Genomic DNA, 72089 nt, shown 5'->3' with positions numbered 1-72089 from the left:
TCGGAGTAACCGGATACACAAGTTACACTCCGCCTTGGTAATGAGGCGCTTTGGCTCAACACACCCGTAATCGACATTGAAGAATATCACTAAGGTCATTTCTACCATGAGCTCAAGGAAGAGGAAGGGTTGAAAATGGCTCGCAAATCTTGGGAGAACATCACTCTGGTGGAGAGATCGCCTAAAGGCCCAAGCGCCTCGAGCGATTATCTTAAATGGAGAGCTGACAGGGACCGAGAATACTCAACTATAGAATTTGAAGACAGCGAGCCGCGCCGAGATGTCCTATTAGAAGAAGCTAATGATCACCTGGTTGACTCGCTACAAAAGGCAAATACCGAGAACTCGCAACTGCAAGAACAAATAAAACAGTTGGAGGACAAACAGCAGATTCTCAAGAGGAAAGTAAGAAGGCTCAGGGAAGAGGCAAGGGCCAAAAAGATGGGTTTTGAAGAGCAAGAGATACGGTGGGAAAAGGAAAAAAACTCTCTCCACGCTGTAATGAAAGAAGTAGAAGCACAGAATGGTGAGCTTCAGGAAAAGATGAAATACCAGGAGGTACTCGTTGAAGAGTATAAACAGGAAAACAAAAAGAAGAAGCTCGAATTAAAAAACAGGCACTACTCATCAACGATATCTTGAAAGAATGTGCTAAGGAAAGGAAGGAGAAAGAAAGACAAGCTGCTCTCTATCAAGAGCTAAAAGAGAATGTTGACCAGCTGGAGAGAACAATAGCACAGGGAAAGCAAGAACTCTTACCTGAATCCGAGTATGCTCTGAAAGCATTCGACCTTGCCAAACAAAAGGAAAGGTTATATGAGTATCTCAGAAAATGTCATCTCATTATAAAAAACCTCCCAGAGCCTAGGCCGATGTAAAGAACACGGTGTACAAATTATTCAGTTAATGAAATGATTTTTGGACCATTGTTTAGCAAATTTGTGAATGAATAATATGACTCCCGTAGGAACTCCCTCGCTAGGGTTATATGAAAAATTGAATGCGCTATATGGACAGGTATCATAAACGCGCATTCAATCCAGTCTTTCACAGTCAGACTATTGAACAATGCCATGATAAAAGTAATGCAGTTATCCTTCAACATATTTCATTTCTGGCTCTCAAATGCCACCGTATCCTTCGTCCACATCAGGACCCTATTTAATTTTGATCAAAATTCACTAAAAATTTCTTTTTTGACTCCCTACAGAAAAACAACATTGCTTCGAACAAGGCAAGTCTGACCAAGCACGCAATTCAACCCCAGCGAGTGTACTTAACAAGATCTTGAACAAGAAAACTAATGGAAGACCAGGAACAAGTACAGAACCTACAGGGGCAAGTGTCTGAACTAAAAGACCAGGTTTCAGAACTTATGAAGCTAATGAGGGAGATGTCCCAAAATAAGTCAGCTTCAGACCTTAACCTACCATTACCTCCCCCACCTCCAACGAATGATCCACACCAAGCTTCAACTTCTTTCACCTTTCAATCACCTATCCTGACCCGACAACACCGCCAATCCGGTCGCCATGAATAATGACCTGCCTTTCTCCTATTACCCGGCTATCTCAAATGCCGAGCCTCACCCTTCAATCCTAATCCATCCAGTTTACTCCACCCCTCAACTCCCGGCCGGGGGAGCATATCATGTAGTGGGAGGGGAAAATAAGATGAAAGAAAACGAGAAACTATCTGCTCTAGAAGAGAGACTGAGAGCGATAGAGGGGCTGAACATGTATGGTTCAGTCGACGTGGCATCACTAAGATCAAGATCGATGTGGTGGTGCGCCCAAATTCAAGGTCCCCGATTTTGACAAGTATCGGGAATTCGACTCGAATTCATTTGGCCACCTATATTGCCAAGATGTCCTCTATGACATGATGATGACAGATCGTTAATCCACTTCTTTCACGAGCCTCTCCGAGCAAAACGAGGTGGTGCGTTGGCTAGACAGAGTGCATCAAGCGCTCCTGGAAGGATTTAGCCGAGGCCTTTTTGAAGCAGTATAAATTTAACTGCGATGTGGCTCCCACAAGGAGGGATCTTCAAAATCTAGTGCAGAAAGACCGGGAAAGCTTCAAGGAGTATGCCCAGAGATGGAGAGAAAAGGCGGCGTATACATCTCCTGGACGATAATGAGCTATGCTCTCTATTTATCGAGACTTTGAAGGCCCCCTACTTCAACTTGATGATTGGAAACACTTCCAACAGCTTCTCTGACATCATCCAGGCGGGTGAGAGAATTGAGGCCAACTTAAGAATGGGACGACTGCAGGAGTCAGCCGAGAACCCTGCAAAGAAGACTGCCAATTTTAGCAAGAAAAAGGAGAGTGATGTGCATTCCATCACTCGGCAGAACAATTATTTCCCATTCCCTCAAAACAATTATCGGCCATATCCTCCCCCTCACGGCCAAACAGTCGCAAATATTCCACCTCCTTTCCCAAATTATCCACACCCGCGCCCACAATATCCCCCGCCTACAAATTACCAACCGAAACCACCTCCTCCTCCTGCTCAACCAAGACCACCACAAAAAAACCCAAGACCCCCAAGAAACACTGATCCACCTCTTTCCCTCCCACTCAGTGAAATATACCGATACCTTGTCGGTATCAACCAAATTGTACTAGTCCCCCTTGACCCAATTCAGCCTCCATATCCCAGGTGGTATGATGCCACTGCCCGTTGTGAGTATCATGGGGGAGCACAAGGGCACTCAACTGACAACTGCGGGGCACTCAGAGGAAGGGTGCACGCTTTAATCCGGAATGGATGGCTAAAAATTGAGGGAAATGGTTCCCTCCCCAATGTTACCTCAAACCCACTACCTAACCATAATGCGGGCAGTGGTGTAAACATGACAGAGCCTGATGGAGAAGGATCAACGCTGGAAGTAGACAAGCTAGTTCCTTACTTTAAGGAAATTTTTGCTGTGGCAATGAGGGAAGGCTACCTTTGCCCTCAGGTAACGGGATTAGAAGAAGGTACGAGGTGTCCTTATCATGGAGGGGCAGCTGATCATGAGCTGCAGGGTTGTGAGGAATTCAGGCAAGAGGTTCGGAACTTATTGTCTCTCAAGGTTCTGAGATGCCAAACAAGGTCGAAGATGGAAGAGGGAGTGAACACAACTAGATACAGCCCGAATGCTTCTACCTCTAAACCCAAAATCACCTTCTCACTCCCAGTAGCCTCGCCGCCAGTAACGGTTATTCGAGCCCCATCTCAGCTCCCTATAACCAACACCCACGCCATACCTTGGAATTATAATTTCCAAGTCTTCACCCAAGGAGCGCTACAAGACACCGGCCTCCCACTTGCTTCACCCCGCACCTCCTAAGCCATGTTTCACTCCTCATGAACACTTTCGCATGACTCATGCCGACCTCACCACAGCATTACTCCCCAAGTTGATCCCCAGGCACACTACCACAACACCTTCCTCCCTTGAGCGAGAGGTCGAGTTCATAACTCGAAGTGGGAGGTGTTACGGGAAAGACGAAGAAAAAGAAAAGAGGAAAGGGAAAGTAAAAATGGGAGAGTCATCAAGAAATACAGAAGAGGAGGTTGAGAAGACAGAGGAAGTAGGGCCTGCTGAGCATAAAGAAGAGGAGGAACTGCTGCTCCAAATAATGAAACAAAGTGAGTATGATGTGGTGGAACAGTTGAGGAAGACGCCTGCACGGATTTCATTGTTATCACTAATCCTGAGCTCAGAAGTCCACCGACAAGCCTTGCAGAGAATCCTGGATCAGGCCTTTGTAAACCCCGACATCACACCGGGGCAGTTTGAGAACATAGTAGAACAAATCCAAGCATCCAGCTTTGTAGCCTTTTTCTGAAGAGGAGATAGACCAGAGGCTTAGGGCACAATAAAGCTCGCATGTAATCGTGAAATGTAAGGGTTGCATAGTGGCCAAGGTCCTCATCGATAACGGATCAGCCTCAATGTCGCTTAGCGCCACCTTAGCCAGGCCGCTTGACCAACTGATATACGCCGAGTGCTATGGTGGTGAGCCTTCGACGGTACAAGGAGAGAAGTCTTGGAGACATTGACTTGCCAATCCAAGTCGGTGCATGTACTTTCAACGCCACGCTTGTGTGATGAACATTGAGCCGCCTACACTATGTTGTTGGGGAGGCCGTGGATCCATTCTCGAATCGTCGCTCCTTCAACTTTGCACCAGAAAATAAAATACATTAAGGATGGCAAAATCGTCACTGTAAGGGGTGAAGAAGCCATATTGGTCACCAAGCCGCAATCACTTCCTTATGTGGAAGCGGCTGAGGAGTCGTTGGAAAGCTCTTTCCAGGCCCTCGAATTACAAGATACCGGGAAGGAAGGGGCTATGGCTATGGTGGCCAAAGTAATGTCAAGAAATGGGTATCAAGAGGGAAAAGGCCTAGGCACTACCTTGCAGGGGATCGTGGAGCCGATACTGGCTATCCAGAAGATAGGCCGTTGCGGATTGGGTTATGAGGAAGATGCTCTCATGGATGGGCGATTCTGGATGAGAAACAGACTTCGAGATCAGAGATTCGACCAGAAAATTGGGAGAATGAAAGTAGTCCCGAGAATCACAGAAGTCTTCACTAAACCGGTCATTGACAATCCGGCAGAGGTGGAAGAATCACCTGATGAACCATCCATCGATGTCATCTACCTGGATCCCTTGTATGAAGCTCTAGTCTCACCAATAGCTGAGGGGCAGGAACTGGACAACTGGACGGCAGAGGACATCCCTGTACTCAATTTCGAGTAAAGTACCTTTGGTTATCTACACTTGATCATTTTGTCCATGGTGGCAAGTGTAATATTGTAAATGGACCTTTTTCTTATGGCATAAATATTAATAAATTAATAGCGCATTTTAAATCCAATTCTCTTTTCCTTTCCTTTTGAATTCCCTCCTTATAATATGTTCTATTTTCGTTCATTCAGGACCATTCATCAATTAACACCTAATAATCCAATAGACTCAGAAATTCCTCTGGTTAATTTTGAAATCCCCATAACTGCCATTACTTCAAGTGATTCTGAGGAAGACCCTATAGAAGAAAGCAATGAAAAGGATGAACCCTCCCTAATGCCTTGTGGAGACAAAACACACACCATAAATTTAGGCACAGAAGAGGTAAAAATGGAACTTAAGGTAGTGGAGAGTGAAGAATTGGGAGATATGATCAGTCTGCTTAAAGAATTCCTTGACGTATTTTCCTGGAGCTATGATGATATGGTGGGTTTGGATCCTCAGATAGTGACACACAAAATTCCCCTAATTCCGGGACAAATCCAGAAAGCGTGGTTAAGGAGAATGAATCCCGACACACTGCTCAAAGTTAGGGATGAAGTCAAGAAACAGTACGACGCTGGGTTCCTGGAAGTGGTCAAATACCCCCAATGGGTGGCTAACGTCGTCCCGGTAATGAAGAAGGACGGGAGAGTTAGGGTGTGCGTCAACTACAGGGATCTTAATAAAGCAAGCTTGAAAGATGATTTCCCTCTCCCCCACATTGATGTGTTAGTAGACAATGCTGCAGGATTGGACAGGTGCTCATGCATTGATGGGGCATCTGGGTATAATCAGATCCCGATGGATGAGGAAGATAAGGATAAGACTGCTTTCATCACTCAATGGGGAGTGTTTTGCTATCGGGTCATGCCTTTCGGGTTGAAGAATGCTGGTGCTACCTACCAGCGCGCAATGGTCACATTATTCCACGATATAATGCATAAAGAGGTGGAAGTGTATGTGGATGATATGATCATTAAATCCAGAGGAAAAGAAAGCCACATACAGGTAATGAGGAGGGTATTCGAGAGACTCAGAAGATACCAGTTGAAACTGAATCCTGCCAAATGCATATTCAGAGCTAGATCGGGAAAGTTGTTGGGATTCATAGTAAGCGAGAGGGGAATAGAGGTTGATCCAGACAAGGTTCGAGCTATTCAAGAAATGCCATCCCCAAAAACAGAAAGGGAGGTGCGCAGTTTCCTGAGAAAATTGAACTACATTTCGAGATTTATTTCTAATCTCACTGCCAAAGCTGAGCCTATTTTCAGACTACTCCGGAAGAATAATTCCACTCAGTGGGATTCAGATTGCCAAGAGGCTTTTGAGAAAATCAAGCAATACTTGTCAAGCCCACCAGTATTGGTTCCACCCGTGACAGGAAGGCCTCTTATCCTGTATATGGCGGTCCAACAGAACTCGATGGGATGTGTTTTGGGACAACATGATGATACCGGCCGAAAGGAAAGGGCTATTTATTACCTGAGCAAGAAGTTCAATGATTGTGAGTCAAGATACTCTTTCTTAGAAAAGACTTGCTGCGCATTAGCACAGACAAATAATCGCCTCAAGCACTACATGCTGAATCACAAGACATGGCTCATCTCCAGGATGGATCCTATCAAATATGTATTTGAAAGCCCATTCGTGCCAGGTAGGATAGCCAAATGGCAGGTCATACTCTCCCAATATGACATAGTCTATATGACCCGGAAGGCAGTGAAAGGTAGCGTGATCGCTGACCTCCTAGCAGAAAATCCTATCCAGGATTATGAAGCTCTGGATTTTGAGTTCCCTGATGAGCATATTAATGAAGTGGACTGCGAAGAAGAGGGGCCAGCTGATGTATGGGAGATGTATTTCGACGGAGCTGTCAATTTGTCCGGGAATGGAATTAGAGCTGTATTGATATCCCCATATGGAAAGCACTTCCCGATAGCCGTTAAGTTGAGATTTGACTGCACCAACAACGTCACAGAATATGAAGCTTGTGTGAGGGGTCTACAGGCTGCAATCAAAATGAAAATCAAGAAGTTGGAGGTATACGGAGACTCAGCCCTGATTATATACCAAGTAACGGGAGAATGGCAAACCAAGGATCCCAAGTTAATCCCATATCAGAAGTACTTACTGGAGCTGATTAAGAAATTCGAAGAGATCTCTTTCACTCACCTTAGTAGAGACAAGAATCAATTTGCTGATGCTTTAGCTACTCTAGCCGTTATGGCCCAAATGGAAGAAGGGCAGATAACTCAAGCATTGAGGATTAAAGCAAGGGATGAGCCGGCTTATTGCTTCATGATTGAAGAAGAGCCCGACGGTAAACCTTGGTATCATGACATCCTGGTCTACTGCAGAACCAGAGAATTCCCCTCAGGGGCAAACCGAAACGAAAAGAGGATGCTTCGAAGATTAGCATTGGGATACTTCCCCAGTGGTGAAACCCTATATAAGAGAGGGTCCAACAGTGAACTGTTGAGATGTGTGGATGCAAAAGAGGCAAAGAAAATCCTTGTTGAGACTCATGAAGGAAATTGTGCAACCCATGCCAATGGGCACATGATGGCTAAGCAAATCATGCGACGGGGATATTTTTGGACTACAATGGAAAAGGATTGCATCGAGTATTTTCGAAAATGCCACAAGTGTCAAATCTATGCAGATCCGATAAATGTGCCGCCTCACAAATTGTTCAACCTCGCCTCGCCATGGCCTTTCGCAATGTGGGGCATCGATGTAATTGGTCCCATCAATCCTAAGGCACCCAATGGGCACAGATTCATCCTTGTGGCCATCGACTATTTCTCCAAATGGGTCGAGGCGACATCCTATGCGCACATCACGCAGAACACGTTTCTCAAATTCCTCAGAAACAATATCATCTGCCGGCATGGCCTCCCCAATGAAATCGTCACTGACAACGCTAAGAATCTCAACGGCCCGAAGATTCAGAAATTGTGTGATCAATACAAAATCCGACAACTCAATTCCTCCCCATACCGTCCCCAGATGAATGGAGCAGTGGAAGCTGCAAATAAAAACCTCAAGAGGATAATCCAGAAAATGACGGTCACGTATAGGGATTGGCATGATATGCTTCCTTACGCTCTCCACGCATACCGGACTTCTGTAAGAACCTCAACTGGGGCAACTCCATACTCACTGGTTTTCGGGATGGAAGCGGTATCACCTATTGAAGTTGAAATCCCTTCCCTAAGGATTCTGAAGGAATCAGGAATTGATGAGTCAGAATGGATCCAGTCAAGGTTAGATCAGTTAAACTTGCTAGATGAGAAAAGGTTAGCAGCAGCATGTCATGGGCAGTTATACCAGATGAGGATGGCTAGAGCATTTGATAAAAGCGTTCGCCCACGCAAATTCCAACCCGGGGACCTAGTTCTGAAGAAAATGTTGCCGAATCAAAATGATCCCCGGGGCAAATGGTCACCAACCTACGAGGGACCTTATGTGGTTAAAAAGGCATTTTCTGGAGGAGCCTTGATTTTGACCCACATGGACGGTGAAGAGTTTCCGAGACCTGTGAATACTGACACCGTCAAGAGATACTATGCCTAAAAAAAAAAGTAGGAGTAAAAACCCGAAAGGGCGCTCCTAGCAAAATGTGTGAAAAAAGGCGAAAACCCCGAAGGGACGCTTTCTGTAAAACGAGTGAAGGATGAAAACCCAAAGGGACATCCTGAAAAGTGAGTTATCCAAAAAAAAAAAAAAAAAAACCTAGGGGTGAAAACCCGAAAGGGCATCCCGAGAAAAAAAGGGAGAAATAAGGAATGGGGGGGCATAAAACCAGGATGAAGAGGAAACTGTCACGGCGTGAGGCTTCAGAAAACTTGAAATAATGGCATTTAAGGGATTTCAAAATCAGCCACAGGGAATATGTGAGATCTATCCTTGTACCCTTCTTCTTTGAAGCTTCTTCTTTGTTTATATTAAACCGTAATAAAATCACACTTCATTCCCCATGTTTCTATCTTCCCCTTATATTTATCTTTCTGCAATCTCGTTATTTAATGCGCTATTTAAATCAGTTAAAATTTTTGCCATAAGATTAAGATTTGACAATTGATAACCTCACGTACTTTACTATGAGATTTGTAGGGAATCAAAAAAAAAAAAAAAAAAAAAAAACTAGAGGTGAAAACCCGGAAGGGCACTTCTAGTCATATAGACGAAGGGGAAGTAAAAACCCGCGAGGGTGCTTTTCGGGAGAAAGTCTGAAAAACAGAAATGGGGCATTTGAAGAAACGAGGCCATAGGTCAAGTCTTGCAACTCGTCCTCCATTCGTCATTGGTCTTCGGGATTCTGTTAAGTACACTTCATTGGGGAAGAACTTCTTGTGTCCGGATTAGGCTTGCTTTGTAAGTGCAATTTACTTTTCCTGTTTTCAACCTCTGGTTCCTTGATCTAAGTTGATTTTAATTTCATGCAATTTAAAATTTCCTGTTATCAACCTCTGGTTCCTTGATCTAAGTTGATTTTAATTTCCTGCAATTTAAATTTCCTGTTATCAACCTCTGGTTCCTTGATCTAAGTTGATTTTAATTTCATGCAATTTAAATTTCCTGCTATCAACCTCTGGTTCCTTGATCTAAGTTGATTTTAATTTCCTGCAATTTAAATTTCCTGCTATCAACCTCTGGTTCCTTGATCTAAGTTGATTTTAATTTCCTGCATTTACATTTCCTGTTATCAACCTCTGGTTCCTTGATCTAAGTTGATTTTAATTTCATGCAATTTAAATTTCCTGTTATCAACCTCTGGTTCCTTGATCTAAGTTGATTTTAATTTCATGCAATTTAAAATTTCCTGTTATCAACCTCTGGTTCCTTGATCTAAGTTGATTTTAATTTCATGCAATTTAAATTTCCTGTTATCAACCTCTGGTTCCTTGATCTAAGTTGATTTTAATTTCCTGCAATTTAAATTTCCTGCTATCAACCTCTGGTTCCTTGATCTAAGTTGATTTTAATTTCCTGCATTTACATTTCCTGTTATCAACCTCTGGTTCCTTGATCTAAGTTGATTTTAATTTCATGCAATTTAAATTTCCTGTTATCAACCTCTGGTTCCTTGATCTAAGTTGATTTTAATTTCCTGCAATTTAAATTTCCTGCTATCAACCTCTGGTTCCTTGATCTAAGTTGATTTTAATTTCCTGCATTTACATTTCCTATTATCAACCTCTGGTTCCTTGATCCAAGTTGATTTTAATTTAACTTCTGATACCGATCCCTAGGTCACTGACTTAGGTATGCTTTAGTTTCGGACATCTAATCGTCCAAAATACGGGTCTGAATCTTTACATAATTCCTACACGGGAAATTTTTCCCTTAATAGAAATTATGTAAAGAGGGGCAGCTGTCGACACCATATTTTGGCCGATCCCCAGAATCTATAAACTTCAAAACCGATCCCTAGCACTAAGTCTCTCCTTGCTATTTAACCACAGTTCCAATCTCTCTTCACAGAGAATTGAGTCAATGCTAAGCCTTACCGGTCTCTCAATCATTCACCGATCTCTCAAGCCAATTGTCAAATATCCTGACCGGTTAACTATATTCTCGATCTCTCTTGTCAGACGAAATTGAATTAACACTAGAGCCTTGCTGCCAGTATTCATGGTCGACCTCCCTTTTAAAAGTTTAGGAATAATCAAGCTAAGGTTCCGATCCGGTTTAATGAAGATCCCGATCTTAGATGTTCAAGCCAAATTTTCAATTAAGTTCCGTTTAGCGTTGGTTCCTTACCAATCTCATGCATGTTGTGTTTTCCGATCTCTCACACTTAGGATAATAATCGCTTTCAGTTGTTTCAATATACTCAGACAATCAAGTGTTTAGAAATTTTCTGATCACAACCATTCATTGAATAAAAGAGTCATTTCATTTCATTTCATTTCAGAATTTGTACAAGTTATTCGGCTGGGGGATCACCCCCAGCCTGATCTACATTTCGCTCACCCTCTCCCTCCTCCTCACTATCCTCACCCTCGCCCTCGCCCCCGGGAGCCAGGTCGGCCATCCAAGAGAAGTCCTCCTCTGGGTAACGCTTCTGGAGTTCGGCTAAGAGGTCCTGGTGAGCATTTACATAAGCACCTGCTATTCCTGTCACCATTTCTTCGTCTTTCGCCTTAAGCTCCTCGATAAGTTGAGCGACCTGAGAAGCTTCGTTGGCCCGAAGCGCCTGGACTTCCCCGAGAGCACGATCCCTTTCAGCCAGAATGTGAGACTGTTCCACCAGCTTGTCTTCATAGAACTTCGCCCGCCCCTCAACTTGAGATATGTAATCCTGAGTGGATAGGAGTTGGGATCGGAGAGAAGCCACTTCCTGATTCTTCTTCTCGATCTCCTTACCCAGGCGATGAGCCTTTTCCCGAACTATGTCTTTGGTTCACGTGCACTCCACATTCGTGCTCATGGATCGAGTCGATATCGTCAAGATTGTCCGAGACGATGCATCCGATCCTCCCGAAGGCAGATGGAAGACCCCAAGACTTTGTCAAAATCGGGGTTCTCCCGAACAGTCCGGTTGTTCTCCAGAGAAGCGATCAGCACTTGGGCGCCACAAGAAGGGGTCCTCGTAGGAGGTCGAGAACGACCCCCTTCTGTGCTTGGAGCAGCTAGAGGAGGTGGAGGCAGCTCTTCCTATTGAGGAGGAGATCGGACAGCTTCAGTGATCGGTGGGCCTGAAGGTCGGGGCGTGCCTCCTTGCGTCTCCCCAGGTTCGTGGCCGGGTGTTTGGATTAGTGCCGAACGCTTCATCTCCTTTATTTTCTGGGAAATCTCTCTCTCCTTCTTCCGCTTCCTAGAACCTTCACCGCTCGCCATACCTACACAAAAAAAAGGTCAGTGAGATCGATAAGGTCCAAAGATCTGAGAAATAGAAAATACCGATGCCAAGATCAGAGAGCTGAAGCCCGCGCTTTTCGCCCGTGATCAACTCCATCGTCCAATGATGCAGCTCGACAGTCACCGCATCTAAACAGGAGTACTTTTGGGTGGCAGCTTGATTCTTCAGCTCTAGCACTATTAGGCTTTCCTCCTTGTTCAGGGTAATATGCTTCGGAATCAAGGGCCCCTGGTGCCACCAGCTACGGGGGAAGTCCTCAAAGCAGGTCGGATTTTTGCTCCTCAGAATGAAGAAGCGATTCTTCCAATTCTTAAGGGAGGAGGGCAGATCGGTGAAGAGCCCGCAATGAGGCTTCGCCTGAAAAAACCAATGCTCGTTGTCCTTTCGGCGAGTTAGCCTGTGCAGTTCGGCGAACACCTTAGCCGTAGGTCTGATTCCCTTAGCTCGGCACAGGCCTCGGAAGGCTACCAAGATCCGCCACGAGTTAGGGTGAATTTGGGCGATGCACACTCGGTGGAATTTTAGAACCTCTTTGAAGAAGTCGTCCAGAGGGAATCGAAGACCGGCCTTTAACTATTCCTCGTATACCATCACTATGTCATTCTCTTCAAAGGAGTGATCGGCTCGGTGATCGCCGTGACACCAGATAAGTTCATATGAATCGGGCTCTATGTTGTACTCCTGGCTAAACGACTGCAGATCGGTTTCTTGCAAGATCGACGGCAGCTCGTCCATAGGAAGATTCTCCCTCCCCAAAGGAGGTGCATGCCTTGATGGTGCGATCCGCCCCCGAGCTGGAACGGAGACCCTAAGAGGTTCTGGTTGCGCGCTTGGCCCGACCACCTCTTCTTCGTCAGACGACCACAAGAACTGAATGGAAGGAGAGCTCGCCGCTCTCTGACCCTCGGCACCACTCATTTTCAAAGGAAATAAAGAACTTAAACTAAAAAGAAGATCAAAGCCCTCACCGGAGTCTGATCGGCGTCGGAAGAACTTGAGTAAATGAAAGAACTTTGAGGTTGTGAGCGAGAGATTGAAAATGACATACAGGAGCAAATGGCTAACCCCCCCCCCCCCCTACCCCTATTTATACTCGTCCGAGCATTTAATGCTCACGAGGTTCCAGGCAGCGCATCGGTTAGCGGGACTCGCCAGCTGTTCTGACACGTCTCACGAATATTCCCAAGATTCCATAAAGAGATCGGTTAATTATAGAGTGGCAGATCCAGGTGTTTCGAATTACAGATCGGATAAGTGTCATTCAGGTAAAGAATTAGATCGGATAATCATATTAGAGCTCGGAAAATAATTAATAAGATAATAATTGACAAAATAAAATCTTTATTTCCAAAAGATCGGATTACATCATTTGGGCGATCTTAAGAGATCGGAATACATTTCCAAAAAGTCAGATTACATCATTTGGGCGATCTCAAGAGATCGGAATACATTTCCAAAAAAGTCAGATTACATCATTTGGGTGATCTCAAGATCGGATTACATCTGATTACATCAAAAGGCCGACCTCAAAAGATCAGTGGAACATCCTATCTAAAGAGGCCTATGTCAATAGTCAACATTGTGACTGATCCACAGGGTGTCACCGATCGGAGCTTAACCCGCTGTCGGAACACCCAATGTGGAGGGAAACCGCTGTCGGAACACCCAATGTGGTGAGAAGCCGAATAAGCTCGGAAGAACGATTGCCAGGGGTCGGCCGAACATTAGCAATCTGCTCAGCCGAAATCGGTTCACCGATTATTCCAGTTGAGCGACTTGAGATCGGCACGATCGAAGCCCGCAACCCAGATCGGTTAATCGATTCAGTTCTCTCACCATCATCAGTTAAGGTTTTCACGATTATTCGACCACCGGGATCATAAATTTTCAGTTGGTGGGTAAAGAAGTCCATCGGGAAAGGATCAAAAGCCACAACAGATCTAATTATCACGGAACAGTTAAAACAAGAAAGAAAAAAACAAGAAAGGAGAATCGAATGAGGGGGGTTCCTTCTGTCAGGGGAATATATAGTGGAAAATAGGGCATTTATTGCTAAGCAGAAAACGAAGCGGACGCTTCGGGAATCGAGAGGAATTAATGCTTCGACCGGACCAGGGCTGATTAAGGGATCGGAATAATAGGGATCGGAAGATGGGAGATCAGCATGAGAGATCGGAATAGGAGCGTGGGAGGGATTGGAAGGCAAAAAGAATAAGACAAATTCCAAATAACCGTCGTCAGAATCAGAGCCGAGGTAGTTAAAGCATGGCAGACGAGATCTCCACCACACGCCTAAGAATCGCCCGCAATGCTGACAGGTGCCAGGGCATGTCATGACAGTCCTGTACATCCCAATCTCCACCGTTGATCTCACTTGTAAGGACGAACCCGGAGCCCTTGGATCAAGAGAAGAGACGACAAGACCAGCGCCTTTCACTCTTAGCCCTCGGATCGCTCCGGACAAAAGGATTTGAGACCGTCAGATTGAAAGAAGAAAATGACAAATATTCTGAAGAATAATCTCAGCCGTTCATTCTGGTTCTCTTTAATTCTTAAGCATCCGATCATGTCCTTCAAAATCTTGACCCTCCATCTCCCTCAAAATAAATCCTGACCCTTCACGGGGAGCATCCGATTCCTATAAATACCTGCATGAAAAACTGTTCAGGGACGGGCAAAAAAAAAGAGGTAGTTATTCTAGAGGAAGAACTCTGAAACTTCATTCAGTTTATTATTCTGCTACTTAGAAGTGTTGATTAGAAAGACTTTTGAAACTAGTTTTCTGAAGTTTTTTTTTTGTTGAAAAGGATTCTGAATACTGGAACTCTACATTTTCAGTTTGTTCATTATCTGGTCACACTCTCACTTTCAGCCCTTTATCATCTCTGTTTTCATTACCATTGTCCAAGCTCAACTTCATTCCACTCGGTTTTTATCTTAATCTGATTTGCATTTTAGCTAAGCACCCTTCAGTTCACGACGAACTTCAGCCCTCAGGCTAATTAGTCCGCTGTCTTATCACTATTTATCACCCCGTAGTTATTTCAATAGATTTGGCTCCTTACAGGTAAGAGCTCATATTGCCGTTTTATTAAGTGTTTACGTTTACTTTTCGCATTTTCTTTGTTCTTCATATGTATGCGATTTTCTCCAAGTTCATTTTGTGCCAAAGAACCCCAAAGAATGTTACTCTCGAGTTATTTCTTTAGTGATCAGTCTATCATTTTATTAATCTTCGTCATTTCTGAATGCAAGTTTTCTAGCTCCTAGTAGCGTGTAAGTGGTTGGGTAAAACGTAGGTAACTGCAACTTAAGGGTCTCTTTTAAGAGAGAGAGCCTGAATAACACGTCAGGAAAATAGCCAAACTATTAGGCTGACGTAAACGGCAATTCGGCAAGATGCCATAAAGTGGAATAAAACCAAAGTAAACGAAACAGAATAGATCGGACATTAATAGGTACTGGTAAAGTGACCTTAGGGGAGTTCAGCAAAATTCAGTCCAGCTTCTCTTATTTAGTCACAAAATATCAATTAGTTAAAAGAAGCCTTATCCCCAGCACCTTAGAACGCCAGAATCCTTAGCTTTAGGACCTTATGACATGTAGCTGAAATTAAAATTCGGGAGATCGGAAAGATCCCATTCAGGTTCCTGTTAATTTAAAAGAGATCGGAAGAGAGTTCTTATCCGGTCTCAAATCAAAATTTTAAATAAATACTTAACAGAGATCGGAGGAGAGTTCTTATCCGATCTCAAATCAAAATTTTAATAAATACTTAATAGAGATCGGAAGAGAGTTCTTATCCGGTCTCAAATCCAAATTTTAATAAATATTAAATAGAGATCGGAGGAGAGTTCTTATCCGGTCTCAACTCAAAATTTTAATAAACATTAAATAGAGATCGGAGGAGAGTTCTTATCCGGTCTCAACTCAAAATTTTAATAAATAGAGATCGGAGGAGAGTTCTAATCCGGTCTCAACTCAGAATTTTAATAAATATTAAAGAATTCGGAGAAGAGTTCTTATCCGATTCTTAAATTAAAATTTTAATAAAATATTCCTTTCAAATAAAATTAACATACAACAGTAACTCACTAAGGTTGTCTCATTTACTTATGTATCTGGGTGATCCAAATTTAGTGAAAAATCAAATGTTCCTTTAGTCAAAAGGATTAACATGTCCATTCAAGCCTTCCTAACTAATACAAAAATTAAATCTACTTACTCTTATTAAGGGACGAGGTGGGGTGCCTAACACCTTCCCCACCCGTTTACGGACCCCGAACCTAGAATCTCTGTTTTGAAGTGGTTTTATTTCAATTTATCTTCACAAATGGTTTTCTTTAGTTTCCCTTAAAACTAAGGTGGCGACTCCTCACTCTTTCCCACTTCGGTGAGGGTTCGTTCAGGCGACCACAAAACCCCTTGCGACAATGCATTACACTTGCCCTTAAATGTTCAAACACTCATCTCATGTCAAGGGCAGCTCACATACCACTTCGGTTCAAGGAAATTCATGAAACCCTAACCATCCCTAAGATATTGAAATTGTAGAGATGAATACACATAAATTATATTTTGTTTTTCTTACAATTTCCACTTGACTCATGGCCTTAAACATGAATTAAGCAAGAAAGGGAGGAGATTGGACACTAACCTTTAATGGAGTCAATTCCAAGCTTACAACAACTCTTCCTTTTTACTTCTTTTTGCTCCCAAAATCTTCTCTAAGATAAAATATTAAGGTTTTGTATTGGACACTTTGGGTTTAGTTGAAAGGAAACTAAGGAAATGAAGATTGATAACCATGAAAATGGAGGAGAGAGATGAAGAATGAATTTCGGCCAAATCAAGAAGGAGAAGGCTGATGGGTTTATTCCAGAATTTTGACTTTTTTTCTTTCTTTTTAATGTATTATAAATAATTTCCTTGCATTTTGATTGGCCAAAAATTTTAAATGACCTCATGCTTACCTCATAAATCAATTTATATTTATTATTTTTTTTTCTTTACTACTCACTTTTAATTTCATTTTTAGTAATGTTTATTCATATTTAATATCATATAATTTATATACTTAATTGGACAAGTTGGTCAAAAATTATCTCTGAAGATGAAATGACCAAAATGCCCTCCGTTTGGCGTAACGAGCTAAAATTGTGTGTACCGATTGATTAAATTTTCTTTGTGTTTTCTTAGCATTTTATTGTCATTGAAACCCCAATAATCCTTCCCTGAGGTCCCAAAAATTATTTCATGAAGTTTTCTCTGAGTTTAGGGCTTCTAGCTGCCAAGACTGTAACTTTCCACTGGGTTACCCATCACTAGGGCCCCAGCTTATTTAACTTGTTGTATTTTATTTCTAAAATTTTTCCTCCATTTTTCTTATTAATATTTGAGTTAATTATGGCTCCTCACTTTAGTCTAAATATTTTTCCAGACGTTATAACTATCCGGACCGACACTGGTCACCAGAACAGTAGAATGTACGAAATTGCTACAGTGAGGGTGTTACAACTCTTCCCCTCTAATTTAAATTTTGTCCTCGAAATTTACCTTATACAAACAGTTGATGGAACTGTTGCCTCATCATCTCTTCACTTTCCCAAGTTGCCTTTTCGGTGTTGTAGTGCCTCCAAAGCACTCTCACCAATGGAATCTGTTTGCTCCTCAACTCCTTCACTTCCCGAGCCAGTATCCGTATGGGTTCTTCTTCATATGTCAAATCCAGTTGTACTTCAATTTCTTCTATGGAGATGACATGTGAAGGATCTGAGCGGTATCTTCTTAGCATAGATATGTGGAACACATCGTGGATTTTGTCCAATTCTAGCGGTAAAGCTAGCCGATAGGCCATTGGTCCCACACATTCAATGACTTCATATGGGCCAATGAACGTAGGGCTTAACTTACCCTTTCTTCTAAACCTCAGTACTTTCTTCCACGGTGAGACTTTGAGAAACACTTTGTCACCAACTGCATACTTTATCTCTTTTCTCTTCAAGTCGGCATAAGATTTCTGTCTATCTGAGGCAACCTTCATATTAGCTTTGATTATTTTTACTTTATCCTCAGTCTATTTCACCAGGTCTGGTCCTACAAGCTTATCTTTGCCCAATTCAGTCCAACACATTGGAGTTCTACATTTCCTCCCATACAGTGCTTCATACGGGGCCATTTGGATGCTAGCTTAGTAGCTATTGTTGTATGCTAGCTTGGTAGTTATTGTTGTATGCAAATTCTGCCAGTGGGAGGTATCTATCCCAACTTCCCTCAAACTCAATGACACAACTTCTCAGCATATCCTCAAGGACCTGACATATATTTTATGTTATTATTATCATTTCAGTTCAATATTTGTATTAGTTCAATTGGTTTCAATTGTTTACCTGGATTACTCTTTCTGATTGCCCATCCGTCTGAGGATGGAAAGCTATGCTGAAGTGTAGTTGTGTACCCAACGATTCATGCAACTTCTTCCAAAATCTCGATGTAAACCTTGGGTCTCGATCAGATATGATGGAAAGTGGAATTCCATGCAGTCTAACTATGTCACTAATATACAATTATGCTAACTTCTCCAGTGAGTAGTTAGTCCTAACTGGCAGAAAGTGTGCTGACTTCGTCAATCTATCTACTATCACCCATACTGCATCATGCTTCTTCTGAGTGAGAGGTAGACCACTTACAAAATCCATGGTGACCCGATCCCATTTCCATTCAGGTATGCATATGGGCTGTAGCAAACCCGATGAAACTTGATGTTCTGCCTTAACTTGCTGACATGTCAGGCATTTAGTCACATAGTCAGCTATGTCTTTCTTCATACCAAGCCACCAATAATGAAACTTCAGATCATGATACATTTTTGTACTTCCTGGGTGCATAGCATAAACACTGGTGTGTGCCTCCTTTAGAATACTGGCTTTCAATTCCCCATCATCTGGTACACACACTCTTCCTTTGTAGTACAGACACCCATCAGCTTTCACTTCATAGTTAGTTGCCTTCCCTTCTGAGATTTTGCTCATAGTAGCCATTAACTTCTCATCTACCTTCTGCCCATCTAAAATCTGCTGTAGCAGGTTTGGCCTCACTTGCAACTCAGCCAAAATAGCTCCATCTCGAGCCATGGATAGACGAGCATCCAATGATCTCAAAGTTGTGATGGATTTTCTGCTCAAAGCATCAGCAACTATATTTGCCTTCCCAGGATAGTAATCAATCACATAATCATAGTCCTTTAGGAACTCAATCCATCGCCTCTGTCTAAGGTTGAGCTCCTTCTGGGTTGGCAAATATTTCAGACTTTTGTGGTCTATGTAAATGTAGCACTTTTCACCAAACAAGTAGTGCCTCCATATCTTCAGTGCGAAGATAATTACTGCAAGTTCTATATCATGGGTAGGGTAGTTCTGTTCATGTGGCCTTAACTGCCTAGAAGCATAGGCGACTACTTTCCCCTCTTAAATCAATACACACCCTAACCCATTATACGAGGCATCACTGTAGCCCACGAAGTCCTTTCCCGTCACTGGCTATGTTAACATGGGTGCCTCTGTCAACATAGCCTTCAGCCTCTCAAAACTAGCTTGGCACTTGTCGTTCCAGCCAAATTTCACATTCTTGTGTAACAACTTGGTCATTGGAGCAACTATAAGAGAGAACCCCTTCACAAATCTTCTGTAATACCCAGCTAGCCCCAAGAAACTTCTGACCTCAGTTGTATTTCTGGGAGGCTTCCATTCCATCACTGTTTCTATCTTTTTGGGATCCACTCTAATCCCCTCAGCTGATACTATGTGTCCAAGGAAAGAGATCTCACTCATCCAGAAGTCACACTTGGACAGCTTAGCATACAACTTCTTTTCTCACGGAGTTTGCAGAACAATCCTCAAATGTTCATCATGTTCTTCCCTGGTCTTGGAATACACCAGAATATCATCAATAAAGACCACTACAAACCGATCTAAATATGGATGGAAGATACGGTTCATAAGGTCCATGAATGCTGCTGGTGCATTTGTTAACCCAAACGGCATCAATAGGAATTCATAATGCCCATCTGCATTCTTTACCCTCAGCTGATGATACCCTGATCTGAGATCAATTTTTTAAAAATACACTGGCTCCCTTCAACTGATCAAACAGATCATTAATTCTGGGCAACGGATACTTGTTCTTCATAGTTGCTTTATTCAACTGCCGGTAATAAATGCACAATCTTAAGGTTCCATCCTTTTTCTTCACAAACAGCACCAGAGCTCCCCATGGTAACACACTGGGGCGTATGAACCCCTTATCTAGTAACTCCTGCAACTAAATTTTCAGCTCCTTCAATTCAGTGGGTGCCATCCTATAAGGAACAATAGAAATTGGTGCTGTACCTTGCATTACCTCAATAGCAAATTCGACTTCTCTTTCTGGCGGTAAACCAGACAATTCTTCAGGAAACTCACCTGGGAAGTCTCTTACTGCAGGTATATCACACAGGTTTGGCTTAGCCTGCCTAGTATCAACAACGTGTGCTAGGTAGGCTTCACAGCCTTTTCTCATTAATCTTCTTGCAACTGTGGCTGAGATGACATTGGACAGGAAATCTGTCCTTTCACCCACAACTAAAATCTCATTACCCTCAGTAGTTTTCAGAGAAATCCTCTTCAGTTTACAATCAACTATTGCTGATGACATGATAACCAGTCCATTCCCAAAATCACGTCAAACTCGTGGAACGTTAATTCAATTAGGTCTGCCGAGAATTCATACCCCTGAATCCTCAATGGGCAACCTTTATACACCTTATTCACTACCACACTATGGCCTAGTGGATTTGTGACCAGAATGTCTTGGTTACTCTCCTCTACTGAAACTCCCCTCTCTATGGGTAGCTTGATGTAGATATATGAATGGTAGATCCTGGATCCACCAATGCATGCACAAGTAAGGTGTAAAGGAAGAATGTACCCCTGATAATATCTGTGGCATCTTACTCCTCCTGAGCTCTTATGGCATAAGCTCTGGCAGATACTCTGGCCTTTGGCCTCTTGGCTAACTCAGATGCAGGCCTCAGTGATGGACCAGCTGCCTCAGATTTACCGGACTTCCTACCCCTTTAAGGTGCAGGGGCAGGCCTATCTGCTTGTATTGGGGCAACTATAGTAATCCTCTTCAGACAATTTTTAATATGATGTTCTGTAGACCCGCACCATAAGCAAACACTAGTCACTCGCCAACAGTCCCCCTTATGCCACTTCTGGCAGTATGGACAGGCAGAAGATGCTGGGGCTGGTCCCCTGAACACCGTCCCTGGAGAGCTGCTCACTGATGGTGTGGAGTAGCCTCTCCTAGGTGTGAACTGTAGTCTGGGCCCCTGGGACTGACCCTGACCTTGTGGTTGACCCGAACTCTGAGCAGGAAGACCCTTAAACTTCTTACTGAGAGCAGAGAATGAACTAGACTAACCTAGACCTCTCTTCTGCTGTCTTTCCCTTCTATTTTGCTCATTTATTTTGACTCTTTCCACTTTCAATGCAGCATCAACTAATTTAGCAAAATCTGTAATCTCCAATGTTGTTCTCATGATCTGAATATTGTCATTTAGCCCTTCTTCAAACCTTCTGCACCTCTCAGCCTCTGTAGGGACTATCTCCCTCCCATACCGACTCAGCCTGTCAAATTCATGCTCATATTCTACCACTGATAGCTGTCTCTGTCTCAGACTGATAAATTCTCTTCTTCTCTCTTTTAGATACACTTTACTAACATACTTCTTCTTGAACTCTGTGAGAAAGAAATCCTAGGTAATCTGATCTGGTTGCACCTTACTGGATACTATGTCCCACCACTGGTATGCATCATCTTGAAGTAGGGACATAACACCCTCTAGGTTCTGCTCGGGGGTACAATGAAGCTATTTTAACACTCTTCCAGTACTATCCAACCAATTTTCAGCTGTCATGGGGTCATCCTCCTTCTTTCCAAAGAAATCCACAGCCCCATGTTTTTGTAGTTTTTCCAGATGGGACTTCTTTGGTGCTGGCGGAGGTTGTGGCAGTGGTTGTGGTGGTAGAATTGCCCCCATCATTTGCCGGTAAAATTCAGTCATTTGCTAAAATAACACAAACTGAGGTTGGGCAGGTGCCTCAGCTGCTGGTGGAGCAGATTCTCCCCTGCCTCTAGATTCAGCCCTTGGTGGAGCACGATTCTCCACCTCTTCATTAACTGCTCTTTGAGAAGCAGGATCCATATCCTAATCAAAATAAGAAAACAAATAGATATGCATCAGTGTCACCTCAATACTTATAAATGCAATGCAATGGTATGCATCTATCGTAGCCCAGAAATGCCTAAACCGATGCTCTGATACCACTAAATGTGACACCCCTTACCCGTCTACAGTGTAGCCGAGCAAGATATGCCACACAGTGTACCAGAATACCATATCTTATTTCATAACAAGTTATCCTTCTTAATTTTTTTATTATTCACTAAGTGCAAAATTTTTACCAATTATATTATTTATTTACACTTTGATTTATTTGAATTTTCCATAAATTTCTATAGAAAATCCGGCAGAGTGCTGGCTGTAAATCGAAAAAATAGTTCTTCTAAACCTGTTAAAAACACTTTCAATATGGTTTTCAAATCCAGAACTCCAATATACATACATATCCACTCAATCTCCAATTCTCATATTAGTTTTCAAAATTTTGTTCACATCACAATTTGAATTAATTTCCTGAATAATTCCTCAACATTTAATTTTTTAACAAAATATACTGATAATTACAATGACATGAATTTTCATATATTTACATTATCATATGATTTCATAAGTTTGTAATTATAATCAAAACTAGTATAAAATGCAAAGTACAAAATACAACCCAAAATCCTAATATCCTACCAAGTGCACTGCAGATAGAGGTGACTATGAACTCTATGCAGATCTGGTTAATTACCCGGTCTGAGGTCTGCTGAACTCCCCAGCTATGTCTTCAGTACCTGCGCGTGGCAAAAGTGACGTGCTAAGCAATTCTGCTTAGTGGTGCCAATATAAAATAAAATAACTAAAATAAAATGGATGTGCAGAATGTATATTGACATTTTATATAGACTAAGTTACTAGCAATTACTGTAGTATTATTTGATTAAAATTTGGTAAGATTTATTTAGACTACCCTAGTAACCTATACTAGTCGACTGGACTGGATAAACGGGTAAATTGGCACTATGTACCAAGTACCTCGGGCTATCACACCATCGATCACATTGTGTCTCCCAGTGTGCAACAAAATAGCTAATAAGTTGTAATAAACATTGGGCACAAGGCCAAGTATTACACTAATATTAGAATGGCCAAAAGTCATAAAATTACAAAATGGCATAATACCATGTGCAGTACTGCTAACTGAACCCTATTGGCATGCCTACCTATCCAAACCAATCATTCTAGGCATACTAGGGCATTTTACACAGTTAATGATTCAATTATTTATTTTTATAATGTATAGGTCACTATTCACTTAACTAATTTCACTCAAAGGTTGACTTTTTAATTTATAATAGATTTGTTAAACCTAAGTTTACCAAGATACCACATTTTGGTTTACAAAATTGTTGGCATTAGTTGCCAAACAATACTTAAAACTAATGGAGAATAATTCAGAAATTTTAGTTTTGAGTGTTAGAGTTCATTGTTCCATTAGGCCATTCTACAGTGATAATTTGGCCAAATGTTCTTCATCAAAATTGTTTCTTATTGTGTCTAGTTACATTTCTTTTTTTGATTCACTCCATTTGGACTTTTGTAACTCAATTTATGGCCTAAATACCATAACTGGCCGGATTGTAATTTTTCCAGAATTTCTGGGCAGAATCAATTCTACAGTTTTTGTACACTGAATGCAGGTCAGTTTTTGGATATATTATGGTCAAAATTTAGGTTCACTTTCTTCATGAAAGTTGTAGAGATATGTCTCAGCTTTCTACTGGTAAAAATTCAGGTAAATTGAACTTTTCTACACTAAGTTATGACCATTTGAACAAATACTGTTCATTTGGTCATTTTCCAGGGACAGCATGTTGGTCACCCAGATTTGGGTAGTTTTTAGGTCAACTTGGTTTGGTGTTCTGGGCAGGTTTTCTTCACCAAAGTTGTGACATTATGTGTCTAGTTTCATGTCCAATTGGTCTTGCACCAATTTCACTTACACCTTTCAAGTTACAGCTGCCCAAACCTGCTGGACTCACACCCAGCCCAATAGGTCACCAAGGGCATCATGCCTAAGCTCAATTCCATTGTCCTAAATCACTTCAATTCCCCCTCACACATAGTCAAATGGTCACTAATTAACCATTACAATGTTCATATACCATTACATGAGCAAACCCTAATTTTGTTCAAGTGTCCAAGTTTTCAAGTTCCATTCATGCATTACACTTGCACTTAAATGTTCAAACACTCATCTCATGTCAAGGGCAGCTCACATACCACTTTGTTTCAAGAAAATTCATGAAACCCTAACCATCCCTAACCTGCCGAAATTGTAGGGATAAATACATATAAATTACATAAGACGAAATGACCAAAATACCCTTCGTTTGGCGTAACGAGCTAAAATTGTGTGTACCGATTGATTAAATTTTCTTTGTGTTTTCTTAGCATTTTATTGTCATTAAAACCCCAATAATCCTTCCCTGAGGTCCCAAAAATTATTTCATGAAGTTTTCCTCGGGTTTAGGGCTTCTAGCTGCAAAGACTGCAAATTCCAACTGGGTTACTCATCACTAGGGCCCCGACTCATTTAACTTGGTTCTATTTTATTTTTAAAATTTTTCTTATTAATATTTGAGTTAATTATGGTTCCTCACTTTAGTCTAAATATTTTCCAGACGTTCTAATTGTCCGGACCGACACCGATCACCAGAACAGTAGAATGTACAAAATTACTATAGTGAGGGTGTTCTAGTACATGAAGTGTTTGATGTGTTTAATTGGATTTAAACTTAAATTCTAACTTGGATTAAGTGATATACATGATGTATATGGTGAAGATGCATAAAAGTGATGTGAATTGGGATTGTTAAGTTAGGATTTAAAGGGAAATTTGGGGGTTTTGTGATATGATACATAATTGAAGTGTTTGAGGTCAAATATTGACCAATTGATGTGAATTGGTTGAGAAATGAAGTTGGTTGTTGAGTTGGATTGAAGAATTGGAAGTGTGACTTTTGTGTAGGAATTCTAGACCTCTGAGTCTAGTAGGTTTATGTAGCTATAAGTAGCGCTACATTGCTCCAATTGGTGTAAGGCCAATTGGAGATTAAACCTAAGATATAATGCTAGAAACGTCATGAAGGAAGCTTGCCCAGAAACTAACCATAAGCTGCCCTAAGTTAGGCTTGAATCCGGAATTAATGTTCTGGACCTAGGCATAAATGACCACATGAATAGTATTTAGTCATTTGAGCATAACTCACTCTAGAAAACTCCAAATGACCTGATTCATGAAGGTTAGAAAACCTAGTTTTGACCCTAACTCAACCAAATTGCTAGGCAAAATTAGTTCATCAAACCTGCCCTGGACCAAACCTGACCTGGAAATCCTGAACTTCAGGATACCCAACCAGTTGTAGCAAAAATGCCATAACTCATTCTACAAAACTGTAAATACAGTGATTCAAAAGCCAAAATTTTCATAATACCTAAAACTACAATTTTGATGTTTTGACCAAAACCTGGATCTCAATGCAACTTAGAGAACTTGTTAGAAAAATTCAGGAACTCCAATCTTGGAATTCCTGTACCTAGAGCAAATTGCCAATTGACACCCGAATACTAATCAAAGCATAACTTCCACTAGAAAGCTCCAATTGGAGTGAATCAAGATGATATGGAAACCTAATAATGAGGGCTATAACTTTTGTCTAGGAACCTTACTCAAATTCTGGATGTAAAATCCTTAAATGTTAAATGCAAAAGCTGACTTGAACTTGAAATCCTGAATACACAGGGTTTATGAGTCCAGGTTGGTTAAATTGCCATAAATCACCCTATACAGCTTCAAATTTAGAAATTCTTGAACCTGTGTAACCATGAAACACAGGAGAACAACTCATATGAAGAACACCAAGCCAAATTATGATTGTAACTTGCCCAAATAACTTGATAAATTTGAGTTCCAGAATCTGCTCTGTTCTGGAATAACATTTGGTTATTGGACTAGTACTCTGTAAATTGATCATAACTAGAGCTACACAACTTCAAATTGGATGATTCAAAAAGGAAATTAAAGTTCAGACAATAAGGAACAACTTTCATGAAGAAAGTGTGGCTAAATTACTACTGTAGCTTGGCCTAATATAAGAGTAAAATCAAGATTGAAATTATGGAATTTATGATGTACTCCTAAATGACTCATTGAACATGATTGTGATGTAAAAGTGTATTTGGAACTTATATTTCTCAAACATGATTGGAACAAAAATGTTGTGAAGTATAAATACTAATTGCCCATGTATGCCTAAACATGTGTGTATGGGTGGATAGATTGGCATGCTAAGAAGGATTATGTTAACAAGTACTGCATATGGCTTTATGACATTCTGTTATCATGGCTTTCATGCCATTTTGTGATTATGGCTTACAGCCATTTTGTGATTATGGCTTCCAGCCATTTTGTTGTATTATGATATACATGGCTTTATACCCGATTTGCTATTATGGCTTTTTAGCCACTCTGTTGCATACCTGGTTGACATTGTGTGTCCCATGGTATGACGGCCCGAGGTACAGATGTGTCCAGTGCTAGTGTTACCCACTTATCCAGTCCAGTCAGTCTATTATAGGTTACTTGGGCATCAAAATAAGTCATGTAAAATAAATAATGAATAAATGAAATGGAAAGATCAACAAAATAAATATCATTCAAATAATATTGCAAATGCATCTCTTATGATTGTACAACCTTAAATTAATTATTTTTACCTGCTTAGTTTATTTTTATATTACTATTGCACCACTAAGCATTATACTTAGCGTGTTGGTTTTTCCATGCATAGGTACTAGAGATAAAGCCCAGTAGACATCAGATTGGGATTTTTGGAGTCCGAATCTACAGCCAGTGTTTAGTGTGTCACCTCACTCCGCAGTGTATTTTGGTAGGGTCCACTAGGCCATAGTAGTTTATTTTTGTACATTGTAAATATTGATAAATTTTGTATTGTAAATTATGAATTTGTGTAATTAATATGTGCATTATGTAAATTATTGAAATTTGTAAGTTTTATGTAATGAATTGAGGATGGCATGAATATGAAGAGAGATGGTTTTATGATTTGAAATTGAGAATTGTTGATTGAGATCATTTGAAACAGGTGATTAATTAAACAGAGCAATTATTAAATAAATAGGAGAAACTATAGCCGTTTCTCCACTTAAATAAATTGAGTTTTAAAATAAAATAGCATTATAATTAATAATGAATAAAGAAAAATAAGATAAGGTGCTCCGGCACAGAATGTAGTATTCTTTGCCCGACTTTACTGTAGATCGGGTAAGGGGTGTTACACCTTTTCTACTGAAAACACATAATTGAAGTGTCTCAATACTCATCCCAATCATCACCAATAACTAATCAAAGAATTGCCTAATGAATCTCTAAGTTAACTATGGAAGTTAAATGAATTCTAGGTTCTAGACAGGTTGGACGCCTCACTGTAGAACCTAATTTCAACCTAATTTTAGTCCTTATTTGCTAAGGTGATTGTAACACCCTCATTGTAGCAATTCTGTACATTCTACTGTTCCGGTGACCGGTGTAGGTCCGGACAGCTAGAACGTCTGAAAAAATATTGAAACTAAAGTGAGGAACCATAATTAACTCAAATAATAAAAAGAAAAATATATGAAAAATTTTATAAATAAAATACAACCAAGTTAAATGAGCCGGTGCCCTAACGATGGGTAACCTAGTGGGAAGTTGCGGTCCTCGCAACTAGGAGCCCTAAACCCTGGAAAAATTTCATAAAATAATTTTTGGGACTCCAGAGAGGAGTTATTGAGGTCTCTATGGCATTAGAATGCCAAGAAAATGCTTAGAAAAATTTAATCAATCGGTATACACAATTTTAGCTCGTTAAGCCAAACGGAGGGCATTTTGGTCATTTCGTCTTCAGAGATGATTTTTGGCCAACTTTTCGAGTTAAATAAATAATTTATATGACATAAAATGTGAATAAATATTGTTAAAAAATTTAATTGAAATTAAATAGACAAGAAAAGGAAGAAAAATGAGAGAAATTAGACTTATGACATCATTATGATGTCATTATAATCCTCCCACCCAATCAAATGTTGACACATGGCACTAATTTATTTAAAAAGACTTAATGGGTAGAAAAAGTAAAGAAAAAAATCAAAAGCTTCTTCAACCTTCTCCAAGCCGAACCACCTCTCTTCCATTGTCCACCATTGTCAAGCTTACCAAAGCTTGATTTCTTTGGTTTTTCACCCATTAAAGCCTAAGTTCCCAACGCAAAATCTTGCTCTTCCATCTTAGTGAAGCTTTTGGGAGAAAAAAGAAGTAAAAAAGAAAGAGTTCTTACAAGCTTGGGATTAGCTCCATTAGAGGTTAGTGACTAAATTTGATCTTTCTCTTTCCATTCATGTTGGAGAAGTGAAAATGAGTGTAAATTTATAAAGAAACTTGATAAACATCATGTGTATGCCTATCCCAAATTTTTGAAAGCCTTGAAATTGGTTGAGTTTTGAAGATTTCTTAGAATTAAAATGATATTGTGGCTGCCTTTAACACTAATATATTGTTTAGGATAATGAAAGGAAAGTAAATGCATGATTGGAGATAGTAGGGTTAGGGTTTGAGCATGAAATTGAGACTTTGATCATGCAATGGTGAAAGTAAGTTTTAATAGTCAATTAGTGACCATTTGGTTATGTGTGAATGAGAAATGAAGTGGGTTGTGCAGTGGGAATTGAAGTTAGTATTGCTGCCCTTGGTGACCTGCAAGATTGGGCATGAGTCCAGCAGGTTTGGGCAGCAATAACTGGAGTTGTAGAGGTTCAATTGGTGCAAGGCTAATTGAAAATGAAACTAGACACATAATGGCACAACTTTGGTGAAACAACCATGCCCAGAAAACCAAACCAAGTTGACCTAAAGATTTCCCCAATCCCGGTGACCTGCATTCTGCCTGACTAAGATGACCAAATGAATAGTATTTATTCATTTGGTCATAACTCAGTGGAGAAAGGTCCAATTGACTTGAAATTTTACCAAAAAATAGCTGAGACATAGACCTACAACTTTTATGAAGAAACCTAACCCAAATTTTGACCATAACATGTTCAAAAGGTGACCTGCAGTCACTATATAAAACACTATAGATTTGGTCAGTCCAGAAAATCTAGGAAGTTAGCAATCCGGCCAATCATGGTATTTAGGCCATAACTTGAGCTACAAAACTCCAAATAGAGTGATTCAAAAAAAGAAATATAACTAGACACAATAAGGAACAACTTTCATGTTAACAACTTTGCCAAATTCTCACTGCAAAAATAACTAATGGAATAGTAAATACAAGGCTTGAAATATGAAAATTTTGAACAGCTAATATTAAGCTTAGAAATGTTATTGGCAACCAATACCAACAATTTTAGAATACAAAATGTGGTATGTTAGGAGTATTAAAACCAATGTACCTATTGTCTATGCAAAAGTCAACATTTTTGTTGACTAATGAAATGAATAGTAACACCTAAACTTAAATTTCAAGAATTGTACAATTTAAGAGTGTAACATGCCCTAATACACCTAGCAAGATTAGTTTGGATAGGTTGGCATGCCAATAGGGTTCTGTTAGCAGTACTGCATATGGCTTCATGCCATTCTGTGTTTTATGGCCTCACATGCCATTCTGTGTTATAATAGCCCTTGGCTATGTTGATTGAGTTATTATACTTGGGTTTTATCCCTGATAATTATTACAGCTTATTAGTTATTCTGTTGCACACCGGGAGACATAATATGACCGATGGTGTGATGGTCCGAGGTACTTGGTACCCAGTGCCAGTTTACCCATTTATCCAGTCCAATCGACTAGTATAGGTTACTCGGGCAGTCAAATAAATCTTACCAAATCTTAATCGAATAATACTGCAATAAATGCCAAATTGAGTCTACATAAAATGCAAACATACATTCTGCATATTTATTTTATTTTAGTTATTTTATTTTATATTGTCACCACTAAGCAAAATTACTTAGCGCATCGCTTTTGCCACGCGCAGGTACTGGAGACATAGCTGGGGAGTCTAGCAGACCTCAGACCGGGTGAACTTTCAGATCTGCACACAGAATCCAGAGTCACCTCACATTTGCAGTGCATTGGTAGGACATTAGGCTACTTTTGATATTTGGTATTTTGTAAACTTTTGTAATGTATATTATAAACTCATGTAATTATGCTTTTGATGTAATTATCTATGAACCATGTTTAGTAATAAATTTGAGCATTTCTTATTGAATTGAGTATGATTTGAAACGAATTGAATTTTGAGATATTTGAAGTCATTTGAGAAATTGTTGAAAATATGTTGGTGGTTAACTGAGATTGAAATTATGATTATATTGGAAGTGTTTTTAACAGATTCAGAAGAACTGTTTTTTTAATTTATATCCGGCACTTTACCGAATTTTCTATAAAATTTGCGAAAAACTCAGATTAATCAAAAAAATTGTAAATAAATGAATTAAAACGGATAAATTGTAATAGAAATATGAATTGGTGCTCCAGCATACTATGTGGCATATCTTGCTCGGCTACACTGCAGACGGGTAAAGGGCGTCACAGTGATCTTCATGAAAATTGTTCCTTTATGTGTTAGCTTTAATTTTCAATTTGAATCACCCAATTTAAAGTTATGTAACTCAAGTTTTGGTTAAATTACTAAGTACTGCTCCAGGGTACTAAACACTATCCTTTTTCAGTTTTCTAGAATTTCACCAAATTTTATATCTAATATCTGAGCACCTTAGGCTTAGAATTGGCATCAGGTCCTTAAAACAATGTTTTAGGCCTTTGTCTTAGATTTCCAAATCATTTTGAATCACTTCAATTGGAGTTATGTAGAGGAAGTTATTGTCTATTAACCATTCGGAGGTCACAGGACAATTTTGTTGAAGTGCAGGATTTCCAGATTTGGCATTCCTGATTTACCCCAACATTTTCCCTACTTTGCCCTATGAATTGGGTTTAGGTCCAAACATGAAGTTTTTATTTCTATGTCTTATGAGTATTTTGGCTTTAGAATTACTCAATTCCTTGTTATATAGTTGAAGTTATGGTAATTTTGCCAAAACTGGTAGGATAACTAATTGTTCAGGATTTTCGGGTTTAGTTTAGAACCAGGGCAGATTTTCTGGACTAATTTGGTCTAGCAATTTGATGGGTTAGGTTCATAATTTGACTTCATGATCTTCATAAGAATTTTTCTCCTATTTCTCAGGTTTCCATAGGTTCAAAAATCACCTAATTTGGAGTTTCCTAGAGTGAGTTATGCCTAATTGAATAAGTACTATTCATATGGTCATTTTCTCCAGTCCATAATTGCAATTCCATATTCAAGCCTTAATTAGGGTAACTTATTGTCATTTTCTGGGAAAGTAGTCTTCATGAAAGTTGGATCATTATGTCTTAGATTTGATTTCCATTTGGTTTCACACCAATTGGAGCTATGTAGCTCAACTTATGAGCTTCTAAACACACTAGACTCGAGTGTCTAGATTCACTGCCAATTGTTAAATTATACTTTCACTAATTCCTTCATCAATTTCAACTTCATTCCATATTCACTACACCTCAATTGACCATAATTTGACCTAAGGAATACTAATTGCACTTCATATCAAAGAAACCCTAATTTTTCCAAAACCCTAATTGCTCAACTTTAATTTCAACAATCCAATCAAATTCAATAATATAATTCTTACATACATCATCATACAACACCAACAATCATTTTTAATTGTATTTAAACCATCAAAACCCTAAGTTCCCAAACCCAACCGAAATTCATACTTCAATTTCTAACAAGATTTCTTTTATTTTTTTCATGTAAATCCCCATAATCAACCCTAATTCCATTAATACATAACAATTACAAGCTTGTAAGATGACATACCTCAATGGTGATTTTCCAAACTTCCAAAACTCTTCAAATTTCTTGAGTTTCTTTCTTCCAATATTCAAATTAAGGTCTAATTAGAGGTTTTCTACTAATTTGGTGGGGAATTTATAGAAGGAAGGTAGAGATTCAAAGCTTAAAAGTGTATGAAAATGGAAGAGAGAGAGAGCAATGGTGGCTGGCCATGGGAGATGAGGAAGAAGATAATGTCTTAATTATCATTTTTGTCTTATTTATATTATAATTATCCTAATATAATTATTTAAATAAAAATTATAATTATTATAATTTTAACAATTCATTAATTCCTTATGTGTCCCCATTAGATTTTCCATACATATCTTCATAATTTTAATTCCATTTCAATATTTTAATCTCACTCATTTTAGTAGACATTTAGGTCAAAAATTAATTTTTGAAGTGAATTGACCAAAATGCCCATCATCGGGTTATAGTCCATCTTTTCAATAATACCTAATGAGTCCTTAGGTTTTGATTCACTTATTGGTGCTTATTTCTTTTTCATTCCTTTGATTTTCAAATTTCCATAATTGTCTAAATTAATCCTTCATTAAGGACTCTACAGAGTTCCATACGAATTTAGGATAGCAACTGATTTTACAATCACTTCTCGTGTAGGTCACCCATCGCCGGGACCTAGGCTCATTTAATTAATTTGTGCTTCATTTTTCTTATTTTTATCCAACCTCTTTTAATCTTTATTAATTTAATTTATGACTTCTCTCTATAATTTAATTATGGTTCTCAACATTCTAGCTGTCCGAGCAGACATTAGTTATCGAAACAGTAGAATGTACGAAACTACTTAGTATGAGGGTGTTACAATTTCAGTGAGAAATCAAATATTAAATATGGTATGTAAATTGGATTAAATAAGGGGTTAAATTAAAAATTTTAAAAAGATACCTATGGGCTTTGTTGCAAAATTAATGAAGTTTGAAGGAAAAAATTTAAAATTTTCAACTTAGTATCTAATTGGGTTTAATTAATATCATTAAGTATGATTAATTAAGTTAATTAATCACCCATTAAAAAGTGGAAATGTGGACCAATGGTAAAGAGACATATGTAAAGAATGGATAAATATCAAGAGCATATAAAAATAAAGCTTGTGTCTTCTTTTTCATTCACTTCAGCCGGCTATCTCTCTCTCCTTTTCCTTCATTTTCTTTGACCCAAACTCAAATACAAACCCTAAATCATGAACCTAAGATGCTATTTTGTGATAGAATTGAAAGAATATAAGAACAAGCCATGAAATCAAAGTAAAAGTGAAGAAAGAATTCAAGATTGGTGAGCTGATTCAAGAAGGTAGAATTGCTAGTGTGGAACCAAGGCTAAACACTGAATTTTCTTAGAAATTTTTAATGAAAAGTGGTTGCAATTGGGAGTAATTTGCTAGAACTAAGTTGAGGTAAGTGCTTGTCTAAGCATGTTAGCAAAATTTTTACTTTATGCATCCTTGAATGGTGACTGCCAGGATTAGTGAATCTAGTGAGCAGTTTGTACTAATTTGGATATAAGTTGAGTTATAGAGCTCCAATTGAGATGAATTTTGTACCAAATTTTTTTTAAGATATAGACCTACAATTTTTATATTTTAACCAAGACCTAATTCTTAGGGCAAAGTGGTTGAAATTTTAGAGAAAGTTGAAATTGCAAAACTGGAGTTCTTGGAATTCCAGCAAACCAATCCTGTGACCTTTGTACAGTAAACAGGGCATATCTCCCTCCGTGAAACTCCAATTGAGGTGATACAAGATGCTTTAAAAACCTAAGACATAGGCCTAAAATTTTCTTTAGAGACCCTACACAAATTTTAGGTGTAAAGTACTTGAATGTTGAGTGCAAATCTGAGTTGAAAATCTAAAAATCTAGAATTCTCACGACACTGCATCCGTGAATAGTAATTAGTAATTTAGCTATAACTCATAATATAGGCCTCCAAATTAGGTGATTTTTGAACCATTGAAAACTTAAAACATTTAGGAACATTTCTTATGAGGACTACTTTGATGGAATCTGTCTTTAAAATGGTTAAATTGGCCTATAAACAGGAACCATGAATTCTGATTAAAGCCAGACCTAGTTAGGTAGAAACTGAATAGTATGTAGAAAAATAAGTATAACTTGAGATCTAGACCTTAAAATGGAGTGATTCTTGATTTAAATGAAAGGTAAGACACCAAGCTATAAATTGTATGAGGACCATAGGAGCAAATTCTGTCTTTAGGATGCCCAAAGAATTAATAGAAAATAGGGTACTGTAGACCCTTATTTTGTGATGAGTATGTGCATTGAGGCCGTAGGAAACCCGATGATGAAAAATTATATGACTGTAAGATGTAATTGGAGCTGAATTATTAATTTCGTGGCATGATCTTGAAAAAATAAAAAAATAATAATAAAGTTTTGAGGAAATTAATTTAATTAAATTTAAATAAAATTTTATTTTATTTAAATTTAATATGGGTAGTTCTTAAATGGATCTAATTAAGTTTAATTAGGCTCTATGGGCCTAAGAAAGCCTAGTTAGAAATTTTAAATGGGACCCATTTAATTATTTTCTAAAAATTAAAATAACAAAATATCTCTCTCCTCCTTGGTCCCACTCTCTTCCTCACTCCCTATTGGTGCCTTCCATTTTTCCTGTCTTCCTATTGGTTGAAACACCTCACCCATATCCCAGTCTTATTCGAATTCTGCAATCGTAGTTGTTTAAGTCATATAAACTTTATCACCCTAAGACTCCAAATCCTACCACACCTCTTCCTCATTCCCTATTGGTGCCTTCCATTTTTTCCTGTCTTCCTATTGGTTGAAACACTGAGCCCATATCCCAGTCTTATTCGAATTCTGCAATTGTAGTTGTTTAATTCATCTAAACTTTATCATCCTAAGACTCCAAACCCTATCACACCTCTCTCCCAAAACCCTATAAATACCCTACTAGAGAAGGGAAGAAGGGGATGATGGGAGGAAAGAGGAAGAGAAAATTCAAAGCTATAAGAAATTTAGAGATATTCAAGACTTTTTGAGTTCTTCCTTATTTTTTCTTTCCTTCAAGAAGATTTTCATAAAAGATTTCTGAAAGGTCAATTTTTATTGTTTTTTTTTTTCAAGATCTATGCCACACAATATTTTAATTCTATGCTCTTTGTCTTCAATTTATTTTATATGTTCATATAGATTATGTAATCATGTTTAATTTGAGGGGATACACAACTTTGCACATGTTTAGTTTCTGTCTCTCGTACTTTTTTTATTTTTCCTTATTGTCTTTATTTTTTATTACAAACAAAATTGGTAAGTAGCCCTAAGGTAAGTACCAAAGAGGGCATTTGCGTGGAGCTTATATGGAGCTAAACGGGAGTAAGCCAGGGATATCATTGCCATACTAGAAGAGAAGACCCCTTTTTTAAGGGTAGTTTGCCCCAATGGCAACTGCATTTACCAATAAATAAGTAGCTCTAAACTTCTCGAATAACCATTGGCATGAAATTGTAGTAATAATAGAACTTTCATTTGGTAAATTAAAATTAACTTTGTTTTTAATTTAACTGACTTTTGCATGTAATTAATTTAAATAAATACTTTGTAAATTAAAATTAATCTTGTTTGTAAATTAAACTAATATTGGCATGTAAAATAAATTTAATTTAATACTTGGTAATTGTAAAATAAATTTGCATGTTAGAAATCTTTATTAGGTTGTGATTGTTTGGGACTTATGTGATATTAGAATAAATTACACATGTACATAATTAACTTAGTTCAATTATCCTTAGGGTAACTTGGTGAAAATTAATTAATTAGGTTAAATAGAAACATAGGGTTATTTGAAATTGAATTTGTTTGTAAATTAAATTCCCAATAATAAATTAATTTTAGTCATCTGGTAAATATCATTTAAATAATTAGCAACCCCATAGATAGGAATTACTTGTGCATGAAAATTGTGTGTAAACAACAACCCTTTTTTGTGAATTACTTGCGTGTGTAGGATTAGAATTGTATTTTTTAGGATAAAGTTTAATAAAGGAATAATAAACAAGACTTCTAGAAACATTAGTAGAGGACTGGCACTCGAATTAACGAGGTTAGACCAGGCGTAAGGGGTGCCTAACACCTTCCCCTTACGTACCCATTATCCCGAACCTAGACATTGGGCTATGGTAATGACGGTTGTGGAAACTCTGCAAGGAGTAAGTTGCCATCCATGACCCTCGGAAGAAACACTGAATATGTCCCGGTTATTACTCGGGTGGCGACTCCTGTCTATCTATGCCTTCGTGGCATAAATTCTTAGTACCGTGGTAGTGTTATGGGAAGACGGTACTTACCAGTGGTTTGATTCTATTAGGATTGTATGAAGTGCATGTCTAGGAAATGTTGTCTAAGGAGGTGGTACTTAAGTGAGACCATTGTGACTCCACCATCTTTCCTGGGCATTACCTGGTGCATTTTATATAATTCTAATGGATGATATTTCGCCTCACGCCCCACCCCTATAGTTTGGCGACTCCACTGGAGACTAAATGGATAGTTACTCCAACATGTTTCTATTAGTCTAATATTATTCCTTTGTTAAACTTTTTGCATTGCACTACACTATCACACGGATCACCCTTACCCTTTTAGCCTCGTTAGTACTAGCCAAGGAGACCATGGTTCTACTCGAGCTATGACGAATTGGTGAATGCTAGCACCCCATGCCCGTACCTTCGAGTATATAAAAGAGCCACAGCTCCGGCCGTTGTGCTTAATCGACAAGCTCTCGCATGGGTGACCCTTTTCGTACCCAATAAAGCCCATGAGCCATAGATTTCAACCCTAGGTACCCCGTAGATTTTTATTGTGCTGGATTCGTGTCCTTACTATTCAAACCATAAGTTCTAGTGGTAGTTGAGATGAACCTAGGCCTATGCATAAACCCAATGTGTGTATAGGCCCAAGTCCATTTTAAAACCCATGCTAAGCAAGAGGATGCTTACTTATGGTTAAACTTTAAGGATACAAATCATTTTTTTATAGAGGAAAGGTCGTCCTGGACCACCCCTGTTGGTGCGTCTAGTGTACCATAACCTAGGATAGATTTTTTTTTTTTTTCTTACCCTACACGTGAGAGTTGAAGGTATAAGGGGGCGAAGATTCAGTTCTGGAGACATTCTTTTCGATTTATCATTTAGTCTTTGGTCCGATTTTAGTTCGGTTTATACAGTTCGGTTTTGGTTCAGTTTTGGTCGTACTAGTACGATTCGGTTTCGGCTTTGTAAAGGCAAAGGTAAAAATGAAAGTGCATATTCATGCATTCATGCATTGCATTTGTACATAGCATAAGATGTTAAAACCTTGTATTTTTTTTCTCTTGTAGTAAACATAGCTTTAGAACACATCAGGAAGACTTCTAATCAGGTCACTTGGGTTAGGGAGGGAAAGAGATTAGTAAGAGTTACACCTGCGCAAGCTAAAATGGAAGACACTAAGGTCATGTTTAGACAGGTGCTTGAAGAAGCTTTGAATGCCAAGATGGCTGAGCTTGAAGGAAAAATCATAGCCAACTTTGAGAAGAAGTTAGAGATGGGTGGGCCTAGTGATATTCAGGTGAAAAGGCCTGAAGAAGAGACTAGTAAAAAGAAGGCCTTTGATGATGTTTGGGATGAAGAAGATTATCTCCAAGACAAGGCCAAAAAGAAAGAAAAGGGGAGAAGTGAGGATATTAGAGTTGTTACTGAGATGATGGAAAAACTTCAAGCCAGTGTGAAAAAGCAAGCTGAATTTACTGGAATGGGGCTGTTAGATGCAGATGACTTTGACATCCAATTGGATGGAAATCTACCTGAAAAAATCAAGATGCCTGATTTGGCTAAATTCGATGGTACTGGTGACCCAAAAACCCACCTCAGGTCTTATCTTATAGTCATGAAAACAACTGTTTTGACTAAGAACCAAGTCACTCAGTTCTTTTCTATGTCACTAGAAGGGGTTGCATCATCATGGTATCATGGGCTAGAAGCCACTGTGAGAAAAGATTGGGAGGAGCTAGTTAGGAGATTTGTGCAACAATACTCCTATAATACAGCTTTAGATGTTACCCTGAGAGACTTAGAGACCACTAGGCAAAAACCAAATGAAACCTTTTCAGAGTATCTATTGAGATGGAGGAAAAAGGCCATGAAGATGACCAATAGGCCAGCTGAAAAGGATCAAGTGCGATTGGTAGTGAAAAGTCTACAGCCTAGTTATTATGAGAAACTTTGTTATTATCCCTTGGCTACCTTTGAACAGCTATATGATGCTGGGATATTAGTGGAGGATGTATTGAACAATGAAAGGAAGAGTTATCAGCCCAAGAGGGGAGGATACCAGTCAGCTGGCAATATTACTGGAGAAAACAAAGTCATTGAGGTTCAAACCGTGTCCCGCACCCCTAGAAAGTTCTCTCAATTCAACCAACCTCTATCTAAAGTCTTCGAGCGACTCAAAGCTCGGGGTCTCCTCCAACCCTTGGCACCTAGACCACCACCAAACCCACTGCTACCCAATTACAATGCTAACCTATATTGCCAATTCCATCAAACTCATGGCCATGACACTGATAGATGTTTTCGGCTAAAACACGAAGTTCAAGACTTGATCGATGCTAAGAAAATAGCTGACCCAGAAAATCGACCCAACACACGCACCAACCCAATGCCCAACCATAATGTTTCACCTCCACCAGGACTTTACATGATTTCCACCACCTCAATTGACCCTGACCAAATTCTCAACCTTATCCAACCTATCCAAAAGCTTGATGAACCTTGATCTGTAATGACAATTGATATTTGGGATAGTTCCAGTGATGAGGAAGGTTTGTTAGATGTTTGGGTTGACTCTGACGGAGAGGAAAAGAGTAGGGTGAGCCACATGACCAAGAGTGGTAGATATTATCCTGATCCACCCATGGAGAAGGACGACGTGAGAGGGAAAGCCAAGGTGTTAGCTGAAGAGGACACAGATGAAGAGGATGATCAGTTTCTTAGGCAATTGAAGAGGACTCAGGCTAGCGTAACGGTCTGGGAATTGCTATTGGCATCAGAAAAACACAGAACCGCACTGACCAAGGCCCTGAGTGTACTCAAGGTCTCCACGGAGATAACTCCAGAAGAGATTGCCAAAGTTGTGCTTATAGAAGATGGGGGTCATATTACTTTCTCTAATCATGATCTCCCAGCTGAGGGGAGAAACCATAGTAGGGCTTTGTTCGTGACCGCCGAGGTTGGAGGGTGGAAAGTGCCTTGTGTGATGATAGATGATGGGTCAGCCATCAACGTATGCCCTCTGAAGATTTTGCCAAAATTAGGAATTTCTATGTCTGAACTAACTAGTTCTGATCTGGTTATCAGGGCCTATGATGATTCAAAGAGAAACGTGATAGGGGTATTCAAGACTATGGTTAAGGTGGGGCCTATAGAGACTGAAGTTGAGTTCACTGTGCTAGACATCACCGTGACATTCTCCTTACTGTTGGGTAGAATCTGGTTCCATCCCTTAGGTGGAGTCCCCTCTACACTCCACCAAAAGATCAAGATCCCACACCAAGATGGTGTAATCACCATAAATGCTGAAAGAGATGGGGAAGTAGCTATGCTGCAAGTGGATGGTTCGGTACCACTATTGTCTGGTTTCCAAGTTACTGGGATCTATGGAGACTGGATGGACCCTAGGGTGGCCACTATGATGAAAGAGATGAAGTTTTTTCCTGGCATGGGTCTGGGAAAACGAGCTAATGGCTTAGTGACTTTTCCAGAAATAAAGGGGCAGATCACTAGATATGGGCTGGGCTATCAGCCAACTGAAGATAAAGAGCGATTCAAGCCCACCAAGTTTATCAGGGAGGGCGCAATTGCATGGATTGATGACCAGGAGCTGCCGCATGTTGAGGAATTAGAACAAGAGGTCAATGCCATCAAGTTAAGGTCTGCATGGAAGCCAAGCACTTGGACCTACACCCCTAAGTTTGAGTCTGTCTTTTGTAATGCTCACAGTAGTGATACTGATATTGTTATTTCTGATGTACTTGATGACAATTTTGAGGCAAAAATAAATAATATGACTAGTCCTTTTGCTTACTTGTTTGATGTTCATTCTAATGGCTATACGCATGGCATTCATAATCATTTAGAATCTGTTTCTGTTAATGCATTAAAATCAATCTCTATTAATTTGGGTACACCAGATGATCCTAAAGACATTAAGTTAGCTGAAGATTTAACCCAAAAAGAAAGAGATAAATTTATAGCCTTATTAATAAAGTACCAAGAAGCATTTGCCTGGTCTTATAAAGATATGCCAGGAATTGATCGAGACATAGTACAACACAGGATCCCCACAGACCCTAACATGAGGCTAGCAAAACAAAAGAAGCGTCGCCTTAGGCCAGAATGGGAAGAAAAGATAGCTCAAGAGGTGAAAAAGCTCATTGAGGCTAATTTCATTGAAGTAATTGAGTATCCCGAGTGGTTAGCCAACATTGTGCCAGTCCCCAAGAAGGATGGGCGAGTTCGGATGTGTGTAGATTATAGGGACCTGAATAAGGCTACTCCTAAGGATGATTTCCCATTGCCTCACATCGATGTGCTTGTTGACAGTGCTGCTTGCATGGCCATGTACTCTTTCATGGATGGTTTTTCGGGATATAATCAGATCCTCATGGATTTGATAGATAAAGCAAAGATAGCTTTTATCACTGAATGGGGGACTTATTGTTATAAGGTCATGCCTTTTGGGCTAAAAAATGCTGGTGCAACTTATCAGAGAATGGCTACTATGTTATTTCATGACATGATGCACAAAGAAGTTGAAGTATATGTGGATGACATGGTAGTAAAATCCCCAACTAGGGAGAGACATTTTGAGGCATTAGAGAAGTTCTTTCAGAGGGTCATCAAGTATAAATTGAGATTGAACCCTAGCAAGTGTGTGTTTGGGGTCACTTCAGGCAAGCTGTTAGGGCATATGATCAGTAGAAAAGGGATTGAGGTTGACCCAGATAAGGTGAAGGCAATCCAGGAGATGCCAGCCCCGAGAACAGAAAAAGAGATTAGAGGTTTCTTAGGAAAATTACAGTACATCAGTAGGTTCATAGCTAGGCTCACAACTACTTGTGAACCAATTTTTAAGCTACTAACAAAGAATCAGCCAGTGGTGTGGAATGAGCAATGTTAAGAGGCATTTGAAAAGATAAAGCAGTACCTGAGCAATCCACCAATTTTGTCACCACCCATCCCTGACATCCCTCTAATCCTCTACCTATCAGTGGAAAACATGGCCCTGGGGGCAATGTTAGCACAAGAAGTAGAGAATCTGGAGAGAGCCATCTATTACATTAGTAAGAAACTCCTTGCTTATGAGGAGAATTATTCACTAATAGAAAAAACCTGTCTGGCTGTAGTATGGGCAACTAAGAAGTTAAGGCACTACTTTCAGACCCATCGAGTTATTGTAGTGTCCCGGATGGATCCTTTAAAGTACCTATTTGAAGTACCGACGCTAGTTGGAAAATTGGCCAAATGGTTGGTCCTACTGTCTGAATTTGATATTGTGTATGAGACACGAAAAACCATCAAAGGGTGTGTAGTGGCCGAATTTCTTTCTGAAAATCCAGTTAATGAAGAGGAAGAAGTCGAAACAGCCTTCCCGGATAAGAGTCTCAAGCTAATAGAGGTCCAGCCATGGAAAATGTACTTTGATGGGGCCATGAATAAAAGCGGAGCCGGTATAGGGGTAGTTTTGGAAGCACCAAATGGAGAACAATTGTTAATGTCAAAAAGGCTATGTTTCCCAACCACTAATAATATTGCAGAATATGAGGCTTGCATTTGTGGCCTAGAGGCATTAATAGCTGTTGGGGCTAAAAAAGTGGATGTGTTTGGAGATTCAATGCTAGTAGTTTCCCATATTAAAGGTGAATGGGAATTGAAAGAAGAAAAGTTGAGGCCATACCTAGAGTATGCTAAGAAACTATTATTTAGCTTTGAGGAAGTGACAATGAAGCACATGCCTAGAGCTCAAAACCAGATGGCTGATGCTCTAGCCACGCTGGCATCCTTATGGGAGAAGGGTGATCAGAAGTTGACCCAGCCAGTTATCCTGATGAGGAGTAGAATCCCATGCTATGAAGGGTTAATAATAGCACATTTAGATCTAGAAGATGAGATGAAATGGTATGAGGACATAAGAAGATATTTAGAGGTAAGAGAATACCCACAGTCAGCCAATAGTAGGGATAGAGCTACAATTCGTAGATTAGCCACTCAGTTCACTTTGGCTGGGGGGCAACTCTACAAGAGGTTCTTCGAAGGACTATTGCTCCTGTGTGTGACAAAAAAGAAGTCTGAGCAGATAATGGAGGAAGTACATGCAGGAGTGTGTGGTCCTCACATGAACGGAAGGGTATTAGCGGGCAAAATTTTAAGATTGGGCTATTACTGGTCTACCATGGATACTAACTGCGCTAAATTTGTGAAAAGATGCCATGACTGCCAAATCCATGGGAATTTGAATCACCTACCGTCCAGTGAACTCTACAGTATGACTTCACCATGGCCATTCTCAATATGGGGCATAGACATTATTGGGAAGATTTCTCCCACGGCTTCTAATGGCCATAGATTTATCATTGTGGCAATTGACTATTTCACCAAGTGGGTTGAAGCTGAATCTTATAAAGTCGTAGGGGCCAAGCAGATAAGTAAGTTTGTGCGAAAGAACTTGATTTGCAGGTTTGGGGTACCCCATGAGATAGTATCAGATAACGGCAGCCAGTTCAAAGGTGATTTCTTAAAATTAATTACCGAATTCAAGATTAAGCATCACAAGTCTTCACCGTACAGGCCACAGACTAATGGAGCAGTAGAAGCAGCAAATAAGAATGTGAAAACCATTTTGAGAAAAATGGTTGAAACCTATAAGGATTGGCCTGAGAAGCTCCCTTATGCTCTTTGGGGTTATCGCACTACTACAAGAACATCCACAGGGGCAACTCCATTCTCTTTAGTGTATGGGACTGAAGCAGTGCTACCCATTGAGTTAGAGGTCAAATCCTTGAGAGTGATACTAGAAGCTAAGATTCCAGAAAATGAGTGGGCCTAGAAAAGATATGAAGAACTAGCTTTGATTGATGAGAAGAGGATGCAAGCCTTGTATCATATGCAGGCTTATCAAAGAAAGATAGCAAGGGCCTTTAATAAGAAGGTGAAGCCAAGAAAGATCAAAGAGGGAGACATGGTTTTGAAACAAGCTCGGCCCATCCCTTTTGATCCAAGAGGAAAGTTCAAGCCAAATTGGGATGGTCCATACATAGTAAAAAAGATCTTGTCAGGAGGTGCTGTAAGAATATCAGAACTGGATGGGAATAAATTTCAAGAACCAGTCAACTTAGACAAGCTCAAACGGTACTTTGTGTGAGATAGGCCCGCTAGGCTGTAAACTTACAAAAGACGGTCTAGGCAAAAGTAAGGGTCAAAAAAAAAATGCTAGATTGAAAACTTGCGAAAAGCAGTCTAGGCAAAAGGAGAGATGAGAGAAGATCTGGATGGAAAACCTGAAAAGGTCATTCAGCAGGTTATAAAACTTATTTCTAACTTTGGAAGGTTAGAAATTTGGCAAAACCTAATGTAAGAGGGAGTAATGGTGTACCTGAATAAATAAAGAATTTTTTTATTGCATTAACTAGGAATGGATTTTATTTAATTATGATCGCGAATGTTTGTTCCATGAGGGATACATCAAATGATTAAGTAATTGAACTGCATTGTTTTGATTTAATCTATGCCTTCTAAAAAATAAAAAAATAAAAAGGGGAGCTTGCTAGGTGGAAAACCCGAAAGGGCCGCTTAGGCAAAAGTTAGAGCAAGCCCGCTGAGATGAAAATCCAAAAGGACATTTCAGGCAAAAGTTAGGGCACAGAGAATGGAGTTCATGAAAGAGAAATGAGTCAAGATATAAACCATAGGGGGAGAGAAGAAAAAAGAAAAATCAGAGAGAAATTGTATTGTGACCTTAAGGAAGTCTTTTTTGGTGAACAATTCTTCTAAAAAACTTTGAGGCTATAAGAAAGTTTTTTGCAAAAAGAGATCCCCCGGAGAACTAAGTTTTTTTTCAGAATCTTTAGTAAAATCAGCATGCCCATGATAGGAAGTAGCATACAGGAAACATAAAAATCAGAGAGAATTTTGAGACCCAATCATTCTAAATTTTTCAAATCATGACAGATATTTTTTGGTAATTCCTTAGACGTTGTTTAGGGCGCATGACATAGTTGTGTAAGGCATAGAAGAACATGCATCAACATGTCACCTGTGGGTGTGTAAGGCGTAGAATAACATGCATCACCACAGTTTCAATTATCGAATTACGAGGGGGTCTGATTTTTCCTCAGGATAGCGAGGGGGATACGTAGGTAGTTTAGGACCGCAGTCCTAAATACGAACCCATAACATTTCATGATAGATATTTTTTGGTAAGTCCTTAGACATTGTTTAGGGCATATGGCATAGTTGTGTAAGGCGTAGAAGAACACGCATCAACATGTCACCTGTAGGTGTGTAAGGCGTAGAAGAACATGCATCACCACAGTTTCAAGTGTTGAACTACGAGTGGGTCTGATTCTTCCTCAGGATAATGAGGGGGATACGTAGGTAGTTTAGGACTGCGGTCCTAAATACGAATCCACAATATTTCAAATCACACAGTTATCACTGTTATGAGACCGTAGCTAGTCTCATGACGCAGAGTGTATTGACAGAGCAAGATACACTCATTTTTCACATGACACAGTTATTACTGTTATGAGACCGTAGCTAGTCTCATAATATAGAGTATGTCGACCGAGCAAGATATACTTGATTCTCATAGCCAATGTTTTATAGTTATTAGAAATTTGAGTTTCACTTTGATGAAACTTGAGCAATGCTTTCGCATTGATTTCAGCTTTCGCCAAAGTGGGGGGCAAACTGTAGACCCTTATTTTGTGATGAGTATGTGCATTGAGGCCGTGGGAAACCCGATGATGAAAAATTATATGACTGTAAGATGTAATTGGAGGCATGGAGCTGAATTATTAATTCCGTGGCATGATCTTGAAAAAATAAAAAAATAAAAATAAAGTTTTGAGGAAATTAATTTAATTAAATTTAAATAAAATTTTATTTTGTTTAAATTTAATATGGGTAGTTCTTAAATGGATCTAATTAAGTTTAATTAGGCTCTATGGGCCTAAGAAAGCCTAGTTAGAAATTTTAAATGAGACCCATTTAATTATTTTCTAAAAATTAAAATAACAAAATATCTCTCTCCTCCTTGGCCCCACTCTCTTCCTCACTCCCTATTGGTGCCTTCCATTTTTCCTGTCTTCCTATTGGTTGAAACACCTCACCCATATCCCAGTCTTATTCGAATTATGCAATCGTAGTTGTTTAAGTCATCTAAACTTTATCACCCTAAGACTCCAAATCCTACCACACCTCTTCCTCATTCCCTATTGGTGCCTTCCATTTTTTCTTGTCTTCCTATTGGTTGAAACACCTCACCCATATCCCAGTCTTATTCGAATTCTGCAATTGTAGTTGTTTAAGTCATCTAAACTTTATCATCCTAAGACTCCAAACCCTATCACACCTCTCTCCCAAAACCCTATAAATACCCTACTAGAGAAGGGAAGAAGGGGATGATGGGAGGAAAGAGGAAGAGAAAATTCAGAGCTATAAGAAATTTAGAGATATTCAAGACTTTTTGAGTTCTTCCTTATTTTTTCTTTTCTTCAAGAAATTTTCATACAAGATTTCTGAAAGGTCAGTTTTTATTGTTTTTTTTTTCAAGATCTATGCCACACAATATTTTAATTCTATGCTCTTTGTCTTCAATTTATTTTATATGTTCATATAGATCATGTAATCATGTTTAATTTGAGGGGATACACAACTTTGCACATGTTTAGTTTCTGTCTCTCGTACTTTTATTATTTTTCCTTATTGTCTTTATTTTTTATTACAAACAAAATTGGCAAGTAGCCCTAAGGTAAGTACCAAAGAGGGCATTTGCGTGGAGCTTATATGGAGCTAAACGGGAGTAAGCCAGGGATATCATTGCCATACTAGAAGAGAAGACCCCTTTTTTAAGGGTAGCTTGCCCCAATGGCAACTGCATTTACCAACAAGTAAGTAGCTCTAAACTTCTCGAATAACCATTGGCATGAAATTGTAGTAATAATAGAACTTTCATTTGGTACATTAAAATTAACTTTATTTTTAATTTAACTGATTTTTGCATGTAATTAATTTAAATAAATACTTTGTAAATTAAAATTAATCTTGTTTGTAAATTAAACTAATATTGGCATGTAAAATAAATTTAATTTAATACTTGGTAATTGTAAAATAAATTTGCATGTTAGAAATCTTTATTAGGTTGTGATTGTTTGGGACTTATGTGATATTAGAATAAATTGAGATATAGATCTTATTACAAGTTGCGAAAATCACAGGTAACGCTCCCGGTTCAGCCTTTATGCTGTCGGATCGGGGTTGTTATATGAAAATCTATTTGAATGATGCATTGCATATATATTAAATAAATAATATAATTAATGCTGGTTAATTTACTTACTGAGCTTGTATAAGCTTATCCCTTTTCCCTAACGTTCAGATGTAGGTTTGTCGGATTAAAAGAGTTCTATGGAGAGAGAGCATCAAGGGTAACTTTAAAGCTTTTCTTCATGTATAATGTATGGGTAGATAGACATGTAATATATGAATGGATAATACTGTACTGTTAATAATACAAAATTGGAGTATGTAATATTTTAAATATGAATGATGATGTTATGTTTGTGTTTATGTTAACTCCTTTGGGAGTATACAAGCTAAACCATTATGCTTTAGAGTTTTATGTATGTTAAGGTTTAAATTCTGAATCAAATTTATGTTATGAATGTCTAAGCATGTATGAAAAGACTAAAATGTAATAAATTGGAGTATGATTAGATGACGAAATACGGGAATATATGTATGTTTTACAAGTTTTAGTCTTGTTACGGGTTTCGACAGCTTTAAACTGACCCGATGCCTAGCACCGGTAATAGCCTCCTAGCTTAGTCATTACAAGTATCACATGAATTAAATGTGTTGTGTGAGATTTATAAGACCTATTTATTTAAATAGGTTAAACATATTGTGTTGTGTTATGTGATACGTTAATAACTCATTTATTTTAATGGGCTACACAGGTCATGTTTTGTAATTTGTGTTATAAACGTATGCTTCAGTGGTAGAGGAAGAGAGGTTAGGGACTATGGCCCTAGGTTTATTAAAAAACCAATTAACTTGGTTAAAAATTTTTTTAATATAATTTTATATGTTTAAAATTAAATTAATTTTCTAATTTTATGAAAATAATATTAATATGGTCCTTTATATTTAAAATTAAAGTAGCCCCATAAATTTAAAATTTTTTATATTTTATTAGGCCATTTATTTATTTGAATTTGTAATATCTTAACTCAAATTATTAATTTTATTTTAATTATAACTTAGAATTTGAGTGAGCCAAATAAAAATTTCTATTTAAAGTATAGTCCATACTGCTTTAAAAATAATTCATTTAAAAAATATTTTCTTATATTAATTTTTAAAGTAAAACCTTAAAAAAATAAAAAGTTTGTTCTCTCTCATATTAAATATTAATTTTTTATTTAAACATTTTTAAATTTCAGCTACTATAATCTTATCTTGTATAATATAATAATAGTTATCTAATATTCTTTTTATTATATCTCCTAAAAATTTAAAATTTTAAAATTTACAATTCCATACATGCTCATCATATTATATATCTCTAAAAATTATTTTTTAATTAAATTCTATATTAAATTAAAAAAATAGTAAATTATTTTTTTAGAAAACATATTAATATATATTTAAATAATTATTCACTAAAACGTTGTTTATAAAATTTAAAAATTTATTTTTAAAAACTGTTTCTCATTTAAAATATAAGAATATTAATAATGATAGTTCAAAGATTGCCTCATGGCAATAGGCATATGTCTTTTTTCTTATTTTATTTATTTTTTTATTGGTATATATTAAATAATTTTAAAAAATAATAAAAAAATAATATATTAATCAACTTATTCAATTATTAACACTTGAAATAAAATTATAATATAAAATTTTATAATATGATAATGAAAATATAAATTATAGAAAAATATATATTAAATTATATTATTAAAATAAAATAATAAATAATTTGCATAACGGCCAAGTAAAATGAAGTGTTATTTCAACCTTTTAGAATTAAATCATGGCGTTATTACTGGAATCTGTGGTGGGTTTAAACATTTTAACACAATTAATTAAATAAATTATATTTAAATTAATCATTTTTATATTATACATGTAGATTACGAGCCCAACTTTTATGTCTAATCATTAACAGCATTAAAATATGGTCTTAAAACACCGTCTTTATTTAGTAAAACATCAATGGATGGACCCACCTTGTCATCTTCGATCACCAAACCGAGACATTGTTGGCAGGTAAGGAGGATGACGATGATGTTTTCAGATTCTCACTTTATTCAATTTGCTGATTTTTTTTTAATATTAATTTATTGCTTTTTCAAAATCAATGGATAATTTTGGTGTGTGAATTCTTTACCTTTCCATCAAACTTCAATTCATTTCATCTCTTTAGTGATCTAACTTGCTCCTTGAAAACGCACTTGAATAGTAAGACAATTCAATTAGACCTGATCAAAGGTTGATTTAGGTTTCAAATTGAGCTGAAATTGGCATATGTTAAATTTAAAATTGACTCGAGTTATTAATTAAAGAGTCTAAATTAAAATTAAACTTACTATAGAAACTAATTTCAATTCTCTCTTCAGATTTAAATTGAAATTAGATTAGAATTGCCTGTTCAAATTATTTGTTTTAGTTCAATTTTTTTTTTTAAATAGGTAGTTGGATTAAACAATTTTTAAATTATAATTAAAATCGTGAAAAACTAGAATTATAATTATCTTTGAATCGACTGAAATTAGACCGAAACCAATCAAGAATCAGAAAAGGCTGAAATCAAATTAGTCTAATCCAATTCCAATTCACTATCTTCCCGGAATCTGAATTGTCCGTTTCGGCCTGAAATTGACTCATCCATCAACAGGGTCTGTCCCTAAAAGCTTAATGCCGTTACTTGAAAGCAAGCATAAAGGCATCAAAATTTTAGTGTTGGGCTGCCTAATGGGCATGGTACTACCGTAAAAACCATCGAATGTGGGAGCATGCTGATAAGCTCTTCCATTTAGTTCTTATTTTGGTGTGTGACGTCATTTGATTCTATTAAAATCTTCATTTTTTATTCATTTAGAATTTGAATTCTCACACAATTATATGTGAATTCTATTTTTTTAAAATTAAAAATTTTTTAAATTAAAAAAAATAATAAAATTTTTTATTTTAATATGAGAATTAAAAAAAAAATCAATTGAATTGAAGATTTCAAATAAAGGGTTTATGAATTGAACATTGGGACTATCCTTATCTCATTGGAGACAATTTGAGAGAGCCACCAAGAGCCATTGATATTTGGCTAATATATTTAGTGGCAATGAAATCGTTTTTAAGGTTATGAGGTTTTGAATTCTAGTCCCAATTAGAATCGATTATATATATATAATTTAAATCGGTACGTTAGTATTTAATGGATAACTTGAATTTATAAGGAGAATGATTATATTGAATTTTTTTGTGTGATTATAAAAGGAAAAGGTTTATGGAGGTGTGATAGATTAAAAGAGAAAGGAAGAAGAATGCGTAGGGAAAACCAAAGATGATGTGGACATAACTAATGATGTGGACATAATATTGAACAAAATGAATAAAAAAAAATTGTATAGCCAACCTAACTAGTTTGGGATTAACACTTAGTTGTTGTATAAAAGTAAAAGTATACTTTGTTATATTCCCGAATCAGTTGATAGTATGGACCACCACTTCTCCATTCTCTCTGCTTGGAAATGTAAAACAAGAATTGAACATTGGCAGCAGAGAAGTGTGGGCGTTGAGTAAGTGGAACTTTCAACTTCCAAGTTGCTCTCAGTAATTATGCCCCCTACTATTATATGTCATCTCTCTGCCTTTGAAAGTTCGACATATGACACAACAAACACTTGTGAATGTATTATTATCACCTAGTTAAAACAGAACACCATTATGGCACCTTGTCCACTTGTGTATATTCCCACAAATCCCATTCGCATATATGGTCTTGAGCTTCCACAGTTCTTTTTGGTAATCCTACTGTCCACTTCTATGCACAACCCCACTTTAGTGACATCAACAACTGCAAATTGTCTATATGGATTATGTATTTATGTACAAGAAACAAACTGTGGAAGCTCTGAAGCTCAAGCTCATTTATTATATTACCATGCTTTCCTTCAGAAAGTTGAGGAAATGAGTAATTATTTTCATGGTTAATAGTATCATGGGTCAGAGTCACTCCTCTTCTTTGTCATATAACATACCTGAGAATTTTATTTTCTTTCTTCTAAACCTGAAATTCAGCATCACCATCCAATTTGGAGGATTATTCATGTTAGATGGAGCAACAAAGAAGGATAAGTACAGAAAAAGAAAGAAAAAAAAAAGCAAGGAAAATATTTTCCAATGTATGACATCATTCTCTTTTGATTTTCAAAGATTACAGCCAAAGGCATCCACACAATAAAGGATTAAATTGATAGCAACAATCCCACTGATATATTATCCTAGAAGACATGTTGCACTGTTATATGATTTCTCTAGTCTTTCTCAACCTCCCTAATCTATGACCAAGTTTAGTTGAACTTTAACTAATCTCTGTCCCTCAATTCTTTCAAGACTCCAACAGTACATCAACAGGGCGGTGGCTATTGACCACCTTGCAATTGGTTCTGATCTCTCCAGGCCTCCCAGACTGTAACTCACCCATCTTTATCATTCCCTCAACAAAGGCCTCGAAAAAAGCAAGTTGGTCCTTGCTAAACAATTTCACATATTCTCTTGTTTCAGGAAATGTGAAAAGTGTTTGATCAGAATTAAGAAACCCTCTCCCTGCAACCAAGTCCTTGAAATATACATTATCAAACACTGTTGGTGTTGCATCAAGGTCTCCTGTCACATTTTCATCTCCACCAAGTGGACACAATTTGTCTAGTTTTTCTCTATATCTTGGCTCAATGGCTGGATCTGGCTTGCCTGTTCCAGATTGATTATAGAGCCTAAAAACTATAGAGAAACATCGACCTTGGCCAATGGAATGTGACCCTGAAAGGGCTACAAGATCCTTGATAGAGAGATTGAATCTTGTAAAGAGGTCTATGAGAAGGCTTGCATTGGCTCTTGGACTTGGCATGATATTGTTTGAGTCTTCTTGGCTAGCTGTCAAGCTATCTTTCCTCCCTAACCTCACCTCCCAGTAAGGTCCTCCACTCTGGTATACAAGACAAATTGACAGAAAAAATATAACCATTTTCAGCTAATAATCAACAAAACCAACTACTACTAGAATGTGGGCTGCATCAAACCATCTTCCATTCCTAGACTAGGTAAAAGGGTGGCCTCATTGGCCAGTTGTAAACTATGCACTATTTTTGCATAGAGGCCACCTTTTAATGTTGTGAATTGTGATGATTGACTAGTTGACAAAAGTTGGACAAAAAGGACCCACATCACAGAATATCCGGCGAGAATACCTTATGGCTAAAGACCCAATAATCCTCTCTTAGGGCCAAGTTGATAGGTTCTATAGAAAGAGAAAAACAACCAAAGAACAAAGTTAACAAGAGGAGAATCAATTACCAGAGCAACAGCATCTCTAGCAGCCATGACAATTATGTCTGCGCAAGAAACAGTTCCTGGACAGACCTTCTCTAACTCTTCCTTCACTTCATCGATAACTTCATAAGACCTTAGAGAATTTACATTCGAAAGAGCACCCTTCTCTCCCAGCATGGTTGGTGTATCATCCAGCAACATAGAAGCATCACAACCCTTTTACAAGAAATACAAAACAAGAATCGGAATTTCAAAAATCAAATCAGATCAAATCAAGAAACACTCATTAAAGATCTTAATTGATATAAAAAGGGTCTTATGCACTGTAGTTTTTACATTAACAAAGCAATCATGGAATTGAAAACGCATGACAGAGGCAACGCTTCTTCGCTCTCTGATCATGGCCTTCATCATCACTTCCCTCACTATCAATTCAGCTTCCGGGCATGTCTCAGAGTAGAATCCTGGCAAGAGTGGCGCTGCAGAGGCCCTAGCTACTAGTAGGAGAAAGGCTGTAAAGAGAGGAGACATGTTTTGGGCACCAGCCTAGAGTGTATGAGCTGTGGTCTAATTTTGGTGCTTGCTATGAGCTTATAGGCTTAATGGACTGATGGGTGGATGTATGTGTATGTAATGGATGGAACAAAATCATCTATGCATATGGGTATGACATGTGATGATGGGTATAGAAGAGGTATTTAGATGCTTGTTCTGGGTGTCAATAGGTTACAGGGTTATTTATTTGACAATAGTGGGCAACGTTTAGGCCAATTGGCTCATGGGTTTGAGAGGAATATCAATAGAAAGAGTCCACTAGTTGTTCTGGAGGGGTGAGAGTTGACACTTACTCTCGGAAATGTACGTGTAATATACTACTTGTGATATACGTATAATTTAAAGTAAATTAGGCCGGCAATCTTTTCCACTCCTGACCTTTCTTTTTAACTTGAATTCTCCCCTTTAATCCAATTCTGTTGACACCTTAACTTTACAAAAATATAATTATTTATTTCTTAAATTTTATAAAAGTGTAACAAAATGCCTTCATAATTATAGGATTAAATAGTTATATTTTTATAAAATTCAAATATCAAATGAAATAACTAAAAGTGAATATGTTAAGTGACTTTTTAAAAAAATAAGAATTAAAAAATATTTTCAATTCATAAATTATTTAAGTAATATATGTCAATATAATTTTTATGTTGCGTGTGATATACTCACAACTCAATTTATAAATTGCGATTGCATAATTATTTTCACTACATTATCCCAAATGATTTGCTTTAATGCACTTTGTTGTTTCTGGCAAATGAATCAACATTTGGAGCAAAAGCAATTATTCTCCTATTAAAACCAGCTGTTAAGCAATGTACCTATTGAACTTGAATATACACATAGCACTTTAACTAATGACTCTTCCAAGCAAGTATAGTAAATTTTACTTTGTCAAATGAGGAATATGAGCTTGCTAACTTTCAATGATACCCATTTGCAATTCCATTTTCAAAAACTATGACAGCTATCAAGCGGGGTAGAATTTTTTTTTTTTTAGTGGAATGAGTGATTGATGTTGTGGTTTAAATGGGTATAAGATAAAATGATGGAATATTTCAGTTGCTGTACAGGCTTGAGGATAAATGTATTAGTGTATGGTAGTAAAGGTCCTGGTTTGGCAGTTTCTATTCTGCTTGCTATGCAATTAAGCGCACCTAATGCAGGGAAAGAAACCTTTTACATGTTATGGGATTTGTGTGTCAACGTTACTGACATGTTCAAGTACACAGATTGAAAGAAATTCATGCATATCCTGTGCTTTTATGCTAGAAAGTTTGGACTCCCAAAACATACTTTCCCCACTTTCTTTCCTTGATTTTATAGCCAACTAAGAAAGTCAAAAAGCTGATAATCAGTCACAATAAATATTTATATTTATTTTTTTATCATATAAAATTCTAATTATTTTTTAGATTAAAACTTTTTTAAAAGAGATTAAGTTTTGAAACATTAAAATTGTGACATTATGCGCTATGATAATGTTAGGGATTTTGATGTTTGAGTATTTTTTTTTATTGGTCAAATGCATAATTTCATTCTTAAATTTTATTTTAAAAAAATAACTCATAGAACCATAAATTTTTATTCCATAAAACTCAAATTAAAATATTCTTTCAATCTCTATATTAAAAAGCCCAAAATCTGATTGTCCAATAGTTATTTTACACATATTGTATAATTTTTTTTAAGTAAAAATCATGAGTAAAAAAATTTAATGGCATAATTCTAATATATTCAAAATAAATAATTATGAAATACTCTCTAATAAAATTAATCTAAAGGGAACTCCTATACTTGTCAACTAAAATAACTTGTTGGGTTGAAATTCAAGGTTTGAGGATGTGAAATTAGAACAGTATGGAATGGGAGACATCTCCTATAAACATAGAAGGTGAGAAATAAAGATGAGAGATGCATGGGCATTTTGGAGAAAGCGTAGGGAACAGAGAGTGCAGAGAAAATGTTAAGTGGGTTGGCGGTTAGCCAATGAAGTGGTCCCATTGATTATGTCACTGTTACACATTGAATTTGGTGGTTTAAAATTATTTTTTTTAAAATATTATTTTAAATATTATTAAATAAATAATTTAAAATAATTATTAGTATTATTATAATTAAAATTTATTAAATTTAATTTTAAATTATTTTTTAATATTTTATAATTAATATATTTAAATAGACAATTTTTACAACCGCATTTTTAATATTAATGTTAACCATACCTTATATATTTGGCCCCATCCTAATCCTCAGTGTCCAAGCTGGGGAAGCAAGATAGAATGCCCAGTTCCTTTTCTGTAGATGCTGACACCTGTCACATGCTTCGTCCTGTTGGCTGTTCCATTTCCAAGTACTGCATAGTGGGTCAATATAATACATAATATCTTTCTATGTTTATAATTTTTTTATTTATATGTTATATATTAAATATCAAAATAAATAATATAAATAGAATAATATTAATTTATATACAATTGTATAAAAAGACAAAAAAAAAAAAGTTAATGAAGTAAACTAAAAATTAAAAAGGAAAAAGATAACATTAAAAAGTGAAAAAATAAAAAGATAAAAAAAAAAAGAATTGACCAAAATTAGAAGGTTAGATTTGGAAAGCTAAGCTCTGTTTATATATAGAAAACAATTTTCTGTTTATTTTTTTATTTTTTTAAGAAAATTTTATTTTTTATAAAAAAATAAGAAAAACGTAAAAAATTATAATTACTTCTAAATAATAAATTAAAAAAAATATATATTTTCATTATTATAAAATTATTATAAAATATATTTACAAACTTATTTTTAAAATGTAATATGTGTTATTTATTTATTTTATAATAATATAATTTTTTTATCATTGTAATAAATATTTTTTTAAAATAATTAATTAATTTTAATTATGAAAAAAAGCTATAATATCATTTTAATGATAGAATCAGGGAAATCAAACGTTAATTAAATTTTGAAAAAATAAAAAAAAATCAAAATTTCAATTATCCATATGAGATATGAGAAACTAGCATACGTGAGAACAAAACTCTATTTTTCGGTAGAAACTTTTATAAAAAAATAATTTTTAATATATCATAACAATCATAAATATAATATGAGTCATAAACATAAGATTCAACTATCATTCTAATAATAGACTTTGAATAAATAAATTCTCACAAATCTAGGAAACGTACTTGATGTGGAATTTAATTTAACCATAATAATAATTGAGAGAGACCCTTTGATTCAATAAATTAATTTCTCTATCTTGATCTTTATTTGTTACAATCCAAATTATGGACCGAACCGGCACTAAAATCTTGGCCGGCATAAAGCCCCAAGGCTAGTAGTAAGTCTTACTGTTTCCCAAATCCATAATCAAGCCCAAAATATGAGGCCCAATATGTAAATAAAATCAAAATAAAATATTATATTTTTTATTTGTGCCAAACCAATCCGATAACCATCAGATACTAAAGTTAAGGGAGCTCAGCTCAACCTTGATACCACCATTTGCAAACAAGTTAAATATCATAAAAATTTTGCATTTATTAAAAACTCTAAAGCTTAAATTGATTAGCACCTGACAAGATCATTACTACTACTAACACATGTGAAGTTCTAAAATACAATTTAAAAAAATAATAATAATACAAATACATAACTGCTAACAAACCTGCGAAGGAGGGAGCAGGTTATTTTGAAAAAGAAATCTTTTTGTAGCCTAGAAAAATAGAGTGAACAAGAGTGAGTGTTCGACTCATAGAGTAAGATATCGATTTTACATACAATTTCTATAACTATTTACTATTAATGCATCCCTAAGAATAATACAATATAGATCAATAATTTTAAATAATTTCAACAATACTCGTACAAAGAATAATTTAGAGTATTTACACACCCATGCATCACACCAGTATAAATGCAATATGGGAGCTGATCCCCTATATAGCTCTCTTAATCCAAGGCCTGCCAGCGAGATCAACTAGAGCCGGACTTTCTCTTACAATCCAAGTGCGAGAGTCAGCGAGATCAAGTCAAAGTCATACTCACCCCAACTTATCCCAAAAGGATAGGGCTCCAAGCGAGACTAGCTCAAGCCGATTTGCTCGTCCTACCCATATCCACCACCAATACACCACACGCACGCCGACACATGCACATAGCTCCAAATTATCCTAGGCAACACTGATATCAAACCATCAAGTAAAGATGCAACACAAAGCGTACCTATAGTAGCTAATACATATATCTATAAGTGATGCATGGGCATGCTGTGACATATAATAACAATAGTATTGAAATTGTAAATAAAATCAATATCTACTCACAGATTAACTAGTGACTATTGTAGTGGTTGGGTGGAGGAAGACAGCTGATCCTAATCACATAAATAATTATATTATATTTTCATTAGTACTAACTCAAAACAGAACTTTAAAGAGACAAAAGACACTCTAATTTGTGCCAAAAATCTGACAGAGTTTTCCTATGCCTAGGACCTACTCAACCTGCAAAATAGTTCAAATCACACTTCTAAATCATACCCCTCAATCCATATTTCATCAACATCATATGACTCCTCTTAGGCCCTCAACAAGCAATACTCACTAAATTAAAAAATTACATTTTAGTCCCTAAAACTAACATTTTATAAAAATCATTTAAACGAGCTCTAAAATTTCTAAAATTTTGCTTCGCGGTCCTTAACAATATTATAAAGCTAATGTAAAAGGAATTATAATTTTCTAGTCATCCTCGAATATTTTATAAATTTTATTCTAAACCAGGTACTAGACAAAAATGAGCAACTTGGAGTTCGGATTTACCTATGCCAAATCTAACACTTGAAATGCATCCGAAACGTCTAAAAACGCTAAGATCAACTATAAACACGACCCCTTTCTAGGACAACCCACCAGACACTCAAATCGAGTCAAAAACTCAGTGTCAAGGCTGGTGAGCTATCATTGATCCGATTACACCTAAATGAAGTCCAAAAATTGTCAATAATTATCATAAAATTATTTTTAATTTTTGAGAATTGAAAAAGTTTGAAAATTTCATCAAGCGATCTGGACTATTTGATGATCACCTTTTTCAAACAGTGTCCATTTGGAGTGGGGCCAGTCCCATCTCAAAGGTTTCATCGTCCTGAGTCCAATAGTGGTGTCGGATTTTCAATCCAACGGTTGGATTATCCTAGATTTGATCGAAAAACTAAAAAAACCTGAAACTTCTCTCCTTCATATCTCACTCATCCGACTTCCATTTACTGCAAAATTGGTACTAAAAGAAAGCTCTCAGAATAAGCTTTCCAATGCTATTTGAATCACTTTGATCGGACGTCGAATGAAGCCAGAATCGCGCTAGAAAGCCACTGCCCCTGCGCCCCCATTTCTCTCTCTTCTCCCTCGCTTGCCGTCGCTTCTGGTGGTTCTGGCCATTGCTGGAGCTGGCCTGGAGGGTCATCAGAGCTATGCCATGCTGGCGGGTGTCACTGGCGGTGGTGGCTCGCTTGAAAAAGAGAGAAAGAGAGAGGGAGCAGTGAGAGAAAGAGAGATGAAGAAGATGAAAAGAGGGGGAGGGGGGGTGTTGTGTTTTGCAATCTGCTATTTTTTTTTTTTTTAATTGTTGGGAATGAATGTGGTCATATATATTATCTAGATTCATTTCTAGGAAAAATTTCAAATAAGTTCTTGATCTTTTATATATTTTTCAAGTAAAACCCAAAATACTATATATGAAAAATTAAACCATAAGGAAAATACAATAAATAATAATAATAATAATAATAATAATAATAATAATAATAATAATAATAATAACAACAACAACAACAACATGTTTAAATGATTTCTTGGAAATGTTTATAATTAAATCCATGGCATAAATTTAAATTTCTAAATAATAGTAATTTTATTAAAATAACATCCAATTGAAATATCTAATTCAAAATAATATTTTGAATTTAAGAAAATAGAATTTAAGAAAAAATCGGATTGTTACATTCTTGATTCACACACAAAACTTTAGTGATTGAAGACTTTCTTAAGATGACCCTTATATATATATATATATATACATATATAGTCATCTCTCCACCCATAAGAAGACACATATTCTCTTTCAAAAAGTCAGAAATATTAGGGTGTCTATATATATATATCTCCAAGATTTAATATGGTACGTCCATCAAGTAATCCATATACGATTAGGATTTACTTTAATTAAAGTAATTCTTGTATAATTGGGATTTGTATTAATTAAAGTAAATATCAATTAATATCGAGTCACATTAAAGGAATTGATTTTAGCTTATATGGTAATATTAATTATCGAGCAAAATCTTACATTCTCCTACTTAGCATGATAATTAAGTAATATAAATTTTAATAATATAAAAATTAAGCATGCATAGAATAAACAAATTATTTTCACAATGTACTTCATAATTACCTTTCTATAATAAATTACTAAGTGTGGGTTGTGGCGGTTGTATATTGTTCAATCACATACTTCCTTCCATATATTATAACACTAGCAATTTACCATAGTAGGTTCATAATATATATATATATATATATATATATATATATATATATATATATATATATATATATATCACATCATAGTCCTCAATAATGTCTCCAAAGACTTTTCCTATCATCATTCACTCAAAGTATTATGTGTACACAATCATAAGAAATAGGAAATACTTTAATATATATCAAAAATACATCAATGAGCTCAAAGCGTCAAAGCCAATACATTATATGTTAATACAACCAAGACCCATTATAAGAAAATGTTCTTTAAATGTCTTAGGTTGTGAATCTTAATTAATGAATCTGCTATCATGAGATCAATACTATTATGCTCAATAGACACCCTTTGTTTCTAAACTTACTCCTTTAATGACAAAATACTTTAATTTCATATGCTTTGTACCTTTGGCATATTTATTGTTTATGGAGAAAATATTGCTACGGATTTATCACAATGAATTCTTAGCGGCTTACTAATAGTGTCAACTACCTCAAGTCTTAAGATAAAATTCCGCATCCATAATGCATGAATTATAACTTTAAAACATGCTACAAATTTTGCTTTCATAATGGATGAAGCAATATAGACTATTTTTAACACTTTTTCATTATACTGTTCCTTCAGCTAATAGGAATAAATAGCCAAAATAGACTTTTATTGTTAACATATTCAGTACAATCCGAGTCTAAGTATCTAACCACTTCTAAATGATTAGATCTCCTATAAGTGAGCATGAAATCTTTAGTTCATTGCAGGTACCATAAAACTTTCTTTGCAGCTTTCTAGTGATCAATTCCAGGATAAGGAATTGTGTAAGTATCAATATACATCAAATTGCCCACAACTAACGCATAAGGAATTGATTCCATTTCTTTACATTCCATATCATTCTTTGGATATTGATTGAGACTAAATTTGCATCCTTCCTACATGAGAATAATTCTGAACATTTATGCATATAAAATCTCTCTATAATTCTATCAATATAGGCTTTCTGAAATAATCCTAACAATTGTTATGATATATCATGAAAAATTTCTATTCCAATCACAAAGGATGCCTTTCTTATATCTTTCATTCTAAAATTCTTTGAAAGAAAATCTTTAGTCTCATGTAATGTGCCTAAATCATTTGCAACAAGTAAAATATCATCAACATATAGAATTAAGAAAATAAACATACTTCCATTGATCTTAAAATATATATATCAATCAATGACTTTTTTTTTTTGTAAATCAAAAGACTTTATGGTATCTTTGAACTTAAATATGCTACTGGTGGAAACTTAAGTCTGTACATTGATTTTTTAAGTTTACACACCATATGGCCATTTTAAACCTTTAGATTGGTCTATATAAACTTCCTCTTTAAGTTTTACATTTAGAAAGGCTGTTTTTACATTAATTTGGTGTAACTCTAAATCATAATGAGTCATCAATGCCTTAATAATTCTTAATGATTCTAATTCTTTAAAATTGGTGAGAAAGTCTTTTTATAGTCAACACCATACTTCTGAGTATAACCCTTGGTAACAAGTCTTACTTTATATCATTCGACTTTGCCATTCGAGTCACGCTTGGTCTTAAAGACCCATTTACACCCAACTCATTTAAATCCTTTAAGTAATTTGATGAAATTCCATACTTTATTCTGTTCCGTGGATTTTAACTAATCTTTCATGGCGTCTAACCACTTGTCAAACTAACTACTTTCCCATGGCTTATGAAAATGAAACTGAATCTTTTTATTGATTCCTTATGTCAAAATCTAACTTTTCCAAGTAAACTGCATAATTATCAGTAATTGCCAATCTCTTTTCTCTTTGAGATCTTCTTAATGGCATTTTTTTTGTGGTTTACATTCGTTAGTTCTTCATAAGTTAGCTTCTTAAGGGTGTGTTTCATCATCATGTTATGTAGCATTGTTAGAACATTCAACAACTGCTAGAACAACACATGGAGTAAGGGTGGATATAGAAATTTTATAGGCACAAGAAAATCAACTTTAATTTCCTGTATATGCACATCCTGTCTTTCAACACTTCTACTAACTTCATCATTCTTCAACGAATCTAGCATTACCAGTTTCCATAATTTTTGGACTATGGTTTGGAATATAAAACCTATACTCTTTAAATTTCTCTGGATAACTAGTAAAGTATCCGCTTATCATTTGAGAATCTAATATCTTTTCATGTGGAATATAAATTCTTGCTTTTGTTTGATAACCCTAAACACGCAGGTGCCTTAAACTAAGTTTCTTTCCGATCCATAATTCATAAGGTGTTTTGAGACTACCTTACTAGGAGCCCTATTTAACAAGTATACAGCGGTTTTAGATTCATACATCCATAAAGATATAGATAAAGAAAAGTTACTTATCATACTCCTAACCATATCCATTAAAGTCTGATTTCACCTTTCAGCCACCCCATACACATATGCCACGACTTTCTAAGAACTTTACAAATGGACCATGACATATTGTCCCAATTTATTATGTGTTCCATAGTATTCACCACCTCTATCTAACCTTATTATTTTCATCTTTCTATCTAATTACCTTTCAACCTCAACTTCTAGTATATCTATTGATTGAGATTTTTCATTAAATATATCCATAACATGAAAAATCATCAATAAAGGTGATAAAGTATTTTTCTCCATGAAAAGATGGAGTATCAAAAGGACTACATATATCGGTGTGTATTATTTCAAGAAGCTTACTTCTTCTTGTGGCCTCTTTCTTATTTTGTTTGATTTGTTTTCTCTTAATGTAATCCACATACATTAAGATTAGTAATATCTAAACTCGGTAGAATCACATTCTTTATTTACCTTTCTAATCTTTCTTTGGATATGTGACTTAAACACTTATGCCATAAGAAATCAAAATTCTCTGTACTTAATTCTAATATTGCTATAAGTGACAGATAAGGATTTAACAAAATTATTATCAAGTTTCAGTCTATAAAGATAATCAGTAAGAATTCCAGAAACAATAATGGAATTATCATTATTGTTAAATAAACTAAAACATCCATGCCTGAACTTAACATTGAACCCAAATTTATCAAGTTTTGAAATTCCTAGAAATTGAAGGCACATAGAGGGTTTGTAATAGGTCTAGTTGATAGCCATTATCTAAGACCAAACGGTAAGTCTCTATGCCTTAAATTGGAGCCTTCATATGGTTCCCCATAAATAGGAAGTTTTAGTTGGGTTTTCAGTTTGGATCGCAAGGAATCCTTTTATCACATTGGATACATAAATAGCAGTATCAAAATCAAGCCACCAAGTATTATTAGGAACTTCAAATAAGTTTGATTTGAAATATACATAAGTATAAATATTACATTTCTTTTCAAATCAAATTTTATCTTTCAAGCAATCTTTCTAATAGATTCCTACTACCATTTGCTCCTTTTCCTCATCTTAAGTAACATTTGAAGATCTTTTCTTTTTCTTATTAAACTTGTAGGCTTTAACTTTAAGTCCTTCATTAGCTTCTTGACCCATAATGATGACGGAATGAGTTCCTTGATTCTTCAGTCTTATTTCCCCCTAAACTAGCTTACTGGTCTTATCATTATCATTCCACTTATCCTTAATGGTGTTGTAATTAATTTAAAATGACCCATATTCAGGAGATAATGAATTTAAAATGAACTACACCAAGAAGGAATCATCAACCGTCATCCTTAAGGTTTCTAGTTTTGCCACAATATCACTCGTTCTAATAATGTGCTCTTACATACTCTTCAACCCGTCATACTTAATGGTCGTGAGTTATGCCATTAGAATACTAGTCAGTGACTTAACTTCAGAATGAAACATATATTTCATAAGTTTAAGGTTCATAAGTTTAAGATATTCTTTTGCATTTTTAGTTTGTGGAATTATAGTCCTAATGTTGTTGGTAATAGTCATTTGTAAAAAATATAAAGCTTAATTTGTTTAACCATTCCCATTAATTATGGCATAACTTCTCTTCGTCACTGCTTATATCCATAATAGTAGTGAGTTAGCCTTCCAATAATGCCAAGTCAAGGTCTAAGACACCTAAATGGAACTTGACTTTTTCACACCATTTAAAAAAGTTCAACCCATTAAAACAATAATAGATTAAGCTTATAAATGAAGAGAAACAGCTACAATATGCTATTTATATGCTCAAAATAGATTTAGATAACTTTAACAGTTAGAGTATACTATAGTTCTTCTTTGGGTAGATACTATAATATACTATCATAAATAAAATGCCTTTAAAGTTGATTAGATAATAATTAACTTACATCAAATATACATATTATTTTTGGGCATCCAATATATATTTGATAAAATATTATTGTCCTCATAATTCTCACTATTCATAAAATAATTGATTTACTTTTGGGTAAAATCTTTATCTCTCGATGACTAGTGAATATCAATTAATCCATTTTTTATAATAAACATCTATTAGTATGAATAATTGATAATTTTTATATGTATGTAAACATCATTCATAGTTCGGCCACTTTGGTAATTAACAAACTATTTATTTTATTTATTTAACTTTGACCACTGTGGTGACTAACAAATTAAAATAAATATCATAAGACACACATATAAATTATGTATCTTAATAAATCTAATATTTCTTCATTTATTAGGTTTACTTACAAATTTAATTAGATTAGAGAGAACGTTTTTTTCTTTCACTTTCCTTGCTTTCGAGAGAACATATTCTTAAAAGAATTATTCTTTCCAACACGTTTTCTTTATCGTGTTGAACTTTCATGGTCTAATTAAATTTGGGCCAAACTTTAATTAATTAATTTTAAGCATCTTCCATCGCAAACACATTTTCACATAGTTTAAAATTCATGGCCAAAACAATTAAGCCACTTTTATATATAATTTTTTTAGTTTCTTTTAATTTCTTTCTTTTAAGAGAACTTGATCTCAAATTTAAATCTCTTTATAATACGATTTTTTATCGTATTAATAATCCTCATGCCCAAAACTTAACTCGGTCAAATTTTAATAATAATAATAATAATAATAATATTATTATTATTATTATTATTATTATTATTATTATTATTATTATCATCATCATCATCATCATCATCATTAACCTTAATCATAAAACTTTCATGATCTACACTTTAATTCTACCTAGATCTTACAACAAGTAAGAACATTAACATAATATTCATCATCATAAAATTGATGGAGAGATTTAATAGTTCAAAACCTAGGATTCTGATACCACATGTAAAATATAATTCTTAATATACCATAACAATTATAAACATAATATGAATCATAAACGTAAGATTCAACTATCACTCTAATAATGAATCTTGAATAAATAAATTTTTACTGATATAGAAAGCATCCTGATGAAGAGTTTAATTGATCTATGATAATAATTGAGAGAGACACTTTGATTCAATAAACTGATCTCTCCCTTTTGATCTTTCTTGATTCACAGACAAAACTTTAGTGATGGAAAACTTTCTTAAGATGAACCTAATATTTCAAGACTTTATGAAAGAGAATGTGTGTGCCTTTATGGATAAAGAGGAGACCAGCTTATATATATGATTTAATCTGGTATATTCATTAAATAATCCTTATATAATTAGGATTTGTATTAATTAAAATAAATATCAATTAATATCGGACAATATTAAAAGAATTGATTTTGACCCATATGGTAATATTAATTATCGGGTAGAATCTTACTACTTTTCCAAAAAAACTACTCAAGTTTTTTACAAGTAAACATGCCCTAACTTTTTAGTTTTTTTTTTTATAATGAAAAATGTATGGTTTTGTGAAAGAGAAGAGACTTCAAACTTCCTTTGAAAGCTTTTACTTTAAGGAGGTGTTTAGTATCAGGTTAATAAGAGAATTGTTGCCTTATATCTTTTAACCATTATTAATGTTATTTGGATACTTAAAAAGAATATGTTAATTTTTTATCTTATTAACATTTATGCTTTCTTGGAAGATTAAATGTTAACGTTGGGGAGGCTTAAGTTAATAATTACACTTCTTAAAGGTTAAAACTTATAAGGATACAATTTAACTCTTAATTTTTTAAACTTTTATCATATGTACCCTAAGAATAAACATAAGACAATATTTTTTAAATGAATTATTTTAAAAACATTATAGATTACACTACAAACATAACTTTTTATTTAGTCTACTCAAATTCTAACTTATAGTTAAAATAAAATTAATATTTTAGACAAGAGACTATAAATTTAAACTGGCAAGTGGCTAAATAAAATATAAAATTTTATAAATCTAAGAAGGCGAATTTAATTTTAAATCTATTACCATACTTCTTTTTATTTGAAACAAAGTTTGGACTTGGGGCCGGCCATGGCCCCCCAAGTCCCCCACCTGTCGTTGATTGCATGCTAACAATTTTCATGGTGAATTTTTCTCAATTTTTTTTTAACTTTAATAAGTTAAAGGATGTTATTTGGATGGGAAAAAAATTAAGCTACAACAATTAAGCTTAATTCCAAACTTATTGGAGTTAATCATACATATTCTTTTACACCATTTGATTTTGTTAAACGCTAGATCCACATAAACATTCAAGATTTGTAAATCCTATAATGTTATTTCTCTCCACGTAATTTAAGCCTCTGCATCCTCACTAACTAACCACACGTTCATATTGGAGCATTTGATTTTCTGCAGCGTACATGACCAAACTTAAATGATCCTCTCTCCCATCTCCAATATATGCCATGTGCTTTATATGGCAAATATATTTATTTTTAATTCTATAGATTCCTTTGGAATAAATCATTAAAAATTCAAAAAAATATCCATACAATCATGCATAAATTATTTTTTTAAAATAGATTATTTTTTAAGTTAAAAAAAATTAAATTCTTTCATTCTAAGTATAAAATTGACAAAAATAAAAAATCATTTGAATTAAATTTTTACAAAATTATAGTTTCCAAATAGGGGAATTTAGTATCGTGTTACCAAACATCCTAACAACTGCATTTATTTCACAATTATTTTGTGGATATGTTGTATAGAAAATACGGAACATCACCCTAATACTTAAAAAAAATGAAAAACTTAAAATCCATGTAACAATTTGGGATAAAAAAAAAAGGCCCATAGTATATCTATTTGAGATATTATCATATGGAAAATAATTCCCAAATCTTAATTTTACAATATAATATAGTCAATAATATATCTATTTGAGTTATTTTTTGTTTCCTTGATTGCAAATTGCAAAGTGTGTTAATTTTTAATATTATTCAATTATTCCAGAATTCCATGCAAATTTGGAATGTATTAAAGAATTTAATGTATTAAAGAATTTGGAATGGTATTATTCCAGTAAGAAAAGAATTTAATGTATTAAAGATTACAATTGAAATCTGGAAAATATATACCATGGAAATTATTCCACTTAGAAATTGACACTAGGCATCTTGATTTTCACTTTTTAGCCCATACAGTATAGTCTTTCCCAGCGGCAGCAACAATGAAATTTGAAGGAATGAGGTTTCCAACATCTTTCTTAGGTCCAATCTTCATAATGATATTATCATTAATTGTTGCTGCATAGAGATCAGAATCAGAGGCCAAAATATTAACAGAGCTTGATGAGTCAATCCCATAGTTCTTCCTGATTGTGACCAATTTGCTGATCTCTTCCTTCAGTCCCCAGTCAAGAAGTGATCATAAAACTGCAAGAAATGGAAAACTTCTCTGGTTAACAACATTTTTAGAGCAAATGTTTTGTGCCGCTTGAACATTGTTTTGCAGTAATTTTGTTTTATAACAAGAAAAGAAAAGTAAAGTAAGAAAGATGGCGAAGAATTTCTATGGAAGGAATTCCAGTATGGGTGAGAATATAAGCGTATCTCCGCATGACTTTATCTGATGGGAATGGTCAAAGTTGTGGAGTAGATCCAGTGTCATGATTGTCAATGAAGGTCACTGCATTATTTGGTGAGAGTCCAATCAATACCGGTGGCTTTCTTTTTGAGTCTTTAATTCCTTTTGAGTCTTTAACCCCCACAATTCTGCTTCCACAGCAGCTTGAAGAATCCCTTTTGTTGTGAAATCAAATGCTGTCACAACCCTAACAGCAGCTTCAATCCAATCTTTAAGTGCACCTCGGTGTCCGTCCTGATTAGAGTCGAGCTTTCCATCCTGACGATAAGCAAGAGCATCCCATTTTTTGCCGACTGCGAAATCTGGTGAAGTTTGTTCCATGTAAATCTTGGTAAAGCTAGGAGCATAGCCTTTAACAAAATCAAATAGCCATCCATCAAATCCATTTTCAGTTTTTAGCCAATTCATCCAAACTGGTAACTCTTTCTGAACTCTTGGATTAGGATGGTCAATATCAAAGGCAGTTAAAAAGTCCTCTCCAGTGTCAGGATTTCCTTGGCCATCATAGGCAATATCATCTTTGCAAATGAAAAATTATCCCAATCAAGACTATAATCAGGAGTTCCGCCTTCAAAAATTTGTTAACATTCCTCTACCATCTTTTTTCTCAGCAGTCCTGTGGTTTATCACAATGTCAGCAGGCACTTGATTTCCTTATAATGGAAAGCCTGTATTAGCTATTTCAGTTCATCCTGAGATCCATGTTTCGACTCGACCATAAAGTCTGCCAGGCAGATATCCTGAAGAAGATTTAAATTGAACGATGTAAGAAAGAACTGTTTAATCTCTTGAAACAAAGCTTCCTGAAAGCTAATGGTTAACAGACAACTATGTGATTTCTCCAGAAAGTCACATTAATGGGAAGTACCTTCAGGTGCAAGTGACTGAGAAGGAGAAGGAAGCCAGATATGAGTAATTCCAGCAATATTAGCCAGATCAGAAATGGTGCTCTTGAGAGAGTTGTACCATCCTCCCGTCTTTGTACGACTCCGAATTGAACCCCTAGCATATTATCAATTAAAAATCATTTAACTTTTCAAGCACAAACCTAACATGCATGTACATTGTGATAGATACACACCATCATTGGTGGGTGCGTATGACATGCCTGAAATAATAATGCAGAAGATATGAAGGGAAGACAGAAAGGAGGAGAAAGAGGAAGCAGAGTGAAGTAAGCCAGTGCATATTCTCTTTCAGAAGTTTTGCCTTGGATTTGTATATGATTGGTATGATAATGTATTAATCATTTTATAGGCAGCATTAGCTGGTTTTCTTCACAAGAAATTAAGTATTTTGCTTAATTTGTTAGATATAATCACGGCGTGATTTAGTGATCGAAGAAAATTACATTAAAATCTAGGAGTAAACAAAGAAATTATTGATATCTGAGCAATTCTTCCTCAAGCTTTTATGGAGTTTTTCTCTCATATATCAACACTCCAAGTAAAAAATTTATAGAGACGTGAAATATCAGCTCATAACATAAATATGAATTTTACTTATTTTATATGTAAATTTTATAATACACATTATATTTTAAATTTTCAATCGATTAAGTTTAAACAAGAATTTTTCTGACATTATATGGAGGGAATGGGACCTTCCATTTACCATTATTACCATTAATTATTTTTTAAACACTTACGTTTTATTTTTAATTTTAAGAAAATTTTAAAACTAAAATATGTAAGAATTAATTGAAAATGTAAAAAAAAATAAAATTGAATATATTAATTAGGAAAAAAAAAACATAAAAATTAAAAAATAGTTTACAGATAATAACAATGGCAATAAAAAAAAAAGTGATAATAAATCAAAACCGTATAAAATGGATCTCAATAACATTTTTAAATTATAGATTATTATAGGCACTTAATAAAAATATACCTATAATTATATTATGAATAAAAATAATTATGAATTAATATATAGTTTCTAAATATAAATAATTAGGGCTTCTATTTATGCTTATTAATGTAAAAGGATTTTTAAGTGTGTGTGTGTATATATATATATATATATATTGTAAAGGAGGGGTAAATTAACCTCCATTCAACCCTCTTTTTTTATGTAAAACATGCTTTTATAATGACAAATTAATTAACTCTAATTTAATTTTTAATAGTTTTTAGGGTATTACATCTTGCTGAATACAATTTCAAGAATATAAATTATAATATTTTATATTATTTTATCTGTTGACTCTCTCTATATATATAGATTATATTATTTTAAGGATATATCAAAAATTTAAAAAAAATAATTTTTTAATTTATACACAAATTGATCGATACATAATCATAGAAACATTCACAAATATACATAAAATAGCAAGATTTTTTTTTTTTTAAATAGCAAGAGTTTAATGAGTTATAATAGTACTCATTAGTCATTACTAATAGAAAAGTTTCAATACGAAAATAAGTATTTGGTATGTGTGAATTTCTTCCATAATAATCTATGCAAATGAAAATCTTAAGCATTGAACTATAAATCACATTAAGATGAATAACACCAAAATAGAAATACACTATATTCGCTGATAATATGTTACTATATTCACTGATAATATATTATTAATTTTATTTTTTTTAATTAACTTAATGAAATCAATTTATCAAATTACATATTTCCGAGGATTTAATTCAAAATCGTTTGGGGTGGAGAAAGAGAATTCATATAGTTTACCTCAAATTTTTGGGATAAATGTTTAGTTGAATTGAGTTGAGAACTTAATGAAATCAATTTATCGAGTTCTCACATCAATCGTAAATAGGTTTGTAGGCTTATAAGAGTTAGTGCATCGTAGTTTTACTAAGGAGCGTGTCCCTTCCCTGAGCTTGTATGTGTGCATGTTTTCAATAAAAATAGATGAAATCTCTACCACTATCTCTTAATTTTAAAATGTATCACTTAATTGAATTAATTAGGAGCCTAACTAATGCATGATCACCGTAGTTCCCTCAATAAAGTTAATTATCGATTTGAATCAAATATAATTTATAAAGTAGAAAATTATTAATATAATATAAGTATGATTCAATGTAGAATAAAGTTGGAAAATATTATATAATTAGGATTTCATGTAAAATTATGAAATGATATAAATTAATATTATGCTAAATTATATAATTATAATTTTATTTATGAATATGACTTTTTTATTTATGAACATTCTATATAAGGATTTTATTCTATATATACATAATATTTTAGGAAAAAAAAATTCCTAGGTAAAATTAATCTACCACGTTATAAACTAAATCAATGGTAATATAATCATAAACATTTGATTTAATTTTTAATTATCGTTCTATATTTATGTAGTTATAAATATGAATGTTATGGAATAATTTAATTAACTTAATTTACGAATAATGTAATAGACTGAGTTTATGTAAAGTTTTCTCTTTTAGTAAACATTTTTAAGCCACCAAATTGCATAGTTGACAAATAATGTTTAATATATATATATATATATATATATATATATATATATATATATATATATATAATCCTGAATTTTAGAAATGATTCAAGTATTATTAAGCTAAAACTAATTGGTTAAAGATGGATTTTTTTTTTTTTTTTACTATGAGTCGATGGAATTTTAGGATTCCACAATAACTTAAGTATTTATCGAGTTTTCAAAAAAAGAAAAAAATATTTGCTTTTTTTTCTTTTAAGATTTAACTTTAATTTAGCTAGCTAGTTTAATTTTCCAAATAGGAAAAGAATTTTATTTAAGTCAAATTTGGGGCATTAAAAAATAATAATTCTTCAATAGGAGATTATAAATAAAATAGAACTTTAAAATCCTTATTAATAATTATCACACACATATATATAAGGTTTTAAAAAAATTAAAGTTAAAATAAATATATAAAGATAAATTAATTAGGTATATGTTTACACCAAAAATATTTTTTAAGGCTTTTCAAATTATTTTAGGCCTATGATTAATATAATTAATTTTTTGTAAAATTAATTTTATTTTATTAGTTTTATCAGAAGGCCTAAAATTATTTAATTAACTATTTTGATGGTTGTGGATAAATGCTGGAAGAAGTTTGCTCAGAAGTTTGGGAACCATCAAAGCAGCCGAAAGTTTTCCGTCCCAATTTGTTCATTTCAAAGGCCTATTAAAGGTGGTTTCATTTTAAGTCTTTTAGCATATCTTTAGCAAGTCATAAACATAAAATGCTTGCTCTTGTTCACCACTTTTACAGAGTCAGTCGACATAAGCGGCCAAAAGAGCTAGAACTAGAAGAGACTCCCATAAGCAACGTGAGTAGAATTCCTCAAACTTTTTAAACATTTTATTAAAATAACATATAAATACATGATAACATCCACATGCATCATCATATTTAGAGTGCTGCATATATGTATATTGGACATGATTATTGTTGCATTACTTCATAATTATTTAATATGTGTGATATATGCCCACTAATCCCAACATATTAATGATCATGGCTATGTTTATATTGATATGTTATGTTATACAAGACACAGTTGAGCCTCCGGCTGTTCTTTAAGCACAGAATAAGAGAAAGTTCAATTGAGCCTTTACCTACGTTCTCGGCACAAAGGGGATCACTGGTGGCATGGCTATCTTATGTAGATTTTTATGCTGTGAAAAATTCATGTATGATGCGTAGCATGTGTATGAAGGAAATCAATCTAAATTATGTTTTTCTATGCTTTCCTTTCTACTCACTGAGCTTTATAGCTCATCCCCTTCCCTTATTCTAACCCCATTCAAATGATCAATCTTAGCTGTTTTTGAAGAGAACTTGCTTGAATTCTGTAACTATGTTGAAATTATGTTTTAGTGTGGACATGTAAAAGTTAAATTGGAGTTAGAATTCTGTGCTTGTTTAATGTGTTTAAGATATTTTGTAATTCACTAAGTTGATATGGCGGTGCTATGATAGTAAGTAAAGTTTTATACTGGGTAAAATTAAAATCACTTAGGAATGTATGTTTTACTTGTGTATTATTAACACTAGTTATGAAATTATTGTTATAGTATTTTTTGTGATGGTCATATACATAAGTAGACTGTAATGATGACTAACATAGTTTTGAAATTAAAAGTAAAAAATGATTCTTAAGGGTTTCATTTAATGCTTGTAGGCTTGCTTGTTATGAGTTCTAATATCGATAGCAGTCCCTAATGTTGTTCATGGGTCGGTTTGGATTGAATTTGCCTCCAAATTGACCCAATTCAAACTTGTATAAATTAATGTGAATTTGTAATGCAACCTAACCAACCCGAC

At 35.6% G+C, this 72089-nt stretch overlaps 1 protein-coding gene and 1 pseudogene across 1 annotated transcript; both read right to left on the bottom strand.

Annotated features, from left to right (window-relative positions):
- Window positions 1-50602: 50602 nt before the first annotated feature.
- Window positions 50603-52472, bottom strand: LOC110662944 (peroxidase 17). Its single transcript, XM_058154349.1, has 3 exons — window positions 52097-52472; window positions 51785-51976; window positions 50603-51416 (listed from the first exon to the last, which is right to left on the bottom strand). The coding sequence occupies exons 1-3, from the start codon at window positions 52289-52291 to the stop codon at window positions 50820-50822; spliced, it is 984 nt and encodes a 327-aa protein (XP_058010332.1). The 5' UTR covers window positions 52292-52472; the 3' UTR covers window positions 50603-50819.
- Window positions 52473-66339: 13867 nt separating this feature from the next.
- Window positions 66340-67989, bottom strand: LOC110662938 (alpha-amylase-like; annotated as a pseudogene).
- Window positions 67990-72089: the final 4100 nt, after the last annotated feature.

This window comes from Hevea brasiliensis, chromosome 10 (genome assembly GCF_030052815.1).
Source record: "Hevea brasiliensis isolate MT/VB/25A 57/8 chromosome 10, ASM3005281v1, whole genome shotgun sequence".
Classification (NCBI taxonomy): domain Eukaryota; kingdom Viridiplantae; phylum Streptophyta; class Magnoliopsida; order Malpighiales; family Euphorbiaceae; genus Hevea; species Hevea brasiliensis.
The sequence above is the reverse complement of the archived record's forward strand: the minus strand, read 5'-3'. Positions and strand labels throughout refer to the sequence as shown.

Excerpts from the sequence above, each read along its gene's own strand:
- LOC110662944 (XM_058154349.1), bottom strand. The coding sequence starts at position 52,291 with ATGTCTCCTCTCTTTACAGCCTTTCTCCTACTAGTAGCTAGGGCCTCT. Across the intron at positions 51,977-52,096 it reads TCCATGATTGCTTTGTTAAT|GGTTGTGATGCTTCTATGTT; the intron begins GTAAAAACTACA and ends TTCTTGTAAAAG. Across the intron at positions 51,417-51,784 it reads CTAGAGATGCTGTTGCTCTG|AGTGGAGGACCTTACTGGGA; the intron begins GTAATTGATTCT and ends CTTGTATACCAG.